The sequence below is a fragment of the Hirundo rustica genome, chromosome 3 (assembly GCF_015227805.2).
Source record: "Hirundo rustica isolate bHirRus1 chromosome 3, bHirRus1.pri.v3, whole genome shotgun sequence".
NCBI lineage: Eukaryota > Metazoa > Chordata > Aves > Passeriformes > Hirundinidae > Hirundo > Hirundo rustica.
Window position 1 is genome coordinate 68174349 of NC_053452.1, and position 72089 is coordinate 68246437.

General features: G+C 39.2%; 2 protein-coding genes across 3 annotated transcripts in view; one reads left to right on the plus strand and one right to left on the minus strand.

The window, feature by feature from the left end:
- Window positions 1-520: 520 nt before the first annotated feature.
- Window positions 521-24671, plus strand: HDAC2 (histone deacetylase 2). Its single transcript, XM_040059474.2, has 14 exons — window positions 521-862; window positions 8023-8135; window positions 8475-8592; window positions 9458-9532; window positions 9821-9959; window positions 11718-11859; window positions 16203-16295; window positions 16393-16501; window positions 17918-18058; window positions 20004-20112; window positions 22161-22291; window positions 23165-23320; window positions 24013-24070; window positions 24286-24671. The coding sequence occupies exons 1-14, from the start codon at window positions 811-813 to the stop codon at window positions 24314-24316; spliced, it is 1467 nt and encodes a 488-aa protein (XP_039915408.1). The 5' UTR covers window positions 521-810; the 3' UTR covers window positions 24317-24671.
- A 45593-nt stretch (window positions 24672-70264) lies between these two features.
- MARCKS (myristoylated alanine rich protein kinase C substrate) overlaps window positions 70265-72089 on the minus strand; it is a 3814-nt gene continuing 1989 nt past the window's right edge. For both annotated transcript variants that reach the window (XM_040060164.2, XM_040060163.2), the window contains one exon: window positions 70265-72089. This exon is cut by the window's right edge and continues 267 nt beyond it. In XM_040060164.2, the coding sequence (XP_039916098.1) occupies window positions 71601-72089 (489 nt within the window). In that variant the 3' untranslated portion in view covers window positions 70265-71600.

Sequence of the window (72089 nt, forward strand, 5' to 3'; positions counted from 1 at the left end):
TACTGTGAAGCATGCTTTGAACTTCCTTCAGAATGGGGATACTGAGGTGCAACACTTGCCACTAGGGCAGAGTACTGACAGGAGTACTCAACAAAACAAAACCCAACAAAACAGAAACCGGTTCTGTTGTGGAAGAGAGAAGACTCTTTCACTTGGGGAGGGGACGAGACGCGACGGCCCAGCCGGCCGAGAGTCTGCAGCCGCCCCGCAGAGCACGACGGAAAGCGCTGCGCGGTTAAGGACGAGGCATCCTGCGGCCCTGGTCGGGCCGGGGGGCGGCTGAGGGGCTTCACCGCGGCCCTGGCCCCGAGCGCGGGGACCCGGCATTCCCGCTCCCGCCGCAGCGGCTGTGGGAGACGGGGCGCCCACTCTACGCATGCGCCAAACGGCTCCGCTGAGGGGCGGGGATGAAGCCCGACGCCCGCCGCGGATCGTACCACTGCACGACATGGGGGTGGAGCAGAAAAGAGCCTTCGCCAAGAATTCGTTTATGAAGAATTCCCGCTGGCTTCTTCCCTGACTTGTGTGTGTAACAAAGGGAAACTAGCACGGAGAAGCAGGCGGGACCCCATGTCCTCTTGCGTGTGTCCGTTCCTCTTCCTTCTTTCCATCTCCTCCCTCCGTCGGCGGTGAATTGGGCGCGTCCCTCCAGCTGCCCCTCCCGCCGCCGAGGGTCCGGCCCGCTCCCGCTGCTGGCGGTCCCGGCGTCGCGAGTTCCCGCTCTCCCGCCCCCTTCTCCCACCCTCCGAGCCGGCTCCGAGCTCTCCTCGGCCTCTCGTTCCCTGCCCACGGTCCCGGCGCGGCAGCCCTATGGCGTACAGTCAGGGCGGCGGCAAGAAGAAAGTCTGCTACTATTACGACGGTGAGCAGGGCCGGCGCGGGAGCGCGCGTGCAAGAGCGGGGGGGCGCCCCTCTAATGGCCGCCCGGGGCGGGCTGTGTCCCCGGCCCCCGCCGGCACGGCCGCCCCTGCCCCGCGGGACCAGCTCCCCCCCGGCCCGGCCCCATGGCGGGCGGGGGTCTCCGCCGCCTCCACCTGCGCCGCCGCGCCCCGCTCCCGCCGTCGGCTCTACTGAGCCCCGCGGGCCGGCGGGCGTGGGGCGGCGGGGCCGAGGGGCGGAGGTGGTGGAGTCGGGCGAGGTGAGGGTCAGAGAGCTGCCTGGTCTGCCGGGCTCGGTGGTAGGTGGTGTGTCCATTGTTTCCCCCCCAAAATACTCACCACCCAACCCCCTCTTCCCCCCTCCCCTTCCTACCAGAGGAAGAAAAAAAAAAAAAAAAAAAAAGAAAAGTTGAGACACTCCCCTCCATCCGCTGAGCACGGAGGCGTTGGAGTCGCTGCTGTGTCTGGCTCCTCCCCTGCAAAGAAAGTCCAGGCCATGTGTAGCTCCGGCACCTGGTGATTGTTGAGCTGAGGCCTTTCCCTGCCTCGGGCTTTCGTCTGGGATACGGGGGGGACAGGGACACTCTGCCCTCTCCTCCCCCCTTCCCCAAACGGAACACGGATCAGAGCAGAGGTCTGGCTCCCACGAGCCTCCCTTCCTGCAAAACGCGGAAAGTTGTGTGCGTGGGTGTTTAATAATAGTGAAATTTGAGTTGCATGTAGGCCCTCTGAGTTTGCACACTTGTGTGGTGGGGACACAGGGACATCGATCTGCCTTGTCAGTCACGGCAACAAATTGCTTGGTTTGAGATATTTTCAGCAACTTGTTTGCAGTTTTCTCTGGCCACAGCAGCAAGAACTTTTGTATTTCTTCTTGAGCTTGAATTTATTTAGCCCTTTTTGTACTGGGAGGTGAGCTCGATAGACAGATTAGTTTAAAAGATTCGATTAAATTGCCTCCTGTCGTAACAATCTTATATGCTTGTATCCGAGGCTGGTCTTGGTAGTAGCCAGGAAACAGAGGCTGAGGATGTTCAGCCGTAGTGCTTTGGTGTTTTCACCATTTTGGAAGTGAAGATGAGTGGCTAAACCCACTCAAGGCATTAAAAGGTGTGTTGCTGTAGCAAACCTGCCATTCTTTGGAAATGGCAGACCTTGTGGGGCCTGTCTTGGCTTTTTTTTTTTTTTTTTTAAACCACACTAAAGGAGGCAGAGTGGTGGTTGCCGCCCCCTTCTCTTTGTTGCTAGCACTGGTTCTTTGTTCAGCCTAAAGGGGAAAGGAGGCCCCTGTTAGGGGTACTTTTGGTGAGACTAGGATCTTACTTTTCCTAGGGAAGAGGGATCACTTTTCGCCTTGTTGAAAGAAAGGAAGCAGTGATAGTTTAGAAGCTTTCTCTCTGAAAATACTTGCTTTTTTTATTTTTAATCAGTTTGCTTTTTTTTTTTTTTTTTTTTTTTAATTTTGATAAAGTCAGGTAGCTGTAGATTACTAGATGTTGATATATTGTTTTTCTGCGATTACTGGATTTTGGTACTCTATGCTAGCATTAGATTTCCTTAACAGCCAAAAAAAGCTATGCTTGTGAAGAGGGGAGAAACTGGAAGAGGAACAAGTTTAGAGGTGGCAAGATAATAGCGACTTAAAGCAGCTGTAGCTCATATGTAGACTAGGATAAATGTAGTTAATAATGTAGAGAAAATAATATCTGTTGTGCCTTAAAATAAATGCTTTATATGTGACAGAAACGGTTTGGGATTTTTTTGATGTCTCATTTATTTGTATTGACAAATCCAACAGCTATTTTCTTTTGGAAATAGAGTTATTAGAAATGTTAGAGTTAATACATAAACCAAATATCCTGATGCTACTGTGTGGTTCATCTGGCAGTTCTGAATATTTGCAACTGTTGTACCAGCAAAGCCATTGAATCAGTGAAAGGAATGTTTGCAGGCTTAAATAACCCAAAGCGAAAAAATACTGAGGTAGTGGTATATCTCTAACGGAATGTCATGTCTGAAGTAAATTACCCTTTTTATTGGGTCATAATTGGCTCTCCACACATACTTTTACTCTCTTTCTTGAAAGTTACAGACTAAAAAGTCTTCAAAAGTTCTAGAAGCATATACACTTATCTTCTGAGATGCAGTAAACTTCCCTATGCTCTTTGTGAAACTCGGTGTGATTGTCATTTAGGGCTGATTTTTTTTTAAATTAGCCTGTCACTTTCTCAGAGTGTATTGCTGTTAAGTGTTTTTGGGTTTTGGTGGGTTTTTTTGTTTGTTTGTTTTGTTGGTTTTTTTTAGTCAATAGTTTTAATAGCCATCATACTGTATTTGGAACCAATAAACTTTGAGTAGACAAAGCTTGATTTCATTACCTTGAGTTTGCTTGTAGTAGAAAGTCAACCGCATCCAATTTGCAGAATCGTCATTGCTTGTGACCGTGCTCAGACCAGGAATTTTGATTTAAATTTAAACCAGTATGCTATGGGAAAAAATAATTTAAATATGAATTAAAATACTTTAGTGATCTTACTTAAAATATTTTTCATAAGTGCTTCTAATCTTGATACATGTATGGCCTTAGCTTAGCAAAGTGTGCACCTCACACTGCTTAGAACCATGCTCGATGTGGAAGGCTGTCATAGCTTTTATTTTAGACTCCTACCATGTATCGTCAGGTTGTTGTCAAGGTTTTGCAACATTGTGGTTCAGGTAGTTTAGCTCTTCCGAGGTGTTGTACAGTTGCTCACAGCAGTGAGAACAGGCCCCCGATGGTCTTTCCACCTCTGTGCTCCTTCACAGACAAGCACAGTTCTAGAGAATCGTGCAGCAGGCAGTATGGTTACAGTGTTTGTGTATTTATTCCATGCCAGTGCACTAGCAGTATTATTTAGATTGGTTCTAAATAATTTTGTGTGGGTGTTCAAAAGGCTGTACCTTCATGAAAAATTTGAGAGATCTGCATGACTGTGGTTGGTTCCACCCATAAAGACGAGACTAAACCTGTTTTAGTAGGGCAGTGTGTTACTACAGTTGGGCATTGTTTGAGTAGTACCTAGTTAAACCTTACATCTGCAGATAAAATGAACTTAAACTGAAGTGTTTTCTGGAAATTCATTTATATCTTTGCTACTCTTCTGCTGTCTGCTTAATTTTAAAACCAGGACAAAATGCCCAATCCTTCAGAAGCTAGTGCAGTAATTTTAGGCCAATTTGAATAGCTGTTTGTTGGACTCATCAGGCATTGATGATATTTTCTTTTAAATTCAGCTTTACATGAGTTCACCCCTTAGTATTGGTGAAGTCAATTCAATGTATCTGCTGCTCTCAAGGTATGTTTCTTCCATGTGGTTTCCATTGTTGCAATTAGGTTCCTTCACATAGTGCGCTTCTGAAATACCTCATCATTTCATAGCAACTATACCTAAAATAAGCAGGGATGTAGTCCATGTACATAACAGTTTATTTGTTAAAAGTTATAAAGTAATGTAACATACAAGTTACAAAGTATTAAAAGACAACTGTAGATGTCATGTCTTGTCTCTGTTTAGACACTTAAGACTGCTTTGTAATGGGTAAATTTAATGGTGTTATTTTCCGGTATGTCATAGTAACTGTAGAAACTAACATGTTTTAGGAGTCATAGCTTTTGTTAGTTGTGTGTTTTTGAGCAGAATTAAAATTTCTTTAGGGCCTGTAGCCTCTTGTATTTTTGTATGTGTTAGAATATTTTCTATAGGCCTTGCTAAAGTCTCAGATAGCGAAGTGGGTGTCTAAAACTTGTGCGCATCAAAGGAATCAAGGGTTTATTTTTATTTGATAGTTCTCATCATTTTGGAAAGTAACTTGCATGAATTGAGTAGAAAATTTATATACATATATATATTTGAACTCAGAACATGACAGTGTATGTAACGATTGTCAGGTAGATTTTCTGAATCACATCTGTATCATGTAGTGAACAGTGTGTGGCAGTAAACTCCTATAGCATTAAATGGGCGCTTAGTTTGTCTCTTTCTGGTTAAGGACTCAACTTTTCAGATTATATGTTACTACTTCTCAATGGGAGCAATTTAGCTGGCACTTTTACTGGTATAAAACAGTAAATTTCCGTTTTTGAAGCCTTGCTGTGAAAGGTGAATAGATTTGCAAACTTTTTACACATACTACTTTGCATTTTTTCCCTTCTCTTCGTCATTCAGCTACTTTTTTTTTTTTTTTTTTTTTTTTTTTTTTTTGTGCTTTCCATGTGTTCCCACACTGGTAAGTGATATACTGTGTTCATAACTCTTCTGTATGATTTTTAATTCTATATTAGTAAGGATTTGCCTTTATAGTAGTATAAAATCAAGTACTCATACTATCTGCAGTAATAATCTTGTGAGCTTGGCCTCACTGCACCCATTCCTCATTTTCATCAGAGTTAGTCTGGCAGAGGTTTGTGCAGAGCATTTTAGCTCCATCAGTGAGTGAGGTCTCCCATCCTCACACATACTAGCTCTTGATACACCTTGCTTTCTTTCCCCAAGTGCTTCCCCCCAGCTCTGGTAAGGCTGTGACATATGAAAAAGAGATACATAAATTTCAGGATCAGTGGATGAAGTGTTTGTACCAGGAAATGTGCCACCTTCTTCACTAGGTAAAGGAGGAGAGACTTTTGACAACTTTACCTTCATCACAGTATGATGTCTCCATGATGGGTCCCCTTCATGATGTTGGTTGAAAATCAAGGTGCTAATGAAGAAAAATGATCTTTGTTCTTTTCCTTCCTCACCCCTGCCTACATAGGCGTCGGTAATCCCTTGAAACTTGATGGATTTTTTTTGTCCATATGCTTCAAAAATTTTTTTTTATGAGGCTAATGCCAAAACCATTTTTTGTTGGTGATACCAAGAGCTGAAAAATATAAATGGTACTGTATTGCCTGTTGATAAAGTCTATTATATTGATATCTATTGTTAGTTACTACTGTTGGCCTCTAATACAGAAGGATCAGTATTCTTCTGGCAGATAATCACCTACAGATCTTCTGTTTGATGAATAAACTCCCATAAAATCTACCAATGTCCCAATTCTTTTAAAACTCTCTTTAAAAAAAAAAAAAAAAAAAAAAATTGTGCTTGATTTATTTTTATAACTGTATGCTGCAGTGTATGGTACATAGAATATGCATAAGTTAAAATTTGTTAAGTTGATTAATTATGGTATATTGAAGGATATGTTGCAAGTGTATTTCGGAAATTTGTTAATTTTATTTTTTCTCTGTTTCATGTGGGAAAAATAATAGACCTTACATCATACATAAGATGTGAAATAACTCTTAAGTGTGTGCTTGCCCATCCATCAGCATTCTGAATAAAATGTCAATGACGACTATAGAAGCTGAAGTAGTTAAAATTGAAATGACCTCTTAAAACCCCCCATTTTTAAGCCACAAATGCATTTGTAATGAAGTTTCCTCAGTAATATCACATTATTTATAATAATTCATTATTTTCTTAAAAATCTCAAAATTTAAAGCTTTTACTAACGTGAAGATTTTTTTTTTAAATCTGGGACTTAACAGTAACTTCAAAACATAAAGTAGAGCTAGTAAATGATTGGTTTTCATCTTCTAGGTATTAGTTTCAAAGAGCTGTAGTAGATTTTTTTCCTAAGCATCAAATATATAAGGTATTCTTTTGTAAAGTGCTTAAATGTTTTTGCTGGAAGGAGGGAGTTTATTTATACTCTTAATACTTTTGCTCTTGACCTGCATATGACCAAACCTATAGGTTCTCAATAACTGACAAAAAGTGCTATTCTCCCACTTAAGTACCCAAGTTAGAAGGTCCAAACTCTTCAAAGTTCTTAATGTTAAAACTTGGTATTTCTATTGTTATGGGTCAGCTAAGAGCTAGGTGTTGAAGGGTAGTTTTTCTAAACATCTTCTTCTTATGTTACATCAGGTTATATCTGTTTTCTTAAGTGTCCTTATTCTCCTTCTCTCTTTGAAAACTGAAAGCTTGAAGGATTTGAGAATGCTTTGAAACTTTTAATCTTACTGTAATACTTGTTTTTCTTGGTAGTTGGTGATGCTACTGCAAACTGACGTTTACCCTTCCTCCATGAAGCTCATGTTGAAGAGATGAAACTAAAGCTATTTTGTAGTGGTGCTGCTTCTTAACCTCTGTCTGATAAAATTTACCAAATAGTATGACATTGTGAAAATAGTGTTTCTTTTGTTCCCAGTGGACAAGGCAGAGCATGTTGAAGGATGTGAAAGAAAAGTAAAAAGTTCAAGAAGGTAAAGTTCAGTAATCCTATTGGGAAATTGGGTCGAAAAGAAAAGAGGTGCTATCATAAAGAGGTGTTTTAGAAATCTCCAGCTGAAAGCCATTGACAACTGGACATAACTTTTAGGCTTGTTTATGTTTCCAGAGACAGTTCTGTGTAAAATGGTTTATGTGCTGAGAATGTCAGTGCTCAAAGCGGGGTTGTGTGTGTTCTAACATTACTTGAGCTCAGAAGAAAACTTACTGCTAGCCCATGATAGCAGCTATTCCTTTCTTGGAAATGAGTGACAAATATATTATCTTAGTTTTGTGCCTAGCTGGTCTCTAGTGTAACAGAGGCTAATCTGGATTATAAGGTTCTTGCTAAACTATCTTGTGGATCTCCAGCAGCAGGTGTCTGGGGAATGTTTGTGCATGTGGTTGCCACAGTGGATCTGGAGCTAACTTCTGGGTGCAACGGGCTTAATAGTTAAGGACAAGCTGAGGATGATATCATAAAATCAGCTCATGCAAAATGCTGGGTTTTACTGCAGCTTCTGTTGTGATACTATGTGGCAATGCCATCAATAGTGTCTCCTCTCGTCTTGATTCCAGTTCTGTTTCCCATTTTATTGATCAGTTCTGGCCCACTCTCAGTACTGTCTGCTTGTAGTCCAAGTGTTAGATTTGGCTTCTTCTTTCCCCTCTGTTTTTGACATACAACAGTTTGTTTCCCTTGTGTTCTTTTTGAAGTAGACATTATTCCCTTTGTGAGGTTTGTTTGTTTTCTGGAATCATACCTATTTACTTATCTTCTAAGAATGATTAAGTGGCAATGAAACTTGTTTTGTAATATGAATAGCTATTCTTTTGTGTGTTATTGGCAGGTGATATTGGAAACTATTACTATGGACAAGGACATCCAATGAAACCTCACAGGATCCGAATGACTCACAACTTGCTGCTAAACTATGGCTTATACAGAAAAATGGAAATTTATGTAAGTATAGGCAATATGATGTCCACTGAAGCATTTTAAGTTATTTTTGAAGGGCTTCAAGTATTGTCACACAAATAAATAGAGAAAGGTGGAAGTGAAAATAGAGAATACTTAAATAGTGCATTCAGAGCTCTTTTACTTAGAAGTGAAGGAGTATTTAATGGAGTTGTGTATCACAGCAGAGTATTGCTTTATGTAAAACACCACTACTATAATTTTCCTTTCACTATTTTCCCATCAAAGTAGGTGGGATTTCTTTAAAGTTGTCTGTTTTAGCACACTGTTAGCTGATTTTGCAAAGCACTCTGATTTATTTCTTTAATTTGTTCTTATTATCAGCGACCCCACAAAGCAACTGCGGAGGAAATGACCAAGTACCATAGTGATGAATACATCAAATTTCTCCGATCAATAAGGCCTGACAATATGTCTGAGTACAGCAAGCAAATGCAGAGATGTAAGTGCCAACATCAGGCTAAGTTATGTGTACATGCTTTTATGGTTAGCATTGTTTGAAGGTCAATATTCACCAGTACAGAGGTTAGAGAAATGTTGTCGCAAGAGTAGCACGTGCCTGCCTTTAGCTACACTTTTCCATGAAAAGCAGTCATCTTGACAAAAGTGTTCTTTAAGCATATGTAAGGATTTTTGCCCTTCCTTTCACAGGGTGTATTCTAGATGTGAAATACTAATACTAAGGCTTGATGCGCAGATTGTGAGCTGTTTGTGAAAGTGCCTTGAAGTCTTGTCTAAAAAAATGTTTTTTAGAATACTAGGAAAGTAAAAATCTGTGAAAATGTGTTTAAGTCAAGAAAAGAACTTGCTCATTCCTCTTGGAGGGAGATAGTAAAAACTGTACATCATTCACTGTTCACCCTTTCTATTGTTAATTTATTCCTTTAATTATAGGACTAAGCTCAAAGTACTGTTAGGAATGCAGTTTGACAGCTATTATATCAATTTTAAAGGCAGTATTGTAACATCTTTAATGCCTTATTGTCAGCAAATTATTTTTCTAAGTAATTGTACATTTTTTAACATGACCTATGTTAATCAGCATTTCTTCAAAAATCTAAAAAAGATTGAACCTCTTCAAACGAGGAGACTAATCTTCCAATAGAAACTAAAAAGAATTTAAAAAGAAAGATAAATTAGTTTGGAGTTAAACTATTAGGTCTCTGCACTGTTTTCAGTGTTTAAATTAGCCTGACAAATGAGATGGGAGATAAGTAAAATGCTAAATGAACTATGAACGTGCTATCCGTATGTATTTCGATGCTGTTGGAATGGTCTTTTTTAAAAATACTACATTTCTTACACAGTTAATGTTGGAGAAGATTGTCCTGTGTTTGATGGCCTGTTTGAGTTTTGTCAGCTGTCAACTGGAGGTTCTGTTGGTAAGTATAGGTTACTATACAACTATTTTATGGCTTTACTAGGTTAATGTCAGAACTTAAAATTTTGATTGTGCATTTAAAACTGAAGTAAATATAAGGGGTCTTTTATATATTTAACAAATTATCAAATCAGTTACAGACTGTAAAATATGAGATGTATCAAGTATCTCAGTATCAGAAAGAGATCTCTTCTAAATCAACTTATTTAAGAAATAAAATGTGTTTTCATGTAGCAAATTTAAAAGCAATCAGAAATTTCTGACTTCACTCTTCTGTGTGTCTTTACAGCTGGGGCAGTAAAATTGAACAGACAACAAACAGACATGGCTGTCAATTGGGCTGGGGGACTTCACCATGCCAAGAAATCGGAGGCATCTGGTTTCTGTTATGTCAATGATATTGTGCTTGCCATCCTTGAGTTACTGAAGTAAGTTTATGATAGGTGCAAGTTCAAAGTATAGAAGGTGTTAAATTTTGGTATTTAAATGTTTGAAGATTCAGATTGTAGTTATTATTTGAGTGAGTTTTCATAGCCCATCTTGAACTTTTACAGTTTCAATTAAGAAAGCTCCAATGTTTGGCTTCAGCAAGATATTCAAAATAAAGTACAGGCAAACTGAAAAGAAGACTAATAGGAGATAAATCCAAGCAAAAATGCCCCCAGTAAAGTACCATATGCTGTAATTCTAGACGGTGGGGAAGGACTAGAGTAGCAGACTTTGGAAAGTGGACAGGCTTACTTGCTTTCTTTAGGTATTTCTGTAAAGTCTTCCTCTGCTACGAGTGTAGACAGAGTAGTGGGCTAGATGGATCACTGCCCTGACCCCTTAAGGCAGTCATTGTACTCAAAATCTTACACCCATTTGGTTTCACAGTATGTCTTCTTGCTTTCTGTCATTTGATTTGTTACTGAATCAAACAGGAATATTCAGGGAAGATCATGCACTAAGCATAATTTCTTGGATTATTATATGAATTAATGTGACTTGTTTTAATAAATAATGAAATAACAGCTGTGCTGTTATGACTGCAAAATAAGAAATGAGGAGTAATGAAAGGTGATCATATAATTGACTTCAAACAATAATGCGTCAAGTCCCAAGTGTTGCTTTTACTGCTTCAGAGGACTGTATCCCTACTAATAACACATAAATGCCATTTATTAGAAAAAATATTTTACGTATTTGACACCTGTGAGTGGGACATCTGATTTTGCTGGTGAGGAATGAGGGAAGTAGGTGTAATCTGGAAATCTATAGATGGAAAAGGTTTCTAAAAACACTAAGAGTTGTTAATATTAACACATTAAAACGTTAATTTTAATGTGCAGCATATATTCAGGAGCTGTCTCTGCAGTCTACAAGATATAATTTTTTGTTGTCTAGTCTTGAATTTCTTAGCTTAATGTACATGTGAAGGAAGGAATCTTGCAAATAGTTATTGGGTTTGTAACCGTGGGAGACTGTCCTTGAAATTATGGGTGCTCACACTCTCAGTACTGTGCAAAGCATGATGAAAAGGCATCTTCTGATGACAGGCTTTGTTCTTTACTGGAAAACAAAATTTAAGGGATACTACTGTTTCTACTTCTCTAAGGCTTCAAATAAATCACTGGTTACTTTATCCATCTCAAACTGTCCTGAAATTTGCAGTATTTAAGAAAATAATAAACAGTAGGGCAATAAATCTATGTAAATATGAAGTGCAATACACTTGAAAGTAAGAATGTGCCTTTCTTTACAAGCTGGAGAGGTGAAGAAGAAGAGCCAATGGAGAATAAATATTTATTTTTTGCAAGCTTATGGAACACAGACTGTGTTGGTAATTACTGAGAAGGCAGAAAGAAAGGCCTTGGGGTTAATGAAAGGGGTGAATTCAGCAGATGTGAACAACAAAGTGATGTCAGCAGAAGCATGAGGTGTAGCTTCTACAGAGTGAGACAGTTTGAGGTAAATAATAAATTCCTTATTTTGATGAAGATAAATGTTGTTCACACTGTACTGAGAATTCTAAGAGCATGTGGTCACATCAAACAAAATCATCAATCACAAAATCAATATCAGTGATCATAATCTTGGATTTTAGTGTCTGGCTAGGGTTTTTTTTTTGTTTGTGTTTCTTTTCTTTGTTCTCAGTATATTATGAATATAACAGATAATGATGATTTCTTATATGTTCTTTCTAGGTATCACCAAAGAGTGTTGTATATTGATATTGATATCCATCATGGTGATGGTGTTGAAGAAGCATTTTATACCACAGATCGTGTCATGACAGTATCATTCCATAAGTATGGTGAATATTTTCCAGGCACAGGGGATCTTAGGGTAAGGTTGAACATGAAATTTCATTACATGATAAATTCCCTGTTACTGTCCTCCTTGTAGATGCTTTTATTTGCACCTGGCTACAATTACTGTCCAATAATGGCATGCAACAGTAAGTTTTCAGAAAAAATATTATGAGTGGTTTTTTTCCAGAAAAAAAATGCCTAGAGCGATAGATTAGTTGAAGAATCTTAGGAAAAATAATACAGGATAGTAGGGAATGAAAATACTCACTTCTACATGAAATTAACACCTTCACTTCTGGATAAATAGGCTGAAATATTTTTTTCAATATAATTAGTTTAATTCGCACAGATTTGGAGATGTCTCTTAAGAAGACAGTATGGTATATTTATGATTACCTGTACATTTCAATTCTGCAGTTACAGTGAAGAGTAGCTGTTTGCAAATCACCCTTTAACAGTCACAAAGCTTAAGTTACAGTTTGAATTTACTATGTTCTGTTTGCCTAATAATACAGTTTACTCATTTTTGGGATATTTCTTATGTCATGAAGTGTGTTTTGAGTTCTCATGACGCTCACTGCCTAAGAACTTTAGCATGCCCCATACAGAATTATGTTCTGAGCATTATTGCTAGCCTAAGGGAGGGAGCATTTGCCCATAAGGAGTTATCATTAAAGCTGTTGTAGAATCTCTGGCTGAGAATGGAAACCAATTTTCCTGGCCCGTCATATTAATTTAAGTTGGTCGTTGCTCATGTTATACTCTTGTTTGTTAGAACAGGAACTTGTTCCACTTCACAGTTTAAAAGAGTATTACAAGTGTTAGGATTAATATATTCCTAGCTTCAAACTCATAAATTAAGCCTCTTTTATCAGAGGCACTCCCAGGATATGGTATTCCTCTGATATTAGCACCTTTGCACGTTAGTTTGTGCACACAGTTAGAAACTTTAAAAATTTGTAAACACTTCTAGCAAGTTGGCCTACAAAAATGCTGTGCGGGGAAAGAATTCAGTTTTCCTAATTTAGATTGATTTTCCCACATTTAGACTGATTCATGAGATAGAAATATTCGTGTTTCAGCTAATACTCCTGAAAAGTGTGTTTCCCAACCTGTTGATGACACCCAGAAGGCACAGGAGTAAGCGAAAGTTGAGCAGTGGGGTGCAAAGCATTCAATTCAGTGTGGTTGTTGGAGCTGAACGTTATTATGGTTGTTAGATTCTCTTAAACTGTGTTCTAAATTGGTTTAGGAAGAAATCAGTTTTAGTTTTTATCTGTGTGTTTTAATTTGACTGGCCACAAGGTGGTAGTGCTGCTTCAAACTAAAAGCAGCTCCGACCAGGATGTTTATCATAACAAGCTGTTGTTGCTGAATTTGGATAGAATTTTTTTTTTTTTTTTTAAAGGGTTAGATATCTTGGCTTTTTAGAAGCAGCACTTCCCGTTGACAGAGAAGTTGTGGACTCTTCACCTCACCACACCCAGAACAAAGAATTAAAAGATAGCATAGTTGAAATAAATAGAAGAATATTTTATGGGGTTTGGGATTTATTTTTTTAGCAGTGTCAGTGAAAAACAGCATCTCAGACATGGAAACTTTTTTTCTGAGTTGCTAGTTAGGATTTTGAAATGAGCATTGTCTGCATGCAGGCTTTAGCAAGCTTTATTGCAATGATTGGATCCCCATAGGGATTTTTCCTATCTCCAGAGATTGCAAAGCTAGTTGAACTGAAGGGAGCACTAATTCTCTGAAAAGTCAGTGTTTTTTCTGGAGGCCAGTATTGTGTTGCTTCCTTCTGCCTAACTTGATCTGCTATTGATGTGGGTTTTTTTGGTGGTTTTTTTTTTTTTTTTTTTTTTTTTTTTTTTTTTTTTTTTTTTTTTTGATGGGCTGTATTGCAGCTTGTTTCTGTAATTATTTAGTTAGTTGATCTATCTTGCTGATCAGGTTATATTTATTTGATGCAGGAACAAATCACGTGTCAAATGATGATACTGTGATTGCAGCTACATCAGTGTAGATGTATCTGAGGTTTTCTAGTTCAACAGCATTAATCCATTTTCTACTGAATGTATTGTTCAGTCTAAACCTTCAATGTCTTCAGTAAGTTGTTTGACCTTGTGCATATCTTAGATGACAGCACAAATTTTGCCATTTATACACACAGATAGATCAGTTGAGACCATAGTTCTCCATAGTGGCCCAGGTTCTGTGAGGCAGTTTGATCTGTTGGTGAATGGGAGGCTGCCAGAATGTTGTGTTCTTTCTTTAGGTTTTGAAACTAATGCAAGCATCAGTTACAACAAAGGTCCATTGAGTAGTTCAAACAATTACTCTGTTTAGGTGGAAATTGTGTGAACATTTGACTTTGCTGTGTTTTAGGATAAGATCATTTTAATGAGGTTTGTTGTTGTTGTTTTTTTTTTTAAATCTGTAAAGCAAGACAAGGAGAGGAATGACCTCATTCAATATAGGTTAGGTATTCATCTGCTGGAAAGCAGTTCTAGGAGAAAGACCTAGGGCTGCTGCTGGACAAGTTAAACGTGAGTCAGTTGTGTCCTTGTGACCAAGAAGGCCAATAGTATCCTGGGGTGCATTAGGAAAAGCATTGCCAGCAGGTTTAGGGAAGTGATCCTGCCCCTCTGCTCAGCCCTGGTAAAGCCAGATCAGGAGTGCTGTGTCCAATTCTGGGCTCCCCAGTACAATAGAGGCATGGAAGTCCTGGAGTGAGTCCAGTGGAGGACAGCAAATATGATGAGCTATCTGGAGCATGTCTCTTAGGAGGAAAGGTTAAAGAAGTTGGCTCTGTTTATCCTGAAGAAAAGACATTGAGAGTGGACCTCATCAATACTTACAAATATCTCAAGGGTGGGTGTCAAAAGAATGAGATCTGATAAATAAGGGGCAATGGATACAAACTGAAACACAACAAGTTTCATCTGAATATGAGGAAAAACTGCTTTGAGGATGACAAGAGCACACTCTAGTTGTCCAGCGAGGTTGTCCCATCTCCTCTACATATACTGAATGCCCACCTGAATGTGATCCTGTGCAATCTGCTTTATCGGGGTGCTGGATTAGATGATCTCCAGAGCTCCCTTCTTCCAGTACTGACCATTCCATGATTCTGTGATTGCCTCAGAAAATTCAGCCTGTGAAAGTCTAGATGATTCACTCTGGGAAATTTTGGGTGATTTGTACTTTAAGTCAGCCAGAGTTGAGTTCAGCAGGGGTCTTCAGTGTCACTCGTCTTGCAATACTATAATGTACTGTGGGCAAAAAAAGCCAACTGTCAACATTGTGTCTGTGCTTCAGTGGGCCACTTGTCCTCCTCCTCATCTCTGTCCATTCCCCCTCACACCCCCAGTAACGTTTGGTTACTGGAAGCGGCACATTACAGATACATTGCCTGCTAAAGAGGCTTGGTTCAGGTATAGGGAAAAGTCAGTGACTTTCAATACGTAGTGTTGAGAAGTTTAGTATTTGTGTTGCTGGGCTGTGCTATGCATGACTTGTAGTTTTTCTAGGATATTTCTGCTGTTTGATAATAGTTTACAGCCAGACGGTATAGGTTAATTCTCACTGTCTGCTCCACTTAACTGCTCTCCATTGCTTTCTATCTGTGTTGGTGATTAACTAAATGGAAGAAATAGGAATGTGTGTCAAGCAGACATCTTCAGCTTTTAAGGTGATCATCAAAACAGGAGTGGTTAGATTCAGGGTGTATTCACTTTATTTATTTATTTAATTAATTAATTTTTTTTTAACAAACCTTTTAGTACATAGGTTGTCTAGAAAAGCTGATAAGATAGACTACTACAGTTCCTGTCTTGACACCTGATGGAACTGAGAATAATTTGCAAGTTTCTTCTTATTTTTTGTTAATTTAAGAAGTCTCTTTCTTCAAGAGCACATATAAGTGGCCCCTGTTGAATTTTTCTTCTCTCCCTTTTGCTGCAGTTCTTCCTCATCCTATGTTTAGGGCAATAATGTGGCTTTAAAAATCTCTTCAAGTCCAAATCTTGTGTGCAACAGTGAAAACATGCATATCACCTTTCTCTTCTTAGTTTTTGTACTTTTGTTTGCTTAGCTATTACCGGACTAAATGGATTGGTTATGATTTGTCTTTTTGTCTTAAATCTTTGAATTGAAAAATTGAGTGTACTTATTGTTATTTTAATCTTGGTGTCCAACTCATACACTCTGAAATGATTTTATGGGAGAACAGGAATCAAGTAAACTCTGCCTCTTACCCCTCACAGTTATGTATAGTGGTACAGAATAGCTTGGCAAACCTGTGTAGACTTTTTTTTCATTATACCATTCTATCTGCTTCTGTGTTTGTATTAAAGCATTTGTTGTTTTTGCTTGTAGGATATTGGTGCTGGAAAAGGCAAATACTATGCTGTCAACTTTCCAATGAGGGATGGTATAGATGATGAATCGTATGGACAGATATTCAAACCAGTGAGTGCTTTGTTTTTTGTTTTCAAGCTCTCTGAAAATGACTAGATTTGTATTTTGTTATGTCAATTAATGACTCGCTGTTTTATATTGATTATAGATTATATCTAAAGTAATGGAGATGTACCAGCCCAGTGCTGTGGTATTGCAGTGTGGAGCAGATTCACTGTCTGGGGACAGGCTGGGATGCTTTAATCTGACTGTTAAAGGTAAACAGAAGAGTGTCTGTTTGTTGTCTATAACTTTTTACTTACTAGAAACCTCTAGCCTTCATACTGTTTTTCAAGACACTTGAATGATGAGGACTGGAGTCACAGATTTTTTTCATTACTATGATTAACCACCTCTTTCTTTGCTATACAGGGCCCAAAGAAACCCAGAAGTTGCCTCTTTCTTTCTCTGCATCTAAAAACGTTAAGAAACTTGGTTTTCCATGTGGTTCCTAGCCACTCAAGTGCTTCCCTTTATTCTGTGTACAGGATTTCTCTAGCTTTAAAAAAGTGTCCTGGAATGACAGGACAACAGGCGTCTGCAACACTTATAATGATGGGCAAATAAAACTAGTCAGTAGTCAGCTTAGTAGGACTACAGATACTAAACATCAAACACCTTGTTGGGTGTAAAATATGTATTACTGCAATGAGAACACTCACTGCATTGTTAAATTTATAGTGGTGTTTGTTATACTGAGCCATATGTTAACAATCATATTAATTAATTATGGTAGAATTAATTTATTTTAGTGTTACTTAAGTTTCTACCTGCAATTGTGATTCTCTAAACTGGGATGTTAATTTAGTAAGTAGCATAACTGTTACTGTTATTTTATTATTATTTATTTAAATTATAAAATATTAAATGTATAGCAGACTTTTGGTAAGCCTTCAATCCAGCCTGTTTAAATCATGGATTTTCTTGTTTTTTTGTTTTGTTGTTTCTTTTTTTTTTTAATGCGACAATTAGAGTTTTGTAGGCAACAAAATGCAGTACAGTATCTGTTGGGTCTGCAGTGTTTCAGGGTTCTTTTCTTGATTTGCACCAGGTGGCAAAGCTACTTCGGTTGCCCATACAGCTCAGATTTTTTTCCATCTTACATATCTTGGAAAGCAAGAGAGCTGCTGCCTCCTACAGATGCCTTTCAGTATGCTGTATCTCCCTGGAGTGTGTACTGTCTTGGCACCAGTTCACTCTGTAAGCAAGACTTAGCAACCTCTAATACAGGTTCAAATTTAGAAGTAGAAAGGACCAAGTACTACTTTTGTTTTCCCTTCTTCCCCCATTTAATTTGACTGAGGAATTATCCCTAGATTTGTCACTGTTTATGACATCAGTTACGAAAAGATGAAACACTTATTCTAAGATCGATTCACAACAACAGCAATAGACCATCATGCTAAGTCTCTGAAGACTGGTGCGGATGATGTTCATTGTGTTTTGTACATTTCTGATCTATAGGTCTTGACTTCTTGTGAGGTTGTGCTTAGCTCTAGGGGGAGACAGTTCTGTTTGAATCACTTCAATTCTTGCTAAGTGTGACTGCGTATGTCTGATTAAATAATTTGTTATATACTTTTCTGTTTAATAGATATTTTGCATACATTGCCAACTCTCTTTTTGTTTTACAGGTCATGCTAAATGTGTGGAAGTTGTAAAGACTTTTAACTTGCCATTGCTGATGTTAGGAGGAGGAGGCTACACAATTCGTAATGTTGCTCGATGCTGGACATATGAAACTGCTGTTGCCTTAGATTGTGAGATTCCTAATGGTAAATATTAATATTCAAATTAATATTTTATTAAGAAATAATCATGGGAGAGTTTAAGTAAACAGCAGATATTTGTGTAGCTAGCTGTAATGCATCAGTTTAGAATAAACTAGGTAGAAAATTATTGCTAGTATTTGACCAATAAATTTTCAGTATCTTGTGCACTAAATAAACGTAAGTATTTAGGGCTTTTTCTATGCCATAGCAAAATCTTTAAATAACTGAACCACTTTTTGAAAATTCAAAATGTAAAACTTATGGAACCTTACTTGTAAGTATTTCTACTATGAATATCATCATTATGAAAGAATATATACTGCATTTCGATTCTACCAGTGTCAGCCTGTAAGTTGCAAAACACAGACGTGGCATACATAAATTATTGACTGTGCAAGTGCCCACTTTACATACATAAATTATTGACTGTGCAAGTGCCCACTTTACATAGTAAAAATGCTCTTTCTTCATTTTATCTGACAAAAGTAACTGTGAAAGTATATTGACTTCCACTCTTCCATTTCACTCCATTTTGACTATACAAGCTATCTTAAAATTTACAACCACAAATAAAACAGTAGTAGACTGCTTTAGAATAGTTGAATACTGAAGTAATTTCTCTGAGGAAGATCCCTAAAGATCCTGGACTCCTTTTACTTCTGACCAAATATGCTTCTGGATATGCTTTTGGAATGCCATTTATATAAAATTGCTGTTTAGACTGATTTGTTGCAAATGAGTCACTGGCAGTTTGCATGTTGAAGTGCAACTTTGGCTGATAACCTTTCACTGTTGTATCTCTTGGTGGATTCAGTGTTTCCATCTGACTTCAGGGAACGCTGCTGTCAGTGAGAAAGGACTATTTAGAATGTGCCTTTCAAGATACATATTTTCCATTTTTCATGTCAAAATATATTCTTTGTCAGCCACAACTTTTGAAGACACAGTAGCAGTTCCTTATCTTGAGACTTTTTTTTTTCCCCTTTCAATGGATTTTATATATACATATATATATATATATATATATATGAAGTGTTTTGGCTTTTTTTAAAAAAATTCCTCTCTATTTTTTGTGTCCCTGTCATTTTTAATCTGTTCTGAGAAATAACAGTGCATTTCTAAACGTTGCAATAGCAACTTAGCAGCAACTTAATCTTCCTGTTTGCTTTCTATCCACCTAACCAAGATCACTTATCCTGTAATAATCATAAATTAAGAAAGACAGAAGGCACAGTTAAAAATGGATTTCAGTGTCTTATGTCTTAAAGGTTCTATGGATTTTTTTTTTTTTAATATTTCTCTTACTTTATCTGGAAAGATACAGTCATATTCAATATAAATTATTGCAAAATATAACAATGTAAAATACCTGTTGTCCTGGCTATGTATTCTTCATCAACTTAATTTTCGTGGTTCAGTGTTCTAGTCAGGGGACCATTTTCTGTGAAAATGTAAAAAGTGGGGCACAGAGGGAAGCAGACAGACTGAACTGCTCAGTGCTGCTGAACCAATATCCAGCACTTATTAAGGATATTGAACTAGCTGCTATCTTCAGCCTAGTAACAAGTATTAAAACTTGTCCTGAAGGAATATTTTGAATGGCTTGCCTAAACCTTTCAAACTGGTCTAACTTTGAAAACACCTACAAGAAATCATCAGTTATCTTCTCTTTCCTGCAGAAGTGTAATTTTAAATTGCTTTTCAAATTTGTTATTGAGTTCTTCAGCGTGTAATTGCAGTAGATCTTTCTCTTTGTATTTTGCCAGCAAATTTAAGTTCATTTATTGAATAATTAGAGGACTGAGGAGTCCAGATAATAAATACTGCTTGTTTGAATGCTTAGGGTTTGATGGTTCTCTAAGTAATATTCTGTCAGATCTACTGTTGTATTTAAAATATTATAAATTTTTGGGGGGGTAACAAAGTTGTCTTGGTGTTTGGTTTATAGAGTTGCCATACAATGACTACTTTGAGTATTTTGGACCAGACTTCAAGCTTCATATTAGTCCTTCAAATATGACTAACCAGAATACACCAGAATACATGGAGAAGATCAAGTAAGTAGTGATTACCTTATCTATCAATTAGGTCACGTGGATTATATTTCTCCAGAGGTTTAATTGTTAGGCAGTTTTGAACCTTTCTCTGTTCACTAAAAATAAGTACTAGAATAGATTAGATATGTTTTTCATTTCTGTCAGGGGTTTTTTTGAAGTTTCTTCCTCTAACAGAAGGACTTATGAAGTCTTATGACTATAAATATGAAAATTTATGACCCAGCTTGGATTTTTCCTTTTTTTCCAGCATCTGAAAAGATGACTGTTTTACTTGGATTCCCATTCTAATTTTGTAGAAAGTTTATCCTGCCAGGAAAGAAGCTGCTGTGCCATGACAACTAGGATTTCTAAATCTCAGCTCCATGTCTAAACGTGTACTGAGAATGTTATTCTTTGTAGCTGTCAGCTGCAAAAATAAGGAGTCACAGATGATCTCGAACATCCAAAACTCTGGAAAGACAGTGATACACGTAGGCAATTGAATGGCTGTGATTTGACAAATTCACAAGTTTTGAGCAGTGCTCATTGACAAGCTATAGTGGTTGTGTGTTTTTAGGCACTTTTGATACTTAGTTTATTCCTCCTCTCATCTTGACATTTTCATTGGAAACAAATATTTTACTTCAGGGGTGAGGTAATGCCTGTATACAATCAATTCTGTGCTGAACTGGTGGGAGGCAACTGGTTAGCCTGAAGTACTCTTGGCTTGCCATGGTTTGTCCTTGCTCTGGGTTTAAAAGAATAAACTGCCACCCCTGCCCTGAGTTCTCACAGGCTGTTAACTGTACAAATTCTTTTGGTTACTAAAAATAGCTGAATAAATGTGTGAAATTGTACGTATAAGTTTGTCAATACTGCTATAACCTTTTAAACTGTCAAATTGCAATATTCACCGAAGCTGTTAAAATACTAATTTTTAACTGATTGGTTAGACTGTGATGGGTGTTCATAGCACAACTATATCAATCACAATCCAATGAAAGGAGTTTATAATGTGTGATGGGAGGAAAAGCCCACTTATTTTTTGTTAATATAATTGTACAAAATTTCTCAGCAGTAATGTAGCTGGTGATCTGCCAGGCTGCTTGCTGTATGTTACACATTGTTGAGCTTTTGTGGTATAAGTAGGCTGCAAAACTTGCTGCTGCAATCCCAGGCAGAGATTGCTCTCTGTCAATAGAAAACACAATCTCACATTCTTATACTGGCACCCACAGGAGCAATGACCCATCATTTTGGGTTCATTGTGTGCTTTCACAGACACCTGACTTTAGGGAACTCTCATGCATCGCAAAACTTCTTTGCCAGGTCATGTGATTTAAACAGAGGCAGGGACTCTAAGGATTCCAAAAAGGCACCAGTTGCCCTTTAGCCCTTCAAATTATGCAGAAAGATGCTAAGGTAACTGTTGCAAATGCTGATACTTGCTTGCCAAGCCCATCTTTTTATTTGCATTTTGGAATGATAGTTTTGAGTCACAAAAGAAGCCTAGTATCATTCCTGCTCATGATGCTTTGGAGTATATCATATATCACGTCAGGTTGCTTAACAGAGACGAGTTATGTCCTGTCTTTTCCTGAAACAGCCAATAAGGAAATGTATCCAGATTAATTAATTTTGTCATTGCTGCACACAGCTGGGAGGTCTTCATGCTTTTAAGTGTCTAACTTTCTTTCTGAGAAACTAGAGAATAATCTGTTATCCAGCTTGATACTCTAGCTTACCATAAACAGAGTAGTACTGACACCGGTTTAGTCCACATGGGCAGTACTTGTGCTGACCCTGTGGGAAATTAACAATTAAAGTTGATTAAAATAAGTATTTGTAAATTACAAAGAAAATTATGTTCAAGTACACTGTGGTTACTAATGATCTCAATAGGGATGGAAAACTTCCTGAACTTGGCATGCTGATTATTTTAATTGAAAAATTAAACTGACTCTAAAGCAAAGCCAGGTTAGTGTTGAATGCAGAGTTCAGAACTTCACAGAAATCCAAGGAAATGCTACTTCTGTGTAGTAATAACATTTCTTGTCTGTTACTTGCAGGCAGCGCTTATTTGAGAACTTGCGCATGTTACCTCACGCACCTGGTGTACAGATGCAAGCTATTCCTGAAGATGCTGTTCATGAAGACAGTGGAGATGAGGATGGAGAAGATCCAGACAAACGCATTTCTAGTAAGAAATATCTATTCATGAGAGCACATGTCTATAGTTGTTTTGGATTTAATGGCACAGAACTGAAGTTGTAGTAGTGTGCAGTACTGGAAGACTGGCACTTTTGTTTCCTGAATAAAAAAATTTGCCTCTGCTCTGCCACTTTTGATGTTTTTAAGGTGGCATCCGTGTGCACATTTGAACCTCTTAAAGGGTCTAATGAAGTGCTGGAAGAGCCCTGTGTTTTTGCATACTATGGAGTAGCCTGGCTGTTTCAAATCTATAATAGATCCTTCATAAGACTTAATGAATTTTAACTAAAGAAACAGTACTTTACTTTTTTTGTGACTAACAAAAGACAGAAGCTATGTTTCCCTTTGAGGTAACATGAGATACAGTTTGTAAGGGGGGGAAAAGAAAGCCTTTAATTTGTTTTGTTTTGAAACAAGAGATTTTCCAGATTTGTGACACTACCCTTGACTTTATTACCATAACCCTTCCATGAACTTTGAGTTATTCTTGAGCTAAGCCATGCTACCTTTATGGTGATTAGAGTAATTCTGTAACCTCTTAATAATACACCATCCATTTTCTGAACTGTTGAAGTAATTTTTTGGTTCTTCTGTGATTCAGTTTTCAGTATTTGAAGTTTTATTTGATGCATGGTTAAAATATTCCCCCTCACCCTCCATGTTTCTGCAAAGCTATTTTTTGGAAGCTACTGTGGGAGTCCCAGAGTATCTTGAAAAATAAGTGGGTTTGGCTGTAATTTAGTTTATTAGCATTAAATGATTATAGTATGTTACTACTCATTCTTAATTTGATAGTTCTTTTTTATTAGGCCTGTTGTAATTGGACTTTTTGATTAATTAATATCATAAATCTGAATCCTAGTTCGAGCATCTGATAAGCGCATAGCCTGTGATGAAGAATTTTCAGATTCTGAAGATGAAGGGGAAGGTGGACGACGAAATGTTGCAGATCATAAGAAAGGAGCAAAGAAAGCCAGAATAGAAGAAGACAAAAAAGAGACTGAGGACAAAAAAGCAGGTAGGACTGTGGTGTGATTTCATCCTATATTTTAGAACTGCAAATGTCAGTCCTGCCAGGAGGCAGAAGTTTTATTTATCAACAGTTAATTAGCTGTTGAGATGATATATTCTTTTCCATCACTTTTAAATTAATAATTTTCAAGATACAGCTAATCAGACTAGTACAATATTTTCAGGCAAGGGTTATTGTTTCTTCCCCACAAGCCTGAAGTCTTAAGAGCCAGGGATTTGTATGACTTAAGGAAAATAGAGATGAAAAAATATACATTGGGCAAAACATTTGTTCCTGTTTTCTTTTGTGAGATGAGCCAACTGGGTTTCTCTGAAACAGAAATCAGATAGTGTAATAGGGGACAATGTAATTCCAAGGACTCTTGATTTTTCTAAGAACTGGGTGCATCTTCTGGGGAACTCCAGGTCTCATTACTGCATGCCATCATTATGGCCAGTCAAGAGAGACTTTGCCTTGAGTCATTCTGAATCACTTGGCATTGTGCCCAGACCTCTCCTTTGAATGGATGCATTTAATGCTGTACTTTAATATATAACTAGTGACTTCTTTAAAAAGGCAGTTTCCTCTGGCTAGAAATATATACAAAAAAATAAACTTGGTCATGCTCTTTACTTCTTAAGTATTTTGAGGCTTTCTTGCATCTTTTGCTATCTTTAAAATCTTGTGATTTTTTTCAGATGTTAAGGAGGAGGATAAAGCCAAGGACAGCAGTGGTGAAAAGACAGATGCCAAAGGGTAAACACTAATTAATTAAGGTCTTTTTTTTGGAGTGTGTTTGTTAAGTCAGTACTGTATAATATTTTTCAGTTCTGTGGAGATTACTTTCAGTTCCTCATAATAGTGAATATTTTAGAATCATGACTAGTAATTCAAAGTTACATTTCTAAATCAGTTTAAAATTTTATTTTTAATTAAAAAAATAAAATTACACTTTTTTTGCCTTTGTACAGAGCAAAATCAGAACAGCTCAGCAACCCTTGAACAAAAGATAGCCTCTCATCAATTGCAGAACATAATACTAGAGTCTGGGAATACCTAAAAGGAGAGAAGTTTTCGTATGGAGAGAGACTGCTGATTTCATTTTGTACTATTTGGCATGGACTGTATTTATTTTCAAACGGCTTTGTTCTGTTTTTTGGCAAGTTGTATTGTGAGTTTTCTAATGATGAGGCAGAAATTCCTTTCTTCACCATGCTTTATGTAATAGTATTTAAAAATGGATGTGAGTTATTATGTTAAATGTCTAAACTGATCTATTAAAGTAATTTGCCTTTCCTGAGCTGATTTTACCTTTTTTGTAATTTTATCTTTATTAAAAAAAAAAAAAAAAATTGCACGTGGTTGTCTTTTGTCCATCATTAAACTACAAAGAGGAAAAACTATATAAATCAGGCAGACTAATATGTGAGTACCTAGTGAGCTTAAATGGACAGCTGGCAAACAGGCAAGTTGAACTGTGCTGCTTTCATTGACTCCACACATTCCAGTAGTTCCTACATGAGATGCAAACACATGTATGGGTATACAAGTGACATTTGAACAGGCTGAGTAAATGGGTGAAGGGAAGCTGGAATAGCATCATTGAATGAACTCTCATTTTAATGTAAATGTTTAAAACTCTCCAGTCACATGCTTTGTACTGTCCAAGAACCTTTCCCACCATCAGAATCTACCTAAAAAAAAAAAAAAAAATTCATTTGCTGTTCATGAAGTCAGTGTATGGTCATCGTGCAAAGCTTGCAAGATAGCAAGTGAAAATTTGGATTTACCTTAATACCCATTCCAGGTTTTTTACAAATATGAGGAACATAAAACTTTTTCACCCTTACAGAGGAAAGATTTTACTGTCTGCACCCTTCATTGATTCATGAGTTAGTTGTGGTGTCTGAATTGAACAGAGACTTCAGTGCCTCCATTCTCCTTTTTCTTTTCTCAATGTACAATCTTACAGGTTGATAATTAATGAAATGTATAAGCTTTGAAATCAAGATTTCAGAGCCGTGAACACAGAAGTTAGAACTGTACTGCAACCCAATCTTTTTCCAAATTTTTTCTTGCTACTCTTTTAACCTATTTTCCCTCTGGTTGCGGTGTATGTTGATATTGTGCCTGATGGCACCCCAGGACACAGCTCACCTTCCTGGCTGCCAGGGCACTGCTGACTCATGTTCAACTTGCCATCGACCAGGACTCCCAGGTCCCTTTCTGTGGCTCTGCTTTCCAGCCTCTCATTCCCCAGTCTGTACTGGGGTTGCGCTATCCCCAGTGCAGAATCCAGCACTTTTCCTCCTTGAACTTCATCTGGTTGGTGGTTGCCCACCCCCCTGATTTGTGAAGGTGTCTGCAGGGCCTCCCTGCCCTCAAGGGAGCCAACAGCTCCTCCCAGTTTTGTACCTGTGATCTTCCTTGCTCAGTATCCCTTCCAGTCCTGCATCCAAATAATTTATGAAGGTATTGAAGAACACAGGGATGAGGATGGAGCCCTGTGGAGAATCCCATCAGTGACAGGTCACCAGTCCAATGTCACCCCATTCCCTGTAACCCTTTGTGCCTGAGTGGTGAGCCAGTTGCTTACCCATGGCATGATGTATTTATCCAGCTGTGTGCCTGACATTTTGTCCAAAAGTATATGGTGAAAGAAAGTTTTGAAAGCTTTACAGAAATCCAAAAAGGTTACATCAGCTGGATTCCCTTGATCAGCCAGATGGGTTACCTTGTTATGAAAAGGAATCAGGCTTGATAAACAACACTTTCCTGCCATGAAGCCGTACTGGCTGTGACCAGTGACTGAGCTGTGTTTCAGATGTTTTTCAATATTGTGTGAGGAGAAAAGTTTTATTTCCTTAATGCCTTTTCAGTATATGCTTTTACTTCTGGGTTTTTTTAGTCTTTATTCTTTCTGAACATTTAATTTGGATGCTTGGATAAACTTAATAAGGATAAGATTCTTAAACATGTAGGGAGAGATAGAAAAGGTTTTTTCAATACTCACATACTTTGTGCTATGTTCTTTCTTCCAGTAAAGTACCCATAAGACTCCCATTGAGGGTTATCTTACTCTGTATTGGAAAATCACATTTAAATTTTTACTGCACTTTGGTGTAGCTGACAGATGATTCCCAGCTATTTGCATGATATTTAAAAAGCACATTTGCCCAGTGATTTAAGTATGATGCTAACTTGTTCCTACATATGACTAGAGAGAATACTTACGATTCAGTTCTACAAAGAGTAGTATGAACTCATAATTGCCTGCTTCAAGTGTTTGTTACCTTTTTGTCTGAAGTTTAGAAAGGATGGCAGTTCTCTGCCATTTAAGATACTGTTAGTTTTAAATAATTTGTGAAATTAATTGCTGGTTCTGTGGGAAATGAAGACTATGTGAGAGTAGAATTAGTGGACTGAAATACAATATTTAAGAGGACAAAATCGTGGGGGATTATATATGAATTACACTGTTCCTGGCAGCAGACTATGATATGTTTCTGCTGGACTGAGAGCCTCTTCAGTAATACCCATGCGATGAAGCATTGTTTCTTTGTTTCATTTGAATGGAGATAGGTAAGGTGCAAATGCTGTCGGACCATGCTCTGGCCAAATGGTCTGTTTGTCTTCCTCTTGTCTTATGTTCAGCTCACTTTTTTCAAAAAAGAGCCCAAAGAAGCAGACCAAAAACCCCAAACCACACACACAAACCAAACAAAACTAAACACACTGCTCCCCCTCAAAAAAGCCCCAAATGCAGCCAACTAAAAAAATCCAACCCACTCCAGGAAGAAAGGTGCTTTACTTAATATTTTGAACATTCTCTGTGCTACCTTTGTGTGATGTAAAAGGGTCATGGTCTATGCCTGACCTCTGTGAGGACTGAGGAAGAATGTTTGAGCAGGGGATTGGATGGTTGCTGTGAAAATTAACTTAATATTTCAGTGACTCATTATTTCAAGTGCCCCCTTAAAGCACCTAAAGCACCTAGAACTTCAGAGATGCTTTTAGCGATCTTAACAGTCTTGAGGAGGAATTGCTGCCTTTTTTTTTTTTTTTTTTTTTTTTTTTTTTTTTTTTTGTCATTGAACCATGGATTTAGAGACAAGTCCTTTCCTTTTAGCAAATCTTTAAAATGAACTTGGAATTGTGGCCAAAAAAGTTGAATTTATAACATGATTTGTTTTTATGTATTTGCAAGCTGCACAGAAAATACATTTCATGTACTTGCAGCTTCTCATTCTTTCAATGAGTTGTGTTTTGGGAACATGAGTTTGTGTGTGGGGAGGAAAAAAATCTGAAAGGGAAATCAGAATTTCTTTTTCTCAGAGCATACATAGAATTGCTTACTTCTGTACATATATATGCTAGTGGTTGGAGACGGCTGATGTGGCTGCGCTTAGCCAGGTTTTCAATGTGATTTAGAGATCTGTAAATAGAACCATATTAGAAAGGATTATTATTTATGATCAAAAGATGTTGCAAACATACAACCTGTAAGATAATATCCAGAACACAGCAGCAGAAATAGTACCTATTATCAATATAGCTACCAACCATGGGATGGTTTTTGGTTTTTTTTTTTTTATGTTCTTCTTTTTTATTTTTTTAAGAGTAATTTGTAATAATTATCTATTTGTGAGGTGAAGACATAGAACATGGAGACTAATGTGTGACCATATTTGGTCATACTATAACTCACTCCAAATGCTCGGAAGTTGACTTCAACAAATAGAATTGTAAATGCAAATGCAACATATGTTCATGGGTATGGCTGAAGCACTGGCATGAATGATGTATTTGCAGAGGGGGGCGGGATTTGGTGAACTGCAGCCATCACCCTTTTTCCCTCAGCACCACCAAATATATTTTTCATTCCCTAACCCATGGCAAGAGGGTAGCTGCACTCTCTTCCCCCTCTATGGCTGTGTCTGGATTTAACCAGCTCACTGTTAATAATTTTTTAAAGTGAGATAATTTTATACTTCTGAAAATGTTTCTTTATCTAACTAAAAATATGAATGGATGCAGCCATTTGAAAATGTTGTCTTCTAAGTGACAGGTTTGCTTTTTCCTAGAAAAAAAAAATCCTTCAAAATCTTTATCTCTTTTTGTGCCTCACTTGTGTCATTTTATTTAGTCATATCATCATTGTAAGAGTACACACAACAGGGAATAATATGAGCTTATTTTAAAAAAAGATTATATACTATACTCAACTGTAAATTTAGTGAAGTGTTCGATTCTTTCCATCTTACCTTAGAAAATACCATATCTTTGAAATGGCATTAATTTTAGACAGATGACCTGGCAAAACAAGCTATTTAAGCTGGATACCAGCAGGCAGAAATAAAGAATAACTTCCTAGATTAAAAGCTTGTATTAATAACAGTCTAGGCCTCATGTTTTCTGTAGTCATGTTGCCGTAAGTAGAGATAACCAAAAAACCTAACCAATCAACAACAACAAAAAAAAGCCCCCCTGCCCACCCCCCCCATCCCCCCCCCCCAAAAAAAAAAAAAAAAGGAAAGAAAAGAAAAAAGCTGTGGGCAAGCTTTAAGTAATTCCACGTTGCATTTGCCAAACCATCTCCACATGGGTAATGCATATGCTGAATTGCTCTTTGTTTTTTAAATCTATTTTTAAAACTTTCTTTATGTGATGCTCTTTTAGCAATATTTGATTCCATAAAATTCCCCAGAGACTTAGCTGGTGGAGGAAAAAAATCTATATCATTGCGGATTGTATTGTGCTGCTGTATTAAGCCTAGAACAAAATTGACTCAATATTTTAAAAGCAGTCTTTTTCAGGTTAGTGAGCAGAAGAAGACAGACAAATTGACATTTGGTCTTGAAGTGGAGGGAACATCAGAGTTAGTTATGATCAGAGAAGGGTTATGAGTCAGAAAGCCATGCTGTTGTGTGGCTGACTGAGACCTCATTTGGTCGGGAAGGTTTTCAAACACAATAGCAACACACTTCTAAAGTTTCTACTTAGGACCTTTCTATGGAGAATGAAATCATGAGGGAGATTTCTGACAGATCAGATTGGAAAAACAATACTTAAACATCAGGGATTTTTAAATGGAATCTTTCTGTGCTAACAGTCTTCATGTTAACCTTTTCATTATGTGAGTGAAAGGGCCATGCCTCCCTACTTACCGTGCAGGGGTTTTGTGTTGTTTCCCTGCCTTCCTTTGTCCCCTTCCCCCACTATTTTTGGCAGTGTTTTTTCATTCCCTGTTCAGTGAGTGGTAACAAGAAAGGAATCCATGAATTGCCAGTGCTTCTGTAACTGCAGATACGTATGTTGCCAGTCAAAAAAATCATGCTACATCAAACATCAAAAAGCTTGGCACTCCCCTTTTTTTTTTTTTTGTTTTTTTGTTTTTTGGTGTTTGTTTGTTTGTTTGTTTGTTTGTTTTCCCCCTAAAGAAAAAAGCAGAATGTTTCTAGAATTACTCTGCAGAATTTTACCTGCTTCTTCCACCCTAGAGAGAAGCATTAAAACCAGTAAAGATGGTGCATTCTTCAAACCAAGTGTTGGTCTAAACCACGTGCAACATGAGAGTAATACATAAATGCTCAATCTCTCTATCCACAACCAGCAGGAGTTCATGACACCATGCATACACAGAGCAAAACCAAAACAGTCAGTTGGGTGTTTTGCAGAAGTAAGCAGACTTGTGCTTGACTTATGGGTTGAAGAAGTACCCCAGCAAGCCTGTGCTCCTCTGCAGCCCCGAGGGAAATGTGTGTGGCAGCTTTCAAAGCACTTGCTCAGCTTTCAGAAGCAGTCCAAAGAGGGTAATCCAGGTCTCTGTTGAGCCTAATTTCAACTTTTTCTTGTTTACTTTTCACAGGCAGGTGTTGCTTAGCCTGGACTGCATTTGAGAGACATTTCTAAGGCTCACATAACCTCTGAGACTTATTGAGTTTGGAAACCATTCTACATGCCTCTGCCTAAAGCTATGTTTGTTGTATTAGAGGGAAACAGGCTTGCAGAAAGGAAAAATCCAAGCCCTGGTATCTGTAAAGTCTGACAAAAGTGTTTTCTGTTTACCTTACTAGTATTTCCTGTTCTCAAATGGATGGTGCCTTAAGGCTTAAGGTACATCCAAGTTATGAGTTATTTTGAGTTCCTGAAGGGAAAGAGTCGTTTGGGATTCAATGTTGAGAGGCAGATGAGCAGCATTTCTGCAAACCAATACCTCCAAACGAAAATTACTATGGAGAGCCTGACATCTTGTAGCTTCTCAATTGATGAACTGAAATTTTGGAGCATGAGTTAAGCCTTTATATGACAGCAACAATGATTACTTACTGAATACATGCCTATCAAGGTTCCTCTACACAAAGACGTGGGAAATCCCTTTACGAATTTCTATTTTTAATACTGGAAGTATTTCTAGTGCTGCTGCAAATCCCCGTCAGTAGGAGTTCGTTGCTTTTCTCCTTTCCTCCTGAAGGCAGGCGAGGAGAATTGCAACGCAGGCCTCGGCACGTCCCCGCCGGGCTCCTTTGTCAGTGTGTGCCGAGCATGCCTGGGCACGCTACAAAGGAGCAGCAGGGCACGATACCATGGCTGGTTTGGCTCTTTGAAGCCCAGAGTGATACAGACCTTGATGAATGGTTGGGGTAGCTCCCGCAGGGACAAGCGTGGTGAGAGACCGCAAATAAAGGCGCGTCTCTTCTGACACGCTGGTTTGAAACCACCTCGCTCAGCTTTCAGCAACAGTCTTGCCAGGACAGAGTTCAGCTCAGGTTTAATTTAAAATTAGGTCTCAGGTAGGCTGAGCTTGTGTGTAAGTGAAACAATGCTGGCTGAATGCATTCCAGCGTAATGTTAAGACTGAAACAGTTAATTCAGTTAAGGCTGAGTTATATGTGATAGAAAGGAGATAGAAAGGAAATCTTGCTGTTGCTGTTCTTATCAGAGGGCGCAGTGATGGGACTTTCACTTTTAGTCCTGGACACCTCACTTTACCAGCACTGCCTCCTTCTCCCCCACAGCAATCTCATCTCTGCTTGCTTGAAAACAAGCGGGTCCTGCCTGTGCAAGCCCAGCCGTGGGATTTTCTGGCTCCCAGGAGTATGGAACCCTGCGAGAAGGGCCTTTGGGTAAAGATATTTACAGAGTTTCAGATGTTGCAGGTCTGTGAGGGCGCACTCCTCTGTTCCCTTTCTTTTGGCGGATCACTTCTCTTTACGGGGCAGAGAGAACCTTAGTTCTGTGTGTAGTCCTTGCGCTGTTCCAGCTTATGGACGTGAGTTCTTGTGCCCAACCAGAACCTGGAGTCGTTTCTGGGAAGCAGGAACCACTGCCTCTGAGGGGGTGGGAGCCAGCAAAAGAGGAATCAGGGGCTCCACCTCTTCCCTCCTCCCTGTGCAGGAAGTTATATGGGAGGCTCTCACCCTGGTGGGGACATTGCCCTCCAGGACAAACAGAGGAGGGATGACCTCAGTCAGCTCTGCTCCTTTGCAATGAAATGCCGTAAACAAGGGCTGCCTGCATGTGATAGTTCTTTGTTAATCTAAACACAGCTCGTATAAAAGATGTGCAAGGCCCTAGAGAAACTGTTCAGCAAAACAACAGAGCCGAAAGCCTCATTACCAAGCACTTAACTAACATGCTTCTGATTTCTTTGAAAAGAAGCTCAGAAAACATATGGTGAAATCCTGCAGCCTTTTTTCCTGAACTCCTGAATGGTCATTAAAATCACTGTTGCCCTGTTTAAGGAATTTGAAGTGCGTTTCTCAAGGCTAAAATGTGTTCTGAGTATCCCCATCTCACCCTGCTGGACTAAGATCCCAGTCCCAGAGACTGAGAGCACTGGATGAGCATTCGTCTCCATAGTGTCAGCTCAAGCACTGCTTGCTTTATTTCTGCTCTTTTCTTGCCCTTACATTTCCTCAGCCTGTGCCAGTAACACAGTCAAAGGTGAAATAATAAGCTGCTTTGGAGAATTGTTCTGGGACTTGGAATGACCCAGCAAAGAGGTTCTGTGCTCTCATTTTCTTAAAGGCTGCCACCACTGTAGTGTGGATGGTAAATGGGAAGAGGCAGAGGTTACCTAATGTGGTACCAGTACTGAAAGAAAAGCTTAACAGTTTTTCTTTGGTGTTCCTTCTCCTTGTTACACTTAGGGCTCACTTCCCAGGGGACATATTACATCAGTTTGAAAGCAGTGTTATGGAAGTATTCCACTGAAGGTGGCCAGTCTTTTCAGTATTAATGTTCAAATAGGGAGAAAATGAGTCCTTCTCAATAATACTACTGAAAATACTACCTGATTTTTTAAAATATTTTCTCCTTTCCAATTTATTATTTCCATTTTAAAGCAGACTTGAACATTTGTTGTTTAACTCCCATTGAGTTCCTAGGCTGCTGCTCTAGCAAGGACATCTCATCAAACCTGTGACAAAAACATGACTACTTTATCACTATTACCTTACCTACTTCATCAAAAAACAAGTGGTCTAACTGCAAAGTAATGTGTCTTGTTTGATCTTTTCACTATTTCAGCTCTTTTTCCTTTTGTCATTTCTCCAGTCCCAGTTGGAAAGTCAGGAAAATGCTGCTCCATGTTACCTGTAAAGAGCTGAAGAGCTGTTACAAACACAAACTGTTGTGGTGCTGCTACTATGCGTAGTCCTATTTATAGTTTCACTTCCGCCTGAAGTTTTGTTGTGGATGGAGGGTTTGTTTGTAAATTCTTTTGGAGTTCCTCAGCTTGGTGAGTTCTGAAAGGGGTGGGGTGTTCAGTGTATGATTGCCAAAGATACTTGGACACGTCCTTCTAGTGTTTATTGTCTTAGGCTTCTTGCAGCTGCTTTTATGTTTTGTTCTATCCCTACTTTCACTGTTCAGTTTTTCCTGATTCATCATAAAATCCAAATTTAATAGTCGTGGAGACTATGCAGAATTATTAACCTACCAATGTAAAGTCCCTTCTTAAATTGTTGCTTTATAGAACTTTTTGGGATGAGGTGGCACTTTGTGTACTTCTGAATGAGCCCTTCTGAGCTGACCTCTATTGCTTTCTCTTATTGATAAAATCAGAGGCAACAGTTACCAAGCACTAAGCCAGTGCAAATTGAAGACATTCTTTTCCTGTTTTATTTTCCCTTCTATCCCAGCTCTTAAGTTTTCATACCACCACTGAGTGTCCTTTTTGTGACCTGAAGTAGAAAATAAAGATCCACTGAAAATAGCTGCAGACATGACACAATAGACATTGAAAGAGCATGTGTAAAAAGAAAGAACAACAAAAAAATGCAACACATATATCCACGCTGACCTTTTCCTTTAATACCAGGATGCTCAAAAACTGAGAAAGCATACTGAAAAATAAATCAGTTCTTCTTAACCTCACTCTCATCATCAAAAAAGTACTTCTAGCCCACTGTCCCACTGTCCTCATCTTGAAATGGAAACACGTTACACACAGGAGTAGGAATGCATTTTGGAGATTTTAAAAGGCCTGGTACAGGCAAACTGAACTCTTCTCTCCAAGGCCCAAAGTCTTCTGGAAATCTCATGTTAAATAGCAGACCAAATAAGTTAAAGTGGAATGGCAATCTGTTTGAGTGGTTTGGATCCATCCTTTGGAATGCTCCAGTGAAATAATTCCCTATGAAAATCTACACACACACACACCCCACCCACCAAAAAAAAAAAAAAAAAAAAAAAAAAAAAAAAAAAAAAAAAAAAAAAAAAAAATCAAGACTCTCCTTTTTTAACTATGTATATTTCTTTCAGGTAAACTTTTCCTTTCTGCTCAGCAGCCAAGAAACTCTGCACTGCATGGGGTAGCTGAGGGTTACCTGCGTAAACTGGATCTAAGTGTTGTGAATTTTTACATGACTGTACCTCAATTTTCATTGCCCAGAGGAATGAAGTTTCTCTAGTGTTGTTCTTAACTTTTTTGTGATACAAATGAGGCAATTCCATTGGAAGCCTACTGAACACAGCTTCTTAAAGGACACCTTAAGAAAAGGTGAAGTGGTTTTTTGTGGGTTTTTTTTTTTTTTTTTTTTTTTTTTTAAATATCTATCAAGCTCCCCTTAGAGACACAAAGAGATGCTCCACTTCCCTCCAATTTCTTTACTTTGGACCTTCTGAAAGTAAGTACTCAAATGTTGAAATGGGATAGGACTGGAAACCTGGAATTCTTGAAGGGTCTCAAGTTCAAGAAAAAAATTTAGGATGACATCAGCATGTCATCCTAGAGTGAGGATGAAGAATTCCTGAGCTGTCTTTGGAGCTAGGTGCAGCGTAATCATATTGGATACTGTTCCCTTGAATTAAGTTCTGTTGAAGGACAGGACATATTTGATGCAGAACCATGTGGGCATGGCTGACCTGTTTGTACCTGAACAAACACGGTCCCCATGCAGTGCTGTAGCTGCGTGTCTCTGTTGGCTCTCTATTGCACAGCTGGTAGGATCTTTCAGTTCATGTTTGGAAACAGAACAAAAAGTCTTAACAAACTTAGCAGGCACTTAAAAAAAATCAGTTTCTGAAAATCGTTGTAGTAACTCTGTTTATCAATAATCCCTTTCTCATCCCAGGAATGGCCATGCTGAAGAAAACACCTTTTTGGAGAAAAAGAAAAAGAAAAAGAAAAAGAAAAAGAAAAAGAAAAAGAAAAAGAAAAAGAAAGAAAAAGAAAATTATAAACCTCATGTAGGATTAAGACAGAGGAACAATTCAATTAAATCACCTGCCAATAATCTTACAATGTTCAGGTTGAATTCACTCTAAGGGCATATGTATTACTTTTACATACAGGATCTGCATTAACTGATCACACTACTTCTAAGTAACAATCCATAAAAAAGGGACAAATTATTCAAAACTAAATGTCTGTGCAATACAGAAACTACAGAGAAACATGCTTTAAAAGGTCAAACAGAGGTGATGAGGAAATACCTCATTCGGGTGGTTGTGGTAGAGGTGCATTGAATGACAGTCATTGTGGAAAATTCTCAGCTGATGCCTGTAAACCCACCCATACTGACATCAGGCCTATTGAAACCTTGCTATTGCTATAGAGTGTTCAGAAAACAAGAAAAGTATATTGATATGTTTGCTCTCTAAATAGCTACTTAGTACCCTCTAATACACAGGTCTTTGCTTTGGTAGCAGAGTGTGGGTGTGCTGTTTTCCACAGAAGACAGTGAAGCTGCATTGTTCAGAAGGGTCAAGGGGCAAAGAATGTCCTGCCACAGACATGGGTTAAGTGTCTTTGGTTCCCTCCCCCCATGCATTGGGCACTAATTCAGCTCCATCAGTCAGCAGATGCATTTCATTCTAGGTGTCAGTTCTGGTCTCTGTGCTCAGGATCATTTTATAAAGACTTTTTCTTCCATGTGAAAATTGCGTGGGTGTCTAAGACCACTTGATCTTGAATTCAGTGAGAATCTCTGTGCTCACTGTTTCTTTGTAGGCTACAGTAGATAAGGGTTTTAAAGGCCTGGATAAAAGCTTTCATTATCTTATCAATCCATCATCAATGATCTTGTTTGGCGGAATGTACAACAACCTGCGTTTTTTCTAGCGTGAAAGATTTTTCTTAGCACAAGACTGCATTTGGATGCAAATGTCTTTTGCGATGCTCTTATGGGACTGGTTTATTTCCAAGAAACACTCTGTGCCTGCAACAGCTTGTATGTACCGATAATATTTTCTACTTGTACTGAAACAAGGCTGTAAAGGTGAAAATGTGTGTTGGTTGTGAAGAACACCTCGAGCTCGTCTCTGATCAGTTTTGCACACAGACTTGATCAAGGTAGGTACTGAAGAAATACTCCTCAGCCTAGAGAAAAACATACTCTCTCTGCTTAAAGAAAGAATGATCCATGTATGATTTTATGCTAGTGTTTCACATGGAAATTGCCATATCTATGGACAACATAATTCTTTCCATTACTGGTGGGTTCCCTTCTCATTCCAGGCTTTGCAGACAACTCAAGGCTTTCAAAATACCAAAGTCCTACAGCTAACTTTTCTGTCTATTTGGAAAACATGTTTCTCCCTCTTCTCCCTCTCCCTCTTCATTTATGTTAGCAAATCCTAAGGTCCTGGCACAATCTTGAAAAACACCCCTTTCCCTCTTCATTTTTTTTTTTTTTCCTTCCATTGTCTGGAGGCTGTGATTTTCCAAACTTTTGGCATTCAGTGCTTTACCAATCTACCTGAGGCTCACTGTTGCTCTATGCCAAAAGCCCACAATATCCTTTTTTTATATCCTGGCAACTTAGCACATGGTGTACATTACCTTCTACAGCCTTGCTTGGGAAATGAGGATTTGTACATTTTTGGAAGACACCAAGTTTTGTGTAGCTTCATATAGTTCTGTATATCTACGCACAAAAATACATCTGTTCTGATAGTCATGCTGTGGTACTACTGAAGCAGCACATCCTTGATCAAGTTCACTCCTTGAGCTTGGAATAAGAGACTCAGTGGAGAAGTTACACAATTCTCTACCAAGTCACCTGTATTAGTAGGAGGAAATTTACTCCTATGAAATTAAATGGTAGCCATAAAATGGGAGCTTTACTTTTTAAGCCAAAGGATGATCTTCATGATTCTATCTCTTTTTGTTGTTACAATGTTTGTTCTTGAGAGGAGAAGTATTACTGCTGTTCAAGGTACGAATGCCTGTGCTCTTTATGTGATGAACACACCACATGTTGCAGATGCAGCTTTCCAGTATCTCTGTTGATAATTCCCTGTTAAAGAACAGAGCCCAGAATTCTGCGGTTTGAAAAGTTTTCTGTTCTCTTTCATTTTTCTTTGTAAAATAAAAATGCTTTGCCATTTCTTCCTGCTTTGGAGCCAATTCTTTTCAGACTTTCTGCTATCTCAGCAAACTTTTCACTTGCTTTTTCAAGTGCACTGTTTAGACATGCAACAAGTAACAGATTTCAGTCCTCTGCACACAGCAAAGCTGCTCCCCATTTCTCATTGCTGAAACCATGACATGCTCGACTTATCCATTCTCATAGTCCTCGCTTAAGCTCTTAAACTGGTCAACGGTTTCCAGATTTTTAATTTTTTTTTTTTATTATTTTTTTTTTTTTTTAATCCTGGTTCCAGCTGTAAAGTAGGTCATTCAGTGTTAGAATAAGATTAAGTTTTTCAGATCTTATTCCCAAAATATGTCACTTAGTATCAACTGAAACCATTTTTGAGCACTTCCAAAAGCTAAAACTATGCAGAATAATCAAATATATAGTTTGAAAAATCTTTTATTTTCTTTAAAAAAAAAAAATCTTTTCAACAACATAACTACTTTTAAGTAAATGTTGAATCTAGAAGTAAACTTGAATTAGTGGTGAGCACTGCCTTTATAATTTCCTATTGTCAAGGAAAAAAATATGCTGTGGATGTTTTAAAAAGACCAAAAAACAAAACCCAAAGGGAAGCTGTGAACCATCTAGTTCTGGTGCTGGAGACTCTACACTTGTACACCACAGTTCTGGGATCACACCTTATTCTGTTCTCGCAGTCAAGAACTGGACACATTTGTCATATGAGGATCTGTACAAGGGTAAATGTAATGCAGTGTTACATGCGAGATGTGGGTATATGGGTAGCAGCTATATGGGAATATCTGTGCAGCTGCACCCCATTTCCAGGTTGCTGTCTTGCTGTCTTTATTAATGGCACACAAATCCACCAGCCCTCCAGATGCTCTCAACCTAGCCTGCCTCTCGAGTGGAAGGGAGGCATATGCATAAATAAGACATGATTTCTAGATGTTATGTAATCTCGTGATCTGAGAGCTGGAAATCTGTGCCAGTATAGGATCTTTCCTTGAAAAAGGAATGGAATGTTTTTATGGAGAGGTACATAATTTTACAGTCACACTTGAAATTAACCACCTTGTAGAAATAGATATGAAAATCAGTGAAAGGGCAGAACTCCTTTGAAATTAGCTCTCTGGGAGAATCCTAAATAGTCTTTCAAGGTCTGCTTAAAGTGTTTTCATTTATCCTAATGATAGTTTATTGGATGGATTTAATATTTCTTAGTGCAATGGGACTTGGGACTTAAAACGCTGAAATAGATCATGCCGTTTTTCTAGCCAAAAAAGGGGAAGAGGTCAAATGTAAATCTCTTCCTCTTCTTAGAGGCTGGAAAACAATAACTGCAAAAGAAGTATCTGGTTCATTACCGTGCTTTCCATACGAATGTAATAGTAGATAGCTGCTTCCGGAAGTAGCCGACGCTCTTGGGATGGGAAGGTAGATGGTATTTACAGTAAGGGATGTTTCAGTAATACAAGTATCCAAAACAATACTGGCAGCAACATGAACATTCATTCTTATGAAATGTACTAACACAACATCACTCTAACAAGAAATGAAAATACTTTCACTTCTTCCAGGAATTAGCAAAAAAGATGGATTTGAGCAGATGCCAAGAGATGTGTAAATAATAACTATGATTACATTGACCTTCCTGCATAATTAAGGCCAAATAAGAAACATGCTTTAGCAATCTGTTCTGAGGATTTAACCCCTGAATGTGTAGGTTTGCAGGTCTGGTAACTCAGGGACCTATGATGGGTGAATGTCCCGAAATCCAACATAGTAAAAAAAAAAAAAAAATTTGGCAACATGGTCATTTCTAGCTCTATCCCATTATGCTTTGTGTCCTTCCCTCAGGACAGTCTGGCACAGTGATTCTGAATGCCTGACAGTGTGTTCTGCAGGAATACAGCTAATAGCTGAAACATGAGTAGCCTCATTTTTAGGCTGAGCAGGGAACAATTCTGAGTCCACGTGCATTAAACGGCTGCACGTATTTCTGCAAGATGGGAAGCTGAGATTAGCATTTGCAAAAATTACCATTCTCCTTCTTTGTCTATAAATAGCTGGTTTAAGTCTCCATTCCTGATTTTTTTTCCAGAAAAAAAAAAAAAAATCCTAACCACCTCATTTCTGCTGAGGCAGAATTGCCCAGCATTCAGCACTGCTGAGTAGCTTAAGGATAACGATAAACCTATAACTTGGAAAAGCCATTACCCTCTCTAGCCTCCAGTTTCTAGGCATGCTCAGAGTAAAATTATTCCCCCCCAAAAATGAGTGAGAAACAAGTAGCAACTTGCATGAATCGTGCCAATATTTAGATGTTTCAAACCTTTAAATTTGGCATGGTGAATGTTGATCTCAGCTCTCTCAGAGCTGGAATATATTTATTTCCTCCCTTTTATGCTAGTCCACTAAACAAAGTAGGGTTTCTTTGGGGGCAAGGTTGAAACCCAAATTGTCCTGGCAAGCTCAGAAGCCACCAGACTCTCACTGTGCTCTTGAAGTTTACCTATATCTGAGGTCACATGGACTGTGACTGTGCTGTCTACTAAACAGGGACTGTAATGGTGAGCCACGTGCTTTGGCAAGGCTGAACATCTACATGTGTTGAATTCAAAAGTAGGCTGTCACACCTCATAAAGGCAATGATCAAATTATGTATAGAGATCTTTAAGCACAAACCAAGGGTGTATGTATGACTCTGGATAGGGAGCTACTGATTTATTTGTATTAAATTTAATAAACCAAATCCACTTCATATACAGATGAAAATCTTGAAAAACAACTTTGAAGTCCAGTGACATTTGACATTATGATATGCTAGGGCACATAACTGCAAGGAAACAACCATTACCATTGACCAGCCTTCAAACTGATCCAAATATACAAAAGAATCAATTCACTATCTTTTTTTTCAAAATCAGAAGATATAATAGATTATCACAGGTTCTCCCCTCAGAAAAAAGAACACCATTATTAGTCTTTATGGAATAATACTGAGCTTGGAGAAAGGCTCACAACTTCAATAGGTCTTCACAGCATCCCAGGAGTGTACAATATTCACACTTCAAAGAGCTTGTCACAGTCCTCCTTTCACTTATGTAAACAGGAAAAAAAGAAAAAAAGTTTAAAATGTACAAACTCTGTTGTATGCAGATCCCACTAGAAGATTTAGAGGATTATTTTTACTGCTTCTTTAAATTTTTTCCCCTACATAAAAGCTGTCTACATGTCGGTGACAGGAAACGTTCTCTATCTCTGCAAAGATACGAGAAGAGAATTTTAAAGATAGCAGTAACTATGAAGTTTTACTTACTTTGGCATTTCAAACTGTGTGTGCCTCTGATTCAGCTGAAAATGAAGAAGCCTAAGGCAGACTTAAGTTTCCTCCATTAAAGAGCTCTCATTCTGTTTTTCAGGGGGAAACAGATATAAACTTCTGGATCAAAGCCCAGCTACTTTTGAGCCCCGTGACCTGTGTATTGCAGCTGGCCAACCTCTAAAGTGCCAATGCTTTTTCCTTAATCCCAGCTATATCCATGCAGCCAAAGCCTGTGCTGTAAATTGAAGACACTCATTCATGATTCATCATTAGCACAAGAGGCTTGGAAGCGCTTGTTTGCTATGAAAAACTGCAGCTAATACATTGCACCTCATTTTTATATCTCTCTGCTTTTAATTTCATAAGGAAGGGTGTATTACCTGTGGCAGTATTGTCTGCAGAAGGCCCTGGTGCCACCCTTTTCCCTCAGGTGTCCCCCGACACACCTTGGTGGGCAGCAATCCCTTCTGCAAAGCAACAAGTGTTCACTGAACATGTTTGTCCCCAGCAGACTGCCAGGAGCTCAAAGAGAGAACTTGGGGTGACTAAATCAGCTAAATCAATGCTCTCTTTCCAAAGTGCTCTCTAACTAAAAACAAAACAAAAGAAAACAAAACAAAACAAACAAACAAACAAAAAGTATGTTGTTCTTTCACCCCAAGGATTCTGCCTGGTCCCATGCACAGCTGAAATCATCTCCTGGCACTGGTAGGACTCCATGTGTCAAAACCCCCTTGCACCCTGCCAGGTGCCTCCATGTGCTCTCAGACAAACACAGGCAGCCCAGTTGTGGGCAGCTTTTGGGCTGTCGACCAGGCAGTCAGGGTGCCTCTGAGCACACTGGGCTCAATCCTGCTCCTGCTCTCTCCCTCAGCTGTAGCAATGCCATAACCTGAGTACAGGGACAGGGAGATTAGTTTTTAAAGTGTGCAACAGAGTTTTTGACTTTTACAGGAGTTTCAAGGTGGTTTGACCACACTGGTAACTTCTGGGTCAGTTTAGCAGAGCGGCTCAGAGAACCAAACCATAAATGGGTTGAAAGCAAACAACCAGCCTCTTTATAATTTCTCCCAATTTCCTCTAGTGATGTACCTACAGGAGAAAAAAAAACCCACAAGCACTGCCACCAGCCCTGTGAGCTCACAGCGTTCACACAATAGGACCCAAGTGCTCCCAAGGCTGTTCCAGGAGTGTCACCATGTCCAGCATCCGAGCACTTTCTGCAGTTGCACAAAGCTGCTGCTTGTGCATCACCACACAGCTACACAGCAGCCCCAAGAAGTGCTTTGTGCTGTAGGCCAGTTTTGATATGAGATAATCAGGTTCACCAGGTGGGCAGCGCCAGGGCATAAATACTGCAGTGCAGAAAACATACAGAAACACAGTCATTATACCCTTTTCCAAAGTGGTTCAGTTAACAAAATCCTCTTGTCGGCCCAGAGCTATAAGAATGAATGGCTGTTCCTATACTGTGTAATGGCCAGGCCTTGAGCTAAGAAACATTGACCCTATGAAATACAATTTTGCTTAATTCAGTTTTGCTAAGGGAGCATCTAGTGTCCTGGTGGGGTTGCAAATCCCAATTCTTCTAGTCTGAGGTAATACTCTTTCTTTACAATGCATTAGTTGAAAGCCCCATAGTGAGAGAGATCAAAATTATGAGCAGGAAAAAATGCTCAAGAGAATCACAAATTAAACTGTATACAAACAAAAGAGTAATGATCATTCAACCACAAGAGCTTGGGTTTCAGGGTAAAAATATCCACGTCAGTGCTGGAGAAAAGACAGAAACCCAAGCGGCTAAGTTGGAGAGAGGAAGAAGAAATTAATTTAGCTAAATCTAGGTATGTGGGGAGGTAAGGTACTTCCCTCAGATATTCATCCTCCTGAAAGAAAACAACCCTGAAACTTCCAGAGCTTTAAATTTCTTCCACCCAGACAGAAAGTGCTAAGTGTTTCACTGCTGAGGACAAATCACATTTGCAGGCAAGGGTGGAGAGACTGAAGGAAATCACCACATTGTTTCATTCGCCTCATTTAATGGTCTAGAGGGACCCTTGGAGTTTTTTGTTATTCCCACCACAGCAATAGTAAAACCACTATTATGGGTGAGATTTTAGTCATCCTTATACGTGCGTGCGTGTGTGCACACATATGCTGCACTCCCAACACAATCAAACTGAAAATGGTTATTTCAGCCATGACTGAATTGTTTTATTAGAAGCCTTTGAGATGGACAAGTTTACAGTTTAACTTCCTAAAAGCCCAGTAAAAGATCTGAGAGAGAAAGTACAAAACAGACAAAAGAAAATTGAAATGAAATAAACCTGTTGATCTGGCTCTTTTCAACAGCACCCAGGATTAATGAGAAAATCACATGCTGATTGACAGCTTAACAGATCTGAACCTCCCCAATGGTGTCAGCACTGGCATTCTGTCCAGTATATAATAGTAATTACAGCAGTAGAACTGGAACTCAGGGGATTCAATTTTACTTGCAAATATAAGAAACTGTACTTATATATGGTGTGAAGCTAATAAGTCCGTGCCACTGGGATTGATATTTGTGCCTGCATTTATCTATTTGAATGAACAACATGGTTTTAACATTTATGAAATTGCAATTTCTGTTCTCCATCGAGGAGGTTTTTGAAAGAAAACAATAGATCTAAGTCCATACTGTGCATCAGTATACCTGTGTTCTGCTTCCAACATGTTGTGCTCAACACCAATTACCTTGAGGTGTTTCAGCTTATTTCATAAAGGTGCTGCTCCTCTGTGTAGGTTTTCATGTGAGCAACCAGCCCCTGGCAGCCCAGGAACAGGATGGCCCAGCCATCACAATCCCAAACAGAAATCACAGCTGGAAGTAAAGCCTTACTTTTCTTCAGCCCCATCCCGGAGAGCTGCCCATCTGTCTTGAGTGAGGCAGTGAGAAGGAGCATGTGTTTCTCAGAGAAACATATTTCCCCTGAGAGTTAGGCTGGGCACAGCCTACATATTTCACATAAGGTACTGAAGGGCCCTCATGTAGATAAGGGTTCTGAATGACCTGCTGGAGGGTGAAGATTTCACTAGCCTGAGTGTAGGAAGGCATCACACCTCATTCCAACCTCCCTGGTCTTCCCCAGTCATCCAAACATTCACTTTTTAATGTGTCTAAAGCAGCATGTTAAATTGGATTTGGGAGTGTATCTTCAGAGGGTAATGTATCAAGACTAAAAGCCAAAAGAAGAGAAGGGGAAATCTTCTAAATCTCCCTTCCAATGCGAAGAATCTCCTTCAGGCCCACCAAGAGCAGCCTTCACAAAAACACAAACCCAGAACTAAACAATGGTCATGATTATGTTTCATGCTTGAAAAAACAATTAGATAAGTGATACTTCTAAGAAAGTAAACTTTTTCTATAAATGCTTGCTACAGACCTAAACACTTTCTGAAAAACAACGGCTTGCAGCTGGAGAAAGAGAATGCCACAACATTTATGTGTAATCATTTAGGAATTATGTTTAACAGTTTGATGAGGAGAAAATGCAGTTTTCCTGAAAAAAAATTCTAAAAACTCACTCACAGATTTTAGAAACAAGAAGACCTAGTGTACCAGATGTCTCTGACAAGACTTAGAAATTTCAAAAGTTTCTTACTATTAGTACAACTTGTTCAGCTCCACAGGGTTTAGCAAAAGTCAATACTTTTGTTCAGACAATTTTCATATAGTCCTTTTTATCTCAATTATAAGCTTGATCACAAATCCACTGAAATGAAAAAAACCCAAACCTCTCCTCATTTTTCCAGTGGAACTGAGCTGGATGGAACATTTTATGAAACTGGAATAAAGAGCCAAGAAAGAAACAAAAGATTATTAAGGTTTTCTTAGGAACAAACTGCAAGACACCATACAGGATGGATTCTTCACCACTGAGGAGTCAGCATAGTTTAGAAATCCAGGGTTGGGGTTTTTTTATTATTTTTTTTAGCCTGCTGTAACATTAACTACTCAGAGTTCTTGTATCACTCTGATGTTATTACCCAGGCCAGTCCTAGGAGTGATGCTATCAGATTCTCTTTTAGCTTTGTTTCCCTTGCAAGGGACAGAGGAAGGAGTACAGAGATAGCAACAGAGAGTAAATAACAAATGATAATATTATAAGTAAATATATTTCTTTCCTGTCAATCTCAATACAAACTGGAGCAAGGTGATAAGAAGAACTACTACTCCTGACTCCTACCAGGGCCCTTGTTTCCAGCTGTGGCAGACAGAGGGAAAGTGCAGATGCCTGCTTGGGAACAGCAGAGATGGGACAATTGACAGTTGCTTCTTCTTATGATGCACTTAATTAAAAACAGAGGTTTTCTTTTCAAAGCACATTGACCTACATTTCTCTTTTGACATAGGAGCTTCCTGCTCAGCCTTGAGGTTTGTCACACTTCACTTTTCCCAGCTTGGTAACTGCAGCCAAAGATCCTAGTCACCAGAGGTTTAAGGCAGACTATATCAGATCCTGTTAATGAATCCTGTAAGTCCTCCTTTGACCAAGCCCGCTTGCTGATACAATGAGCACACCGTGTTCACTCTCTGTAGGAACTGACACACTGATTTCTGCATAAAAACATGGGACAGACAGACATTTGGACAGATGATTCGGCCCATATGCCTTTAACATGGTTTAAGTTAAGTCTTTAGGTTGCTCAGCAACAACTGCCTTTGGGCAAAAGGGAAGGGAAACAAGAATGCAAAAAGAAAACCTTGAGAAAAAGGTTTATTGAAAAAGAAAAGTTACTCAAGAAAGGATTTTATTTCTCACTTAGTACAGAGCAGAATCTAATATGGAGAACATCAGCTATTGAAACAGTAAAATAAAGTACAGTTTGGTCAAGACAAAAATAAATTTGGGTCATGTACATATTTCAAAAACATAGTTGTATTACATTCCATATTCTTTCAAAGGAAAATACAATCAGGCTGTGATGGATACATCACCTACATGAAACTTTCTGCTACCAAAATGTAGCACTGAAAGAGTTAACAGGTCTGGCTTGTTCATTGTCATAAGGAGACTTCATTGCTAGCATCCCACTGAGATGAATGAAGGCAGCTTATGTCTAGTGTTATTGTTTCCATGTGTTTGGCTCCAGACTCAAGCCAGCATTCCTCTCAGTTTATACTTGAAAGGTTATCTTCACAACCAGAAGAGACAGAAACTTTCTGTAAATATATGTATGTGTAAAGAGGAGGGCAAATACAGGTTAACTCCACTTATTCAGTTCCAACTTTCCTGAATTAATGTTTTGATAGTTATAGCAAAAAGAATTTTGTTTACAGAGGCTTCTGATTATCAGAGTGGCAAAGATGTCCTTTACAGCACATTTGGTCTGTTTTAAATGCACAGGGTGATCTGATCAATTCTAACACAATTTTATCTTGTGGTTGATAATTTTTAGTCTTTTAGGCCTAGCAATAAAGTACCAGCTAAAAAAGAACACAACAAAATATGCAACTAAGACTTTCAAATGGAAGAAAAAAAAATCTGAGCATATTTTTAAAAGGGAAAGGCAAACAATCCGCATTCTGGAAAATTAAAATATACTGCTTGTAACAATAGTGCTCCAGGAGGAAAATGTCTCTAAAGACTGGAAGTATTTCAGCTGACTTGAGTTTCATCATGTGAGCCTTGCTAAAGCCTGTTTGGGTTTTTTTCCCCACTTTCTCCACCAGTAATCTAGCACTGAAGTTTCAGCATGGAAGAGTACCTGTAATTGTGCATTACTTGTGCTTCCCTGGGGACAAGAAGGAATCAGAAGGAAGCTCATACAGATCAGCATTTTTACCCTACCTTGAAAATTATTCTCTCTGACTGACAGAATTTAAATCAAGCATAATAATTAAAGTATTTCTATTTGGAAACACTGAAAGTATTTTCAGCAATATCTATTTTTGGGGTTTTTTTGTCAAAACTACATTTCTTCTGATACAGAGTCTCATATATATGCCCTAGCTATAACACTATGTGGTCCTTATTTCTGCAGTACTAGGTAATAGATCAGCATTTTTCTTCTTTAGAACATGAGATTTTCATTTAATTTTAAAACTAATCTATGAAGGTATCATTCCAGAGACTATTTTATTAGACATCTGGCAAAAAAGAAGGTAACATATTGACAAGGGTGATATAGTGCCTAACTTCTAGGCTTCCCCCACCTCTTCTCTTAAGGCAGTAAAAGCCTGTAAAGAGATACATCAGAGCCTTATTCAGGGACCTCGATTCCAGCCTTGACCTGAACTTGCAGTTTCTTGCCAACAAGAGGCCTCTGAGAGTTTAGCACTGCCAGGAGAAAATATGGCTTTAGGTGGAATTTCAGATCTCTGAATATGGTCCTTGGGAGCTCAGAGAATCAGATCCACAAAAACAAGTCTGAGATTGGCATGCAGACCTGTAAAACAACTGTAACTGGGAAACAGGATTATATCTTTAACTGGTCATCTTTAGCAGCAGCTCCAGAACAGGACTTTAGTACTCCTGTTCTGTGGGAAGTCCTTCTTTAGGCACCTTAATCCAAAGCTGAGGACAAGATATCATTATTCATGTGTCCAACAGCACAAGTATAGGCTCCCTGAGGGGCTCTATAGCTCCCCAATATTAATTACCCAGATAAATTAGGCTGGGGTAGATAATTTGAGAAATACATCTTGCTGTAGGCACCAAATATTCCCAGAAGAAGTAATAAATCTCTTAAATATATAAAATAAAAAGACCTGACTAATACATGCAAGTTTTTCCTGTAAAATTCTGTTTTTCTTTGACTTCTAGTTTCCACCATGGAATCTGCTAAACAGCCAGAGGCAGGGTAAATTTTTAAATATACAAATGTTCTACAAAACTGTTGCTGAAGGAGGTGTTTGTCCACCTCAGTACTGAAAGCAGCAAGCCCATTTCTCTTGCAGCCTGAAGTAGCCAGGGTGCTACACAGATTGACAGCCAATGCACAAATATGTTGTAGAAGCTGTTCCTCTATTCATCTTAATCCCATGGGATTTTTGTGGCACTAACCAGCAGAGCCACTTGGGTCTGCTAGCAATGGCAGTCCTCTGATGCCTGAGAGAAAGGCTTTAGCAATAGCTGTTGAGTGAAACTCGAAGCCATTCCTATCCAAAACTTCACCAGTTTGTCATTACAGACAATGACACTTGCAGAAGTTTGAAAGGTCTTGCAGAACGCCTCTGAGGTCTGAGCAGTGGATTCAGATGAGGTGATCCAGAGAAAACGAGCCAACACCTACGGGGACAGGGTGACAGAAAGATCCCTCCTTTCAGTTATTGTTATGGTGGCATATTGCTTGAGCAACCTTAATTGCCTCCGAATGAAAATTTATTTTGATGGGTGAAGCAGGAGTGAACATGATAGTTGAATTTTTTAAGAGAGACTGAAAAAACAGGCTGCAATCAAGTTCCTATCATTAGTTAATGAGAACAGGACAGAAGTAATGAGGTTAAAGCAGCAACAGAGAAAAAAATTAGCCTACCTGGAGAGCTCATTTGCAGGGTTATACAGAGGTGGGTTTTGTCCTAAGTTGTGCAAATATTTAAATAAAAAATATAGACGTTTAGACTAGATACAATGAAGATGGTTCCCAGGATGGTTCCCAAGTTTGAGATGCACATTGGTCTGAATTCCCTCTTTCTTTTATCTAGATCTCTATCCATTTTTCTTTATGTGCATCATCCTCCTGTCTTTGAATGACCCAAGAAAAACTACAGAAGTTTCTTGGGATATTTTATGACCCAGCTTTACTCTTTTGTTTCCATGACCATCCCTTCTCAATCTGCTGGGACTACAAACTGTCCATCTTGCCTGCAGAAAGAATTTAATAAGAACCAAATTCTGATTTTCATTGCATCTATTCAGCCCCAGCCTAATAAACAGCATTATGTGAGTGAAATGGTAAATTAGATAACACAGCTGAGGTTAAGTGTGAAGGGAATAGTTCAGTCCCTCTCACGCTCTTAGGGCTCAGGTTCTCCTTTATGGCTACATACCAAACAATACTATGCTCCCAATGGAATGGAGAGGGCAGTATTCGTCCCTGGGATGCAGGGTTGGAGCTCTTTTGGCTGCTGGGTGGGGAATTCCACGAATATCAGCAAATTTATCCCTTAAGCTCCCAAGTTTGAGAGGATCTCTTTCAGCAGAAAGAAACTCACAGCAGAAGTGCATAGAATAATGAAAATAATATCTGGAGGGAGAACAGATTATGAGCAGGTAAAGTTGCCTGAATATGGGAGAGTCTCTATTATGCTTTTCCTTGTATTCTCATATTAGTTTGATCCTGTGCAGTGTTCACCTGGGAGGTGAGGCACAGACACCGACACCAAAGGAGTTAAGAAGTTCTTCAGCACTGCCCTCTGAGAGATATCCACAATAATTAAGTGTAGCAAAAGGCAGAAAATCAAGTTGCTCTGTCTTGGTGGATCAAGAAAGGGTGGACTGCTCATAGGGTTTTACTGAGATGAAGCCTTTCCTTATGCACAGAACAGCAAAGACAGGATTCATTCCCTCTTGAGGTGTTAGGTATGAGAAACCAGAGAACCTCAGTTCCACCACAGTAGGTTTGCACAACAAGAACTTTGGAGGCCTCTCCTCCCCTTTGTTCAGCATTGTGCTAGAGCCATCAGTTTAACAGCTGCAGGGGGCATACAGGAAAGACAACCTCAAGCCATCCTCCTTCAAAACATCTTAGCAGACAGATGCTCATGCCAGACAACATACTGCGTCCATAAAGCTACCAGCAGGAAACCAGCCCAGCAAACACTCCACCATGGGGAAAGGAGACAACTTCCAGGGAGGGAATAGGCAACAGAGAGGTTGTGTCATACCTGCATGCAACAGCAGGTTCTCTAGAAATGGTCAAAAAACAATTCCAAGTTCCCTCATGGCTGGAAAATCCTTACAAGGCAGCTATGTTTTCTATGTTTTCTTCTTTAGCCATGCAAATATTAGGGTATTACACTTCATTGTTCAAATCTTTCTCAGATGCATCTCTGTGAAAGAAGGCTTGCAGAAGGACCACACACACACATTTATCCCCACTACAGTACTACAGTCTTACTAGTTCTTATATTATAGATGAACACCCAGATGGTACATTATTTTTTAGGTTCTCTTATGAAGACTGCAAGCAATTGTCATGAAAGTCTAGTCTTCTTCCTCTGGAAAGGCAGATTTAATTTGTGGCTTCTTCCTTTTAGTTTAAATGACAAAGACAGGATCTTGGTAGCAGCTGGGAAGAAATACTTAAAGACTTAATTACTTTCCCCTTCTCTGACCAAATGACTCCCTAAAATCAGCTGCAATGGAGGTAGTCCTGTGATAACATGCTTCTGGAAGCAGTTTTCAGGTCAAGCAAAATTGTGTTAACTAATAAAAAGAAAACAGCTAACAAACTGGGAAATCAGAAAATAGAAATATATGGTCCTTTTTCTTCTTTTGATTGAGCTCTTGAAAAGGAATCCCTAGTAGGACTACAGTATTCCCAGGGGAAAAAAAAAAAAAAAAATAGGCACAATTTAAGATGCCTAGTTTACTATTTCAGATTTATTAACATTTCTATCCAATTTTCCTGAACAAATCACAGTTACGAAGAACAGTGTTCCTGACATGCAGTATTCAGTCAAGAAGCATGTATGGGATGCCTCTGTGGACTCTGTTCATGTGCTGTTTGGAGAAAGCATATGTGGTTTTGTGTGCAAAACTGGCTATCAAGGCAGCGGTGCCTACCTGGAAGGGACTAAGTGACTGAGTTACTGCAGTTCTCCTTTCCGGATGTGGGCAGGCAGGGTGGATGGTGATGCTATTGGAATCTTTTGTATTTTATCTGCTTTGAGGAAGGAACAGGAGGGAGCCAAGCAATTGGAAGGACCTGTCCTTTCTCACTGTCCATTTTCTCCATGCAAGTTGTGGGGAGAAGGAGGAGATAAATCTTCAGGGACCAAAGAGGAGCTTGATCCCATGGGATGGTGGAGCAGGGCAAAGAGCAATGCTTACTTTGTACATCATGCATACAGCGAGGCCGGAAGAACTTCCCTACAGGCATCTTTTTGTTAGGAAAATCAAGATATAAAGCTCTTGCCTGGTCATTAAGAAAAGGCCAAGCTTAAAGTCTGTCATGTCATTAATTTAAAAGGTAGGCTAAACACTAAAAGAAACGAGCTTTGGGAGGCCCTTGCACTGCACGTATATGCTAATAACGAGATGGTAGTTTCAGCCAGAATGTTTCCAGTTGTTACATTTCAGCTCCCATTTTTTAAAAGCCTTTCACCCTTACAAGGAAAACAGACTGAGAGAAGATTTTGTGACTGCCTGATGAATTTTCAACACTGTTTCGGAAGGAAAAAATGAAACCTTAAATTCCATTATTTGTATGAAGACAAACTGTATGGAGCGTTGAAAACTGATGGAGTCATCTCTTAAAATCATTGGAGATTTTTTTTTCCCCTAGGCTGAACTCAAAGAGACCAATTACTATGACTTGTACAAAACGGAGCGGTTAAGGAAGGAAGGTAAAACGGATGTCTTTGGGCTCTTCCTTGTTTTGGGCCACCAGAGGCAAGTTCTGAGTGAAGCTGGCTGCTTTGAAGTGGGTGGCTGCAGCTCCCATCTGCCTTTGGCACACTGGCTCTGTTGAGGGTGTGGTGAGGAAGGAGCAAGAGGAATCCTCCCTGACCAGAGGATGGATCTACTGAAGACCAAGACAGCTCGATGCTGGGCAGTGACAGAAATCTTCAATAATGCATGGTAACATCTGGCCCATGTCATCTTTTTCTGGTTCAGCTGATGCCTTTTTTTAATGTGAAAATACTAAAAACAGATCCAAAGCCTCCATAACTGAGGCTGTAGCATTTGTTTCTTTTTTTATTATTATTTGAGAAAACCTTTATAACTCCCTTTAGATTTTGCAGCTCGTGGATTATAAATCTCCTCTTCAAAGTAGAGGAATGCAGCTTTCTGGCACTGGGAGCTGTCACATCTCCTGCAGGAAGGTAGACAGCCTGACTGCTTCAAGCTGTATAATTGCAACAGCCAAAGAAAGGATTCACTTCTCTTTCCTTTCTAGGTCACACAATATGAAGAGACAGACAAGCTGTCTTTATACTGTCCCTCAAAAACATTTCCATGCTATCCTTTCTAGTTATTCCCATTCCAGCTGAATGAACTGAGGAAGGGTAAGAGCAGCTCAGACCTTGCCTTGTTAATTTTCTTTCACACTGAGCACTTCACATGCTGTCTGCAGAGGTCTTGTAGGTGTTACGTGAGTCTGCAATCACTTTCTCCAACTACTTGGAAGGCTGGGTTAAGTGGGAAGATTGTGACCCCTTGGTATCTAGGGAGGAAGGATGGGGGTGGAGAGAGGGTATTTTGAGGGCAGAATGCCATAGCTTTGCTACAAGGAGGGCTCACCCTGTCAGAGATTCCCAGCGTGTTCCCTTTGCAGCTGGCAAGTGGTGGGAATGCCTGTAGTGCTGCAGGCACTGGTGGGAGAGGCTGCAGCTTCCTCAATGCTGGCAGTGGGTGCCCCTACTTCGAAGAAGACGAACCCTAAGGAGCAAAGGAGCTCTTGGGCATGGAGGTCAAAAGAAGGATGCTTAGAGGACCACTGTGGGATATAAAGTTATTCTCTTCCTGGGTTCTGCCTGCTTTCATCTCCAGGAGAAGAGAGCCCTGTCTGTGTTTTTATAGCCTGTAATAACAGATGCTTTTTAATGGGTGCATAGACAGACAGTCTATTGTCTGGGTTTGTGCCTCAGAACTGCATGGTGGAAAGGGCTATTGGCACTTGCCTTTGTTTACTCTGTTTCTAAGGATGTGTGGTCCTTAGAAGGATGGAGGCCTTGCTGTCTTTCAGGTGTTTTTATGGACCAGGCTAGAACATAGCCTATTTGTCTTATGTTCGCTTTTCTCAGAGTATCCCAACTATGCCATGGCCTGAGAAGGACCTCCACATGCATTTAATCTGAATGGACTCCAAGGGTATCCAAATGGCCCCAACAAACAAGGGTGGCCTATCTGAAAACATTTCCTGGTAGTGAGTATTGCAGTATAGGCTGAGACTAGTTAGAAAGCCTGGCTTGTGCACACATTTTTTCTCTTCTTTTAGTGTCCCAGCGGGGAAGACAGTCCCTGAAAGGCTATGAAGCGTGGACTAGCTTTCAGTGCTTACTCCTTGCCAGCAGTCTCTCTGTGTGAGGCCAATAAAATTTGTTTGCACTTGACAACAATAGAGTATTTTTGCGTTTCACAGTGTGTCTCCTTGGGACTGACTGCTGTTTGGGAAGGCCCTTAGGTCTATCCCTCCCTTTTATCCCGTGCAGATTGAAAACACCACCCTTTCATGTCCTGCCTCTAGAACAAGGTCACTTGCATTGGGGTGGGGTTACAAACTGGGTGGAGTTGCTTCCAAGCACTGACCTAGGAGGGATAAAAGTTGGGAACTTGTCTCTGAAGTCAAATAACTCATGGGTGAAGGGTGGTCTTTGAGGAGGCATTGAGATGTGGTAGGAGTGGGAGTCAACTTGCTGTTCTTCCTGCAGGGCAAGGAACAGATCATCCAATACAATCCCCTACTGCTCACCCCTTTTCCCCCCACAGCCTCGGGCACCCATCCGAGAGGCCAGAGTAAGAAGGATGATAGCCCAGGTGGGAGGAAAGGCAAAGAGGAATTTGAGCACGCCATGCAGCCCTGCTGGATAAGAAAGCAGTGCTCTGCTCTTCAGGGCTGGAGCTCACCTTGGCACTGGGACATGCAGAAGCCTTTTGCCTTTTGAAATGCTCTGCCCCAGGTTGATCACCTCACAACTGGAGGGGGCTGTGGTCCCAGGAGCAGTGCTAACCCTGAGTGCCCAGGAGGCAGGCTCTGCCCTGCTCTTTAGTACAGCAAAGCCTTTTTCACCAGGCCGGTGACCCTACTGAGACGGGTCAGACACTAAGCATTGCAAAAGTTTTTTTCTCTCCTCTGTGGATAACAGGGAAATTTTGAGATCCTTCTTTTTTTCTCTCCAACCTTATGAGATGTGTAGGTATTAAAAAAATCAGGATAGTAGGTCAGAGATTGTGCATGGGACTGCTAGCCTACTGCAAACACAAAGAGGCAGAGCCTTTCTGAGAATGATGTAACGAGCTGTGGGCAGCCGTTTTTCCTAGGGCAACTCAAATACTGTGCGGGGGGGTCTTGTGTGTGGCAGTCTAAGGTGCTCTGTGAATTTGTGAAAAAAGCCTGTTGGTGGAGATGTGACACCTTTGCTGGTACAGCAATCCAGTGAGCAGCTGGACAGACCCCACTGTGAGGGGGCACAAGCCCTGCAGTAGCCAGGGATTGCTCACCTGATGGGCTGCTGACAGTGGCTCTTCTTTTGCTCATAGTATCTTCGAAACCTCTCACCAACTCCTTTTGTTGTGCTGAGCACGTCTGCTACAAAGCCCTTATGAAATAAAATACTGGTTCTGAGAAAGATAATTATTACAGGTGTTATGATCCAGAATTTTTTTTCTATTAACTCAGGTCTACATTGCTTAAATTATCTTGAAAGAAAAATGACAGTGTCTCTATTTCAAAAATGGTCAGAGAGTGTTTTATTTAATACAGTTGTCTAAAATACTACACAGAATACTTTACTTCTGTGCAATAAAAATAAATAATGTGAATAGTTATATCTTCCTCAAGCATAGCAGCTGGATTTTTTTTTTAAATCCTAGGAGCTTGATTTGCCCAGTTCTTGTAAGGGACAATTAAATTTAATGATCTACACTTCAAAAAATGACCTGTGATTCTGAGAATTTTAATTTAATGGTTTCCCTGCTTGAAATACGTTTGAAGTGCTTTATTGTTTAAAATAATTGTGTTTGGTGGTTTTTGAAAGTCAAAATGGAAACATCTCAAGGAGACAGAGCCAGCTTTTCCCATATAAAAGGCGGACATAACACACTAGGGTAATGCCATTCCAATAGACATTTGCCTTTTGGTTTGACCACATATAACTAATTGTAAAAGGTGCTTCATCAAATTTTTAAACAGAAGAACACAAATTTTGGAGAATAAATTATAATTTTAGTTGAAAGAGGACAAAAATCTGTTCCTGATGGTACTTCCTAATTTGTACAATAGTATGACGACATTTCCAACGCAGCTGTTTCACTTCCATGCTAGACGATTTGTATGGTTAGTTTTGTAAGAAATAGAAGCTTTAGTGATGTTTTCTGGATCATTTATCATCTGATGGGGTTTTTTTAAGATTTAAAATTGCTGACAACATAAAAAACCTGAAGGAGTAAATGAGAAAAATCAGCAGAAACTTTCTTATGACTTGTGGTTTTCTTTGTATAGACATATTCTGTAACAGTTCATGTACTTATTTAATTTTGTCAAGGAATATTTGTTTGAAAGGGATAGAAGGCTTTGGCTGCCTGTTACTGATAAATCAACTTTTCTGAATACTCACTCACTCCTTTAGAGCTTGGAAGTGTGTTTTATTATCTGAACAATTTAATGAAGATCAATTATATCATTAGTTGCCTTTAAGTCGGTATTTACCACCACGGTGCCGTAGATGAAAACTAGCTTTTGCTCCTGTCACATGAAGTAGCTCTGTGTACTGGCACTGAAATCACTTAGATGGGTCCCATGAAACAAACATGCAGAATTTGTGCTTGACAGTGGGCAAAATTTAAGTCTTGCTTTTTTATTTCAGGCCATCGCAGCAAAATCTGACTAAAGCACAACAAGATAAAATCAATTAGTACACAAAATATTTTTATGCTAGGGATTTACTGTAATGCTCTCTGTATAAAAATTGTGATTCATTCCATTATTTAATGCACTTAATGGGTGTTCCTTAACAAGAGACATCCTTATACATGCTATTTTATGAAACTTGGTAAGTATAGGCAACATTCACTCTTGACAGCTGCAGATCAAATTACAAGCAAGCCACAGAGAATGTTTCTGCAGAGGGAACCCTTACTCCCCTACTGGGCTCCTATGAAAGACTTGGCCAAAATCCAGCTGACTTTGCTCCCCAACTGCAAGGAGCCAGACTGCATTACACTGCTGGCAGCACTCAGCATCCCTGAGGAGGTTTTTCTGAGCAGAGTCCAAGAGCAGTCACCACCCAGGGCTGCACGGTCTGGTCTGCAGCTGGGGGAACCTTGTGTGTAACTCATGGCTGGAGTGGTGGCCAGAAGACCCGTTCAGGGCAGCTGGAGCCTCACCTCCTCCAGCTACCAACGCAGCTCCTGCAGAGCACGTCAGTGTTGGTGTGCTTGTGGGTGTCTTCACGTCCTTGCCTGTCTGCTCGCGATTGCCCCCACGGGCTGGGGGAACATTTGTCACAGATGCTGCCTACAGCATTGTCCTCCTGGTTACACAACATCAGAGGCACTGGCCTGCTCAGGGAACAGGACCCTGGGCTCTTGCATCCCCCTCAGCCCTTCCTGAAAGCATTAGGACTGATGCAAGGGTGCGCCCCTGTCTCACATTCTTCAGTAGAGAGGAAAAGTTTGCTTCACACAGGTAAAGCTCTGCTCTCACCAGGGACTGCATAACTCACATGGTAAAACCGGCAACCCAGCAATACAGGGCAAATTTATAAATAAAACCTTTATTGTGTACAAATGGTGAGGAGACTCTAGTATTGCATAAGGCCATGATTCTAATGGGCTTCAAAGCACCAGCGGTGTGGCAAAGGCCTTTACCAATTTCTGTTCTGACAGCTACCATGTACAATTACCATCCTTCACCAAAATGTTTGCAGCCATGCTTAATACTGGTTTTCAAAGTTATGGCTGATGTTCATTTGTGCCATATGCCGATAGTCATCTCCTGCAAGACAAACGGGATTTTGTATCTTTATCACTGAGAGACTCTTAATGATTAATGACTCAAACAGTAGACCACCATGGAGGCACCTCGGCATTCCCACCTGAACCTGAGCAAATACAAACCCAGTGGACCCTGTGCTTTGTGGGCTTCTTTCACTGGATCTAGACTGTAGCCACCACTTTGATAAAGTTGGGACCCCCACAGCAGAGAAGACCAGAAGAAGAGGACCAAATGGACGCTGCCAGGATCCATGGAGTGGTGATATTTTTCTCTACTTAATCTGTCTCCCTGTCACTCTCTTTCCACTCCCTCCCCACCTTGACTCCTTTTCCTACTTCCCCCTCTCTCTCACTCTCTACATCTCATTTACTGTTAAATAAAAATCCATACTATTAAATTCAGCATATGGTCTTGTTTGTACTTTAATTTGGGCAGAGAAATCTCTCTAGTAATTTTAATAACTGGGTCTTAACTATATAGTAGAAGTGGTATTTCTTTAAAGGCCTGGTGGAACATCTCAAATTCAAGCAGCAAACTTGCTGATACCATACTTTAAAAGATCCATGAGTGACTAGGGAGGATTTTTGTGGGTTTGTTAGGTTTCGGTGTTTTATTCTTCCTTAGCAAAGTACCCAAGATGGCTGCTATTAAAAATCTCTCCTCATGACTGTTTAAGTAAAGTTCAGTGCCAACTTTCATTTAAGTTTCAACTTAGCAGCTCTCATTAATTTCTCACATTCTTCTGGGACTTGGGATTTCCATATTTGGTTTTACTCTTGGATTATATCAGACAAGCTTGAACAAAATTCTTTCAGCTAAATGAATGTGAAAAAAATATATTCCATATGTTGTTATCAAAATCTTCTGTAGCTGTTTAAGTCAAAAATGGCAAGCCAGAAATCTTTATGTAGGCTTGCAATATAGCCTCTTCAAGAAAACACTCTTAGGTTGAAGAAAATTGGTTAAGCAGTTTTAAATCAACTTGTCATTTTTTTCTGCACAGTCTGTAGACCTCTTTCATTTTCCTCTCTCCCTTTTTCTTAATTTAGTTTTGAAACTCTTGTTTAAAATGAGTTTGCTAGGGATTAATTTACTAAGAATATCTTTAATGACAGTTATGGATATGTTTATCAAGAACCCCAGATGGTAAGACCAATGGAGTTGAAAAATACAAAATATACATCATTGGTTCAGTATATCTGTGTATTGTCATCTTTCTCTGCCAGTTCTTACCAGTTTAAGCATCAGACCTGATGATCTTACTTAGGTCAGTACAGTGACAAATTTTGCATGTGTATGCTCAGACTGTTTCCTGCCCTTTTTTAATCTTAAAAAAAAAAAAAAAACCAAAAAACAAACATACAAAACCTAGGCTAAAAAGAGTAGCTGACAAGTACCCACTTAAAAATCAGAAAACTACAGAGGCTGAGGTTTCTACAACGGTACTAAGAATTCACACCCTCTTTATGTTCTTATAAAGTTTACAACACACTTTGACAAAAGCCTGTGTTTAGAGAAAGATTAAGCCTTTAAACTCAACTACTTAAATCTAGGAAAAAGTAAGACTCAAGGCAGTTCATTCTCTGGTCCACTGAGTATCTAATAATTTGGAAAGTACGGGGAAGTCCTCAGTGAGAGAAATACTACTCTCCCTTTCTTACTCCTTCCCTCCTGCAAGAATGAATACACTGGAGAGCAGAGGAAGGACTTTTCTGCAAGATGGGTATTCAAATCTCTTCAGCCAGGCATGGAAGCTTGCCAGCAGTTCCCAAGAGTATGCTAGCAGCGATTGTAAAAATACGTACATAAAAACATATGTCGAAAATCCCTCACATCCTTCCTTTCCCCCTTTGCCATGTTTGCCCCTGGCTAAACAGGGCAGCTAGGAGCAGGGCATTGGAATGTCTTTCCCAGGTAGTTAACTTCCTACAGACATTATAAGGGGACCCTCGACATCAAATCCATGTGTGAAGTCAAGGAATCCTGCTATTCCTCCTATTATAGGGAGAACTAAAGTGCAAAGAGATTAAACCCCAAATGTCTAAATGGTTTGCTGCTGTATTCCTCATTCTTGTGTAAAAATCTTAAATACCAAAGGACTGAACTGTTCCCATTTGGTTTTGTTAGAGTGGTAAACAGTCATCCAATCTGAAAAACACCCCTCACAGAACACTTCTAAATCATTGGACTAATCACTTGCCCAAGGTTGCATGGCAAACCAGCGCCAGTGACAGTGGAAGAGCACATTTCCCTGGGACTCCAGTTCAGCGCTTGGAGCACACAAGAGTCCTGTCTCTTCATTCCTACTTTGTTACCTGAATAATAGGGATGTGAGAGACATCAACCTCATTCTGCTTTGTTCTGAGGAACACTGCATTGCTGTTTTCTTTGCTGACCTACTTCATAAATAACCATGTCTCTGATGGTTGCAGGCACAGACAGGAGGGGTAGGTACTACTGAAACCCACGTGCACGCTGTGGCAGGTACCTTTACAAAGAGGCCCTCATGTTTAGGATGAAATTCTTAAAGTTTCCATGAAAACTGTGTTTGTTAAAAGAACTAAAATTAAGTTTTCATGTGTAAATTTATTTTTTACAGTTTCTCAACCTTAGCTTTGTACTTCATATTTCCTTGTGTTAAGAAGAAACCGGGCTCAAAACAGACATCCTTAAGTCAATTCCTGCATGTTATTTTAGTGAATAAATGAGAAATTTTGATACTCTAAAAAGGAAAAAAGGGGCGAAAGTTTGTTTTGAAATGCTGAGACTGATAGGAGTCTGAGATCAGGGAATGTCAGACACCACCTAGATCAAAATCATAGTGATTACTGGAGTGATGGAAATTTACCTCTCTCCCTACTGGCACTTTAGTGATTAATGAAGATACATGCATAGCAGAAAGTGCCCGAATTTCCCTTGAAACAAGCCCAGTCACCCTCGGAGGAGAGAGTGCATACTAGGAGAAAACATAAAATGGAGTAGTGTGTGTCCAGGGTAGACATAATAAGGAAAATAAAAGAGTGATGAGACACCTAACAAAATGTAGCTTGAAACCCACACTCTTTTAAAATCTGCTTAGTACAGTGGGGTACAAGTTGGTTGCAGACTCTGTTTATATGTATATGTGCTTTACATATACACACTATATTATATGCTGTATATAGAAAAGTGGCTATAGACTATGAAAATGTAGATCTGATTTTAGCACCTGAAGATCAGACCAAAAAAGGAGGACTCAAGGAAGATTGATGAGCATTCCTCTTTGTTTAAAAGTGTTATTTTCTTATTTATCTGTCCTATGGGGCAGCATGCTAAGGACATGTTCGCCATTGTGTACAGTAACACTCTACAACTCTATTTAGGTATGTAGCATGTCTGCTGCAGATCCACCATAGATTATAATATATATCTATACTTGCAGATATATATACTGCTAAATTTAGCAGACTGCCTTTGTATCTTCGGTCACCACAAAAAAATTCACGTGGTTTAAAGGCAGGTGTTAAAGGATAGGGACAACCCTCTCAGAAAACTAGTTCCCTCTTATGAAACCAGCTTGGCAATACTTCAGTGCTGTTTTGCTTTCAGGTTTTTTTCTATATAGTCTATAGATTTTAAGGAAGGTAGTACACAGGATTTACATAGAAAAGAGTTTCACTTGTGTGCTACAAACAAGAAGTTTGGAGGGCTAGGAGTTTAGTTTGCTTTTTCATCACATGGAAGTTTATAATAAAGAGAAATCACTTCTCTGTGCCAGCTGGAGGGAGCACCAAAAATAATTAGTATAGTGTGTGAGAAAGAGGATTTTACTTAGGTTTTAGGAAAGAATTTCTGACTAAGAGTCTAATTTAATGGGATGACAGGTTACCCAGTAGAAAAGTTTGGAAAACCCTGTGGAGGTTTGAGGTTAGTACAGATAATCTGAAAGGTCCAATCTGTCTTTACCCTCTCTTAATGCCAGTAGTCAAAATGTTGAGCTTAAGCTCCCTTCCCTACCTATACATCTTTGCTTTATATTTTTAATACAATGTAGTGATTTCCAAAAGGTCTTGAAGGATCAGGGAAAACTTTGTCTTGTGCTTCAGTAAAAGTAGTACAGGAAAGGGAGGGTACAATAACAGTTGTCCAGAATTTATCTCATGAGATACATATGTATAAACATCCAACTAAATAAAAATACACATGTACTAACAGAGCCACATATTACTCTTAATGCAGTTATCAGTAAGGTCTCCAAGCAAAAACAGATTTTGGAAAGAAATAAATCTTTAGTTTTTTTAATATTAATAATATGATATTTCATTACATGTTAATTAACTATTCAGTCTAAGATGCAGACTCTATTGAGTTAGGTATTATACACTCACAGGAAAAATTAGAACTGTCCTTAAAGTGTATCTTTCTCAAAAGATGCTCAAAACAGCCCTGTTGGGCCGCTGCCACTGCACTCAATAGAGGAGTAATGCTTGAGAGATATTTCCTGTGAACCACCTTGACCCTGGGATTCCTGTTGCCTGTGTAGTCCCCATCTTCTGTTTCTGAATTAAACTTTTTCCTGAAGCACAGTCCTTTGCTGAACTTCTGCTTGATTTTTGCACTGTCTCTCTTATGTGTTTTATGAGTATTCTGAGTTCCCTTCTATATGCACTTCCAGTTCTCCCAATATAGCAGCAAACCATTGACTTTTATACGTTAAGGTTATTTTTTTAGCTGACTTTTCTCGACACCTATTTCCTAGTTCTTATTTCCATGGCTGTGTTTATGAGAATGCTGCACAGGAGAGCATCAAAAATATTACAGAAGTCAACATCAATACAGCTCCTCACTCCCACTGAACTACTAAACTGACTATAGAGTCAGAAGAGATAATAACATGGAGTTGACATGGTTTTTCCTTGTGAAGCTGATCTTGACTATTTCTAATAATTTTATCCACCTAAAATTACATTCTCTTTAGTGCATTTTCAGCTATCTTTGTTAGCTGCTTCATCTGTAGCTTCTCTAGTCCTTCTTTCATTTTATTGTGGTTCCACTCAACACAGATCTCTCTGTCCCTCTGTCAATCCCTCTCTTTTTGTTTTTTATACCCCTCAACCTTTTTTCCTCATTCCTTTATCTTTTTTTTTTTTTTTTTACCCAGATCTTTAGTGAAATCATATCTAAAACAGGTATTGGATTTATCCTTTTCTAGTTTTCCAAATTATCCTATTTCTTTTTGTTGTCAAAAGCTCTCACTAATGACTCAGAAATTTTTCAGCTAATTTCCTAAAGCTGTGTGAAATCCTTTGACTACTGCTTTTTAATATTATTCTCTTAACTATTTTCCCCACTTGGCATGTTGTAGAGAGAGTTTTCCAAGTTTAACACTCTCAGTAGCAACAAATGCTCGATGTCCCAGTGGTTATGTTGGCTAAAACAATTTTAGGGAAATTCCCACCCATAGCTCTCCCATGTGGCTAGCAATACAGAGACTATAAATATAGCCAAACCACAAGCATTTTTACCACTTTAGCTGATTTATGCAACATGATGGTGAAAATGTCATCAGGCAATCCCTGCATTACCATTCCTGTCTGTGTTACAGGAAAAGTTGGTCAAGTTTTTAAACTCGTGATTTTCAGGTAAGTGCCTCTGATAACTTTGTCACAATGTTCTAGAAATCACAGTGAACACAATCAATTTCACCAACTAATGAGGCCACCTTTTTCAATGCCACATGAAAATAAATATGAATTAATAAACATGTTTTTTGTTATATTTAATGCACAATACACACATTCATTTCATCTGCTGGTCCATGAGGACCCACAACATTCCAGATGATGAATCTGAACCAATTTTCCAGTAGTCCCATTCTAAGTCAACTGGAAAACATGCATTTTCTTCCTACATCTGTAGTCTTGAAATACAATTTGGGTAAGGAACTTCTTACTAAAACTCTTGGGAATCACAAATTATAACGGGAAAATTCAGATTAAGGTACTTTCTTAATAGAAAAGAAAATCTGTGAAGAATCTTTGTTTCTTTACTTTAACATACCAATATTTAGTCAAGCTGGAGGACACCTTTTGATAAAGAATGAATAGCCCCCGAAAGAAAAATCATATCTCTAAATGAAAATATTCTCCCTAAAATGGGCACCTTCTCTCCTTTCCAAAACTCCACACTTACTTCCACGCTGGAAATTGCTGCCAGTTCACAAGTGGCTCAGAACAGCCACTTGAAAGAGTGAAAAGTATCTTCGTTTCAGTACATGAAAACGGCCTCGAAGCGTCACTAGAGAGCTATCGATAATCTGTTTCAAACTACAGTTCAAGGTTTTGGGGCTGCTTGATCTTTTCACTCAAGAGCCGCTTCTAACTTAATCTTTGTTATTGCTTGCATTGCCCACCAACACGCGTGGCCATGAAGATGCCCTGGCCGTGTGCACACAGATGGCAAGGTTCTCAGTATCACAGTTCCACTTTTATGAAGGCAAAGAGCATGAAGTGAAAAAAGAAACTTGCAAATAACAGATCATTACGGGAGGCGGGGGGTGGGGGGAAGGAAGTTGGTAATTTATTCCCTCTCCCTTCATAATCTTGACCAAGACAAATAGAAATGTGATTCTAACAATGGTAGGAAGTGAAGCAGCCTAACCTTTCTGCATTTAGCCTGGAAGCTTTTCCAGAGTAGAGAATGTCTCTCATAGATGTTTACACACAGTGCCTGGCACAAACAAGACTCGTATTTAATCTTGTCCTTTAGAGCCCGTATCACAGTATAAATATTTTCTAGTAGTAGTCGTCTTAGAGAAATGAACCTTTGTTTACACTGCTTTTCAGAAGCCGTCCTTGGCCATGCTCCTCCTGCAGGATTCCATCCCAGCTGTCCACTTCACTGTCATCTGCAATTTGATTGCCCTTAATATGGCAGATTCACACGTAAGGAAGCCTGCAGTAAGGAAGGTTTTAAATTTTTCCAGTTTCACTTGTAAATGGTGCATTTCTTACACATATTGCTGCTTCACTGAGGCGCTGCTGGGAAGGTCTAATGTTCAGCATCCTCTTATGGCCTCAGTGTAAACTTATGTGGCTTCTCCGAAGAATTCACTACAAGTGCCCTTGTTCTTTGTCACAAAAGATGAAGAGTGTATTATTTCTCCTGAAATCCTCAGGAACAACACAGCACTTCCATCTTCTGTATCTCTGTGACAAAGACACACAGAATGTTTCTCCAGCAATTGTTTTTGTAGTTAAACCTGGCACACCTGCCATGAAGCATTTAGGAGCAGGGAAACTTCAGCTTCTATATATCCACAGATTACTAAACTAATGGCTATCATAGCATGAGTGCAATAACAACAAGATGCAAGTCAAGCCCCTAAAGCCAGATTACATTAGATTAGATTAGATTAGATTAGCAGCGGGATTTAAATAGAGAATAGTTGGCTTTGAATCTCTCTGTTTTTTAAAGTTGATTGTCCTATTATAACATCACTTGAAAGGAATTTTCGGCTTCTTTCTTCTCTTTGGCCCAATTTATAATAACAGCAGAAGCTTCATGATCTTGAAATTACAATTTTCTGTGCAAGCAACACAAAGGCAAAAAAAAATCACCAGATAAACACAGCATTCAGTGGATAGCAATGATGACCAAGTACATTGAAAGTAGAAAACTTTTCTGATGACTTATCCAGAGGAGCTTGTAAATACACTTCTGCATCATCACTTCCACGTACAAGCTTGTTAAGCAATAGAAAGGCTCCATGTGATGGAGGCAGAGGAAAAGCTGGGACTGATGAACCTCCAGGGTATAAACTCTCACTATATAACAACGAGGCTAAGTTTCCAGCAGCATTCCATTTTTGTCATTTGTAACAGCAACATGTGAAAGTTCTCCTGTCCATTTTGCCAGTATGGTCCCGTGGGTCTTCAGCCTCTTAATTCAGGCAAACACACTACTTTCTGGTACCTCTATTGCACACTATTTCTTGTGGATTCCAGGTGGATGCTGCATAGAAGAATCAAACATATTTCTCTTATCATTAGCAACATTTACAGGGGAATTTCAAAAGTGCATTGCATAGCTTAACGAACTTTAGCAAGCACTGATTTTGGCCTCATTCTAGTGTCACAAAGATCCATAAAAGGGAAGCTATCCAATTTAGCATATGTGTGACATGTGACATTCACATTCCATGTGAACATTAACTTTTAAAGTTGTTAAACAGCAGAATAATTTTCAAGTACACCTGTATAAAAACATCCAGGAGAAAGAATTCAGAGAAATTTTGGAATTATTCTTGCTCCACTGCTTTGACTTATCTTCCTGGATATTTATTAGAAAGCAAAAACGTATGTAGGATATGCAAAAAATAGTACTGGGGGGGGAAGAAAAAAAAAAGAAAAAAAAAAGAAAAGAAAAAAAAAATCATGTTCCTTCCTGTGTTCTGAGTATCAGTCCATGATTTCTGTCATTTTGCTTAATTACCAAAGTGGGACATATTTGCTGCCCAGTCTCCTCAGAGGAGGTAAGTCCTCTGAGCTATATCTGCTAAGTTTGCTTTAGCAGACTCCCAAACTGCAATGTGGGACTTGTGAATGGCCTAATGATTCATTCCTGAGAAATGTTACCTTCACCAATCTGTTTTGGACTTGGTTTCACTAGAGGTGTTTGAAAGGAACATAGATCTGCACTCCAGTGGAAACAGTGTCTCTCAGAAGTAAATTATATTTTTTAAAGACAGAAAGGGGGTACTTTAAATCTATGACAACCTTGCTTCAGGGGGCTAGTAAAAGCAGTTTCGTCCTTTAGTTCCTAAAGCTTGGGGATTGGTTTCTTTTTTTTCCTCTTGGTCCCTTTTGAAAAGGCCCTGCCTACACAGGTCTTAACTGGTTCGAAATGGTTCTTTTCCATCAAGAATGAACGGGGTTTGCTTCTTTTGAACAGCAGGTGACCCTTGTAAGCATGGCTTATTGTGTCATCAAATTAATTTTAAATACTCAGGTGATATTCAGAGAAATACCAAACTTCAGAGAAAAAACTACTCTAGCACAGGCTAGAAAGGGATTTTCTGCAGCTATTAGAGTTACTCAGCAGGAACAACTTACCTAACCAACAGATGCACAGGTATTTTTCTCTTTTTCTGGAAACTAGGATGTGAAATTCAGGAGAAAGGGTCTAGTTTGTACTGTATCTAAAAATAAATTTCTAGTCACTATGGTCTCTGCAAAGAGCAACTATCAAATACTTTATTACCAACAGTATCAGCTGTGATGCTGGGAAAATACCCCAGAAGGTGGCTTTGCTTGGCTCAAAACATTCAGGTTATCACATACATGGCCACAGGAACTATCCTAAGAATCCTAACTCCTGGAATATTTGCTACTTGGTGACAAAAATGTATACATCACCAGTAATAGTTCCCTGTACTTGCAGTTCTAAAATCAGAATTGTGTTAGGTGCAAAAAAACAAATAAACAAAATGAACAAACAAAAAACAAAACAGACAAAAAACCAAACCAAAGCAAACAAAAAAGACCAACCAAAACCCCTTCTCCCCTCCTTTTAATTGAATAATGTCTTTGATACTTTATCTAAAGTCATCATATCTTTGAGAACTACTATTCCATATATCTTGTTTGTGTCTTTCTAATTGCATATATTAATGTCTTGTTTTACTTAGTGCCTTGATAGTCCTGTTTTGGATAAACATGCCTTCCTGCAGCAAAGACTGAGGGCAAAGATGTGTAAATAATACTTGTAACCATTCTCAAGACTTCAAAACGTTCTAAAAACCTTTATGTCACCTCCACCAGGTAACATCATATCCTTAAAATGGGGCATTCTGAATCTGAATTCCTTGGTATAAAGAATACCCCTTGCTTTCATATAAAAAGTATACTCAACAATACAACCCAAATTTACATATTTCTAACTCTGTACTTCATTCACAGGGCAATACTTTGGTCACCCTTCTGTTTAGGCATAAATGCCACTTTGATCCCATTGCTAACCCTCCTCTGATCTTCCCAACAGGCAGTGTTTCCACCGCAGGGCAATCCCAACAGCTGTCCCAGTAAACGCATCACGAAACGCACTGCTACATCTTCCCTTTCTCAATGCTCAGACAAACAACAGGCCTTACAAGCTCCCCACCACACCGGCTCTCCCTAGGGCAAGCCAGTACCCATCCTTCACTTGGTAGCACCACTCCTCACGCTCCCCACTCGCGGGACTCTGCCTCTGCCCTGCCGGACTCATCGCAATGCCGAGAGCTCCCACCCACCGACAGTTATCAGAGGATCTCGGATTTGTAAGGAGAACAAATTAATCCCACGGTCTACACCATGTTATGAAACAAGATACCGTTTTCACTTGCTTCTTACTCCAGGTAAAAAAGGACCTGCTTGTTGGATCTGGTTTTCCAAATAACAGGACGGGACTGTTGGGAGACGTTCCTCAAGCTTTCATTGCAACATCAGCCTCAATACAGGGTGAGACAATTGAAAGATGGCAACAGCTCACGTCTTGCCAACAGCAGCCGAAGTTCTCTTGTCACAAGGCCTTTCAAAAGTTTTCTGACCAATAGCAAATTGTTAAGAGCCCACAGACATCTGCATTAAGCAATCATTTAAACTACACATATACCTTATATCTAACCATAGGTGTTTGTTTCATTTTTTTTTGTTATTTAAGAACTTTTTATACTCTTTTATAAATAAAGCCTCCTTATTAAACTTTTCTATTATCTTGCTTAATATATTTTTCTACTGGCTAAGGCCAAACTCTACACAGCACAAAAATACAGTCTTACTGTTCTGTGTCCTTAATCTAGTATCTTTTTGACTCTAAGCCTTACATCCCCACTGCTATGCAAGCTTTCTTCTTTTTCTATTTCCCACACCTGCTTTATTCTACCTCAGTGACCTGAGCATGGTTAAAGAAAAAAAAAAAAAAAAAAAAAAAAAGTCCTAAGCTAGAATCAGGATGCTTTCAACTAAGCGACATCATTACGAAAAACACATTTCACCTCAGTCTCTCAAAACAAACAAACAAACACTGAAACCAGTCCAATACCACCAGTGATGACATTTTACTACTCTTTCACTATACAAAATACCATAAAGACTGAATTCACAAGACTAATTTTGCAGGAAACCATTAAGCAGCATTACAGTTTCAGACTAGAATGTATATTATTCTAGATTTTTTTAAAGGCAATAATTAAGGACTTGTAAGTTAGAAAAACTCAAACAATCAAAACAGATTAAAACCTTTGACTTTTATCTGATCATCTGCAAGTGAAGTTCAAGAGTTAGCTGTTTCAAACAGTAATGCAGAAAACATTCTTCAAACGCAGACAACATCATAATAAAGGAGTAAAATACATACGCAATGCTTGGATCTAAGACAACCAACAGGAGTTTTTAGATATGGCAGAAGCTCATACAAGACGATTTGTATCCAAGGATTCTGGACACAATCAAGAAGGTGATGGCACTCCAGCAGAAGACAAAACCCGTATTCCACTTCCCTCACCCATCTCACCTTCCCCTTTTCCCATCTTGCTTCCTTGCCTGAAGGCAAAGCCTCTACAGTTTCACACTAGTAAGTATCAGGGCCAGATACAAAACTCAAGTACTTGAAGTCAGACACCTTGATTTGGAAGGTCTGAAATGTAGTTTAGATACTACTAAGATAGGAATGAGATCTAAAGCAGTTTTGTACAACCAGGTTACATTCTTGAACAAGGAAAACTGTTGTCTCAGTCTAAGTAAATAAACACAAGAAGCAAATCTCTAGACCTGCTAGTCAGGCAAAATTAGATTCCAGTGTAAGTTTTACCTAAGAATATGACACTGTTTCAGCACAACAGAAATCACCTGGTTCATAGCAATAATAATATTCTGCTTAAAAAGAACCACAATATAGGAAAATTTGTTTGAAATCACACATTTTAAATTCACATATGCTCTGAGAAAATTCATTGAAGTTACAAACTTATTATAATTAGCATTTTCATTGAAGAAACCAATATAATCGAAAAAAGTCTAAAGCTTTCTCAGTAAGAAGATGAACCACATGACCAATCACTAATACCTAGCCCCTTCATTTTTCTTGTACATAAATAAGGATATTCCACAATTCCACAGAAATGACTGCTCATGTACCCTGGGGACCCAGGGAGGAAAGATGCTCCTGCACAATTCTCTGGCAGGAGGTAGAAGCTCGAAACTCCTCCATTTCCATGATTCCAAGCCTTTTCTTGACTTCTGTCTTCTTAAACCACACAGTGGAAAACTGGCATCATCAAATCTCACTCAACTGCTGGGACAGGAAGAGCAGACCACGAAACCGGTGTTCTTAAGATGCACTTTTGAAACTCTATCACTGTTAGGGCTTGGAAATATATTTCAAGTCAAGTCAAGCCACAGAATGACAAAGCCCCAAGCCAAAAGTCCATCTGCCAGGAGCAGGAGCAATTCTGCATTCCCAGGCAGAGGAAGTACTTCAGAAACCACCAGCTGAGTGAGGGAAAAAAAAAACCATAAAAGCTTGAGAGGTTAACAAAAACCTGAGAAAGAACTTTACTAGCAACTATTTTCTTCATATGTACATACAGTTTCACAAAAATAAAAAAGGAAAAAAGAAGAAATTCAGACTTCTCTTTAAGAATTCTTGGAATTAAATATATATATTTATTAAAAAGAGACGTTGACTCTATGGCCAAGACATTATGCGTCTCAGAACAGGTTTTTACAGCCATGTTATAAAAACCCCTTAGCAAAGCAGTTATGCACTAGACTTCAAACACATGTACTCCAAGAATGACACTGGTGTGGAGGATCTTGTTTTACATCCATTTATTTTTGTCCCTCAGCAATTATAGCATAGTTTCAATACATTTCTAAAGTTATAGAGAAATACCAGGGCAACTAGAGTACATACAAGCCAAAGTTAAAATGGTAGACAGCTGAATTAAAAACCAAAAAAAACAAAACAAAAAAACCCAAAGAAAACAAAAAGAAGTATGCATTCAGCAGGAAATCTACTATACTTCATTCAGTTTATGCTTTGTTCTTTAGGGAACAAGGTGCTAACGTGCCATTTTCTCATAAAATGAATCATAATTGCTTCCAAAGAGTTTCTGCTGAAAATGGTGGAAGCAAATAAGTGTAACACTAAACTTTCTCCTATAAACTTAGAAGCAACACTTTCTTGAATCAATTTCCACCCTCCAAACACCACTGCTGCTTTTCTTACATGAACTCACTGTTTTATTAAGGCATAATTGCCCTGAGCAATATGCTGGAAATTAGCCAAAAAGCCTAACAATTAGAGGCAAGCACCAAGTAATTTTTTTTTTTTTTAATTGATAAATTTTGAAATAGGTTTTGAAACTCACCTGTACTTGGGAGTAGCACTTGAGGAAAAAAAGAAAATATTGCTTTTAATTACTTTAAGTAGAATGGCAGTGTTATTCTCCCCCTTCTCCTTCCAGTCATTGAGGTACCAAAGCAGGACCAGCATACCAAGATCACAGTGGGACATCCGCTCAAGAGCATAATTTTTAAGCAACTCAGCATAAAAATTTCAGTGCCCCACCCTAAGCAAATCATATTAAATCTTATTTTCCTCAAGAGGCAAGACCCTCATAACACTGGATACCTCTGGTCTTAAAAGCAAAATGGAGCCTGGAGAGGAGAATCATACATTGTACATGCCCAGACTGCCTTCCAGTCTTCTTTTTAAAGCCAGAAAAGCCTACAAATTACCTGGTGCACTGCACACTTTCTCTGTAAAATGCACAGTATTACAGAGTCCAAGATCCAGGAAGGAACTTTTCAAAGCTAGTGCTAACAGCACACATGACTGTCTCTGTACAAATTTAGGCAAAACTGGCTAGTCCCTTTAAGCTACCAGAGTATCCATAAAAGAAAGACAACCAAATTATACATTTTATTCACATTTATTTTTCGCTTTTAGTGTGCTCACAGAAAATTAGAACACCTTAAGCAGGAGTTTAATAGCAATTTTTGTAAGCAAAGTTACATTCCATCTCTAAGTCAAATTGGTCAAAGCTTCTCCAGTATTTACAAAAACATGATAGACAAGATGCTACACAAAAAAAAAAACCAAAAAAAAAAAACCAAAAAACCAAAAAAAACCCCAAAAAACCCCATTGCATCTGAAGTTTTCCTTTATTTTCAAAGACAACTGGAAAAGAAAGCATTGTCTGCTGTAATCAAAAACATACCACAGTATAAACAGTAACCATTCCACTTATCACAGCTTGGTTGAGTTTAAAATTTGTGTTTAAAAGGTCCAAGATGACTGCAGTTTTACAAAAATGGGCAGGGTGGAAAGAGTTGCAAACTTCATGTGCTTCTGGATATCAAGATTTGTTTTTTTTTTTTTATACAATAGTCACAGTTAAAAACACCCTGCTGGTAATACATAATTACACTTTATTAAGGTCATAAACCAGCAATAAACAATAAAGCCTATACAACTTGTATTTCTACTTAATCACTGACTGATACAGCTAACATGAGATAAGTGAAAAGTTCCTATGGTTTAAATGAATTCCTAAGACTATGATCTCTTTATCTGGGTATTGATTTTTATTATTTTTTTTTTTTCCTTTTTCCTTTCCTTCTTAATCAAGACTTGTAGTGTTGTAAACCTTATAGAACATCTGCCTCACAAAATACATCGTAATAACTTTCTTTTAAAAAAAAGACTAACCCCTTACATCATTTCTGGCGGGGCGCGCTCCAGGCAAGGGCTGCGCGCCCCGGGTTCCCCACTGCGGCCCGTCACTTCATTTGATATCCCTTATTGACCCACCCATCTCCTTCATATATGGGCATGTCCATAGACCGATCGGCAAAAGTTTTATAATATGAAGAGAGTTGCAAAGTATGAAATTAAAAAATAAACTAACAAAACAAAAATTAAAAAACAACGGAAAAAAAAAATAAACCGAACCAACCGAAACAAAACATTAATACTGATGAAAAAAAAAACCCGGAAAAAACCAAAATATAGAGGATGGGAGAGGAAGGCGGAGGGGGGCTCCCCTCCGCCCGTTGGAATGGCGGCAACACATAACGATTTGAGATGGGAGCTGCGGGGGGGAGAGAAAAAAAAGAAACGAGACATCTTTTAAATCAATCCCTGGTTGTAGACAAGTTCTCCGAGACCAGTACCTGGCACCACTCCAAAAACAAACAGGGGGGAAGAAAAGTCCGTCGGCGAGGGGCGGCGGCAGCGCTGACTACTCCGCCGACTCGGCGGCGGGTCCCTCCGGACTGCTCTCGGCGGGGGGCTCCTGCCGCGCCGGCTCCTCCGCGGGGGCCGCCTCCTGCTCGCCGCTGCCCGCCTCGCTCGTGGCGGCGCCGGCGCCCGCCGCCTCCTCCGCCTTCCCCTCCGCTGCCTGCTGAGGCGGCTGCTGCTCCTCGGCCGCCGCCGATGCCGGGGCCTCTTCTCCCGCCGCCTTCTCGGGAGCGGCCTCGTCCGATTTGGCCTCCTGCGAGTCCCCCGCCTCCTCCTTCGCCGCCTCGGCGCTGCCGGCCGCGCACGCCTCCTCGACGGCCGCCTTGCCCTCCTCGCTGCCCGCCGCCTCGGGGGCCGCCGCCGCCTCCTCCTTCCCGCCCTCCGCCGCCGCGGCGGCGGCGCCGCCCTCGCCCTCGGCCCCCTCGCCGGCCTCCTTCTTGTTCTTCTTGAAGGAGAAGCCGCTGAGCTTAAAGGACTTCTTGAAGGAAAA

Coding starts and splice junctions, on each gene's coding strand:
- HDAC2 (XM_040059474.2), top strand. CDS start 811: ATGGCGTACAGTCAGGGCGGCGGCAAGAAGAAAGTCTGCTACTATTAC. Junction 9,533..9,820: donor GTCAACTGGAGGTTCTGTTG/GTAAGTATAGGT, acceptor GTGTCTTTACAG/CTGGGGCAGTAAAATTGAAC. Junction 20,113..22,160: donor GAATACATGGAGAAGATCAA/GTAAGTAGTGAT, acceptor TGTTACTTGCAG/GCAGCGCTTATTTGAGAACT.